Raw genomic sequence first — 71,546 nt, 5'->3', positions numbered from 1 at the left:
CCATGTCCACTGTTAGCCCTCAAATCATTTCGTGCTACTTAATCCATGTCCTTTTTGATTTGCCCTTATCTCTTCTAACAAATCACTAGTTGTTGGTGCTGTGGATGGTCTTCTTTGGACGAGACCAAACCATCTTAATCTACTTTCCCTCTTTTTATCACTTTTTTGGGTTACTCCCAAGTTCCTATGAATAATCCATAACCCCATCCTTTCTAGTTTTGCTATTTATCCATCTCAACATCCGCATTTCTGCTATATTCATTTTCATGGATATGCTGTTTCTTGATTGCTCAACAGTGCTCCATGTCACATTGCTGGCCTCATAACTGTTTTATAAGTTTTTTACTTTTAGTTTAAGTGGTTTTTTCTTATCATGACATCCTCCTCAATCTCTCCCTTTCTATGGATTAGCGGATTGGGGTGAAAGAAGTCGCATTGAGATATCTCTTGGTTTTCAATCTTAATTATACCCTGATTATCACTCCTATTATTAAATTTACATTGCATATATTCCATTTTAGTCTTATTTATTTTAAAACCTTTTTTTTTCTGAGACATCTTTCCATAAATATAATTTTGCATTTAATCCCTCTTTGGTTTTATCAATTAATACTGCCACAAACGAACAAAATACACCATGGGACCTCCTGAATATGTTTTTTCAATTCATCTATGACTATTGCAAATAAATAAGGGCCAAGTGCTGAGCCTTGGGGAAAGTCCAATTGTGACAGGAAACTCTGACATCTCTTCTTTTGATATTTCGACATTGGTTGTTTCACCTTCATACATGCCCTTTAATTAGATCTATATACCCATTTGGTACTCCTTTCTGTTCTAAAATCCATCATGTTATCTTTCTAGGGATGAAATAGATTAACAAACTTTTCGTAACATATATGATATCTGGAAATCTAAGATGTAACATATTTAAATGTTTTAGTTCACTAAATCATTTAATTGTCTTATTGTTTGTGCTGTAACTGATTTTGCTTTTAGTTTTTTCATTGGCCTTTGTAATTAGGCCTTTAAATGAACAGCTCTTCGATTATCAACAGATTTCTGTCTCTAAGATAGTAGAGAAGAATCATAGTTGAACAAAGCCCCAAAGTTACATACTATTTTTTTTTTTTAAACTATTTGTTAGGCATGTGACTCATATTTTATTTTGAAAATTTGGATTTTTTTTCCTTGTCTTTGAATAAAATGATTGGTGTTTGCTTTTGTGGACCAGCTTATCTAGCTTCATTAAAACCCTAACAATGTATGATATATTGAATAGGTAAGTTCGGTTGGAGTTACTGGAGCTCGTTCATCTATAAGTTCACGGGTTCAATCTCTTCTACAGGAGATTAAGAAGGTTTGAGATGCGTTTCACATCAAATATAGTAAAATCGTTTTTTTATATTATAGGAGTTATAGGATACAATATTCAATTATTTGTTTGGCACAAGGCCATAAATTTAGGAGGCTGCATACCATCATGAGAACTATCGATAATATTTGGAAATAGCTTAGGTATAAGATTCAGGAGAATCTGAAACTTATATAATCTATGAGGGATAATAGTCAGCAGCTATAAACTCTTTGGGTAGTACATGTACAGTGGATCCAAAGTGTGGAATTGATAGCTAAAATCACCAAGGTAAACATGCATAAATAAGATGGTACTGCATCTTATTTTTTTCTTAGTTTTTGAAATTATGGACTGTTATGTGTGCTTTTGGGCTATAGCCACTCCAGAGAGGTAGCACATCAACTTGGAGGTGGTTTGCAGTTGTTTCATGGAGTACGTGAGACATCCAGTTCTTTGTCAATTGCTGATACTCTTCCTACTCCCACACAGGCAACAGATAAACCAGTCGCAGTTGGCTTTGGCATATCAAAACCAGAACATGTGAAACAGGTAACTCCTATACATCAAAATGACCTGGAAGTTTGTGCTTGCAATCTTCAAACCCCAGACACTTGACATACCATTTCAAATCTTGTTGGTTACAGATAGCAGGATGGGGAGCTGACGGTGTCATAGTTGGTAGTGCCATGGTGAAAATTCTTGGTGAAGCAAAATCTCCCGAGGAAGGATTGATGGACCTAGAAAACTTTACGAAGTCCCTAACAGCTGCAATCTCTTAAAAATTTTGTAGGACCTTAGTAACACCTCTAACTTTTATTTTATATTCATGACAAGCAAATCGGTATGGAATTACAGAATTTAATCTCATCTAAGTTCAACCTCACCTTCATTTTGTCTAGCACTAAATGAATCTCAGTTTGCTGGGAATGTAAACCGTCTCCAATAAGAAATTCATAATTACAGTGTTCACCTCAACAAAACTGCACCGAGGCCCTTTCCTCAGTCTCCCTCTTTTCATTTCTTCCCTTATTTTCATGACCCCATTTCATCTAGAAGCTTTTAGATAGCATTAATTGGATCCATGGATCAGACTTGTCCAGCTCAGGCAGCCTTTGGGGATGAACTTCTCCATGTGGCTTCATTGGGATTCCTATTATTGGATTTATTGTAAGCCTCTTAGACATCGTATTTGGCCAGGAAAATCGATCTGACAAGTGATAACCATACATAGGCTCCCACCTTTGGTTTCAACTAGTGAACTTACTCATTGAACAGAGTTAAGCCTTGATCTAAAAGGAGCCTGCATGAGTGCAAGCACTAAGGTTGCCTTTGCCTACCGAGCTGGCATTGTCTGGTCGCATGTCCCCAGCTTCAGGCCTTCAGCTTCTGAGATAACTGATGTATGGCCTGTTTCGCATGTCCATGCATTTCTAGACCGCATATGATACATGTTCATGAGAAGACATCGCTCTGGGCTTTCTGTTCTGGCAATCTTTTCATAAACTTGTAGTGCCTATATGTTCCTCAACTTGGAGTTGACGTGAAAAACAGCATTTGGGGACCTGTGTGATTTCAATTCTGTTCTGTGTAGCATGCATGCGGCATTCAGGTACGACTTATTTTTGATGGACTTGAATACACCTAACTGAAGACAAGCTTTATCCTTTCACCTTGTGAATTATGAAATGCAATCTTGCTATATAGTAGAGCTTAAAGTAAAGGGAGAGAGAGGTGTCAGACGTACAGGGCTTATCGAAACCAATCTTCTCTGGAGACAGACGAGTCCAATTGATTCCATGACCGTCACTGGAGAAGATGGACTTTCTGTTTTCTGCTGCTGTCTCTCTTTACGCTTTAATGGGTTCTAATAAACCTTCTGATTTCTGCCCACTTATGTCTATCTTTCTTCTTCCTAGGCTCTATCCAAACAGAAGCTTGGCACTGGTTTGGAACCCACTGATAAGTCGATAACCCATGGTCTCGCTCAAAAACGCTGAACGGTGATGGTGTATGAGTCGTGGATCTATTACCAACATCATTTGAAAATTGGAATTTTAATCCCCATTTGATATATGAGTTTACATGGGATTCTTTTATTCGTCCATTTTAAAAGGAGCGAAAGCAAAGCTAATGACATCGACTCACCTGCCGGATCTCCCTAGAAGCCTTCAATGCTTCTCGATTTTGTGCAAATGCATGTTTGCATCACCATAGCTCACAAGAATCACTGTTGAGACGCTTCATTAAACAATCAAGGCCGTCTATTCACATACTCATAATCAAAATAATATCCCCCCAAAAATACAGAAATGTAAAAAATAAAAAACAAAGAAGAGTTGGTAATAGATATAGATGCTGTAGCTGATGATGATCCTTGAAGACTTGATGCGACCTCTAAATTATTGTTAGTTACAGTTACAGGAGGTAAGTAATGCTGATGACTACTGTGTATTGTCCTTCAGTAATCATTCATCATGATCTATAGCAAGAAAGTAGCCTTGAGCCTTCAATTCACTGGCCAAAACTTGCATCATCATTTCCAATTGATGATATCGTACATCACTAATAAAGAATTTGTGGGTCTTTCCATCAATCTCAATCCAACTGCAACCAGGTGGTTTTTTCATCCCACGGTTCCTCATGAGAGCCCTCACCTTTGCAACTTTATCCCATCTTTGTGCTTTAGCATATATGTTAGAAAGCAACACATAGTTTCCTGAATTCTCAGGTTCCATCTCTAGCAAATTCTTAGCTGCTAGTTCACCCACTTCAATGTTGTTGTATATTCTACATGCATTCAGAAGAGCACCCCATACTCCGGCATGAGGCTTAACAGGAGGCATAGCTTCGGTGATAATTCTGTGTGCATCCGATACGCGGCCAGATCGGCCTAGCAAGTCAACCATGCACATGTAGTGATCAGCAGTTGGGGCAATGGAGTAATCACTCTGCATGGAATTGAAGTACTGGAAGCCTTCATCCACTAGACCTCCATGGCTACAAGCAGATAGGACCACAATGAAGCAAATACTATCAGGCTTCAGCCCATCTTCCTGAAGATGAGAGAAGATCTTCAGAGCATCTCTGCCACGCCCATGCATACCAAATCCTGACATCATAGTACTATAACAAATCAAGTCCTTGTCATTCCAGCTCTTGAACAACTCAGATGCTCTATCTGGATTCCCACACTTGGCATGCATGTCAATGAGGGCTGTTACTGTGTGGTTATTCATTAGTCTGTTCCCATGACTTTTGATGTAATCTACAATCCGTTCCGCCAATTGGACTGATCCCAATTGAGCACAAGCAGCAACCACACAAGTAATTGTGGTCTGGTTTGGTTTCACATCTCCTATCCTTAACATGTGATGGAAGAGATCCAGGGCCTCGTTGAAGAAACCCGCCTGAGAATAGGTAGAGATCATTGCATTCCATGAGGCCACATCCCTTTCAGCCATCATGTCGAAGATTAGTCGTGCATTTGTAATGTCGTTGCACTTCGCATAGCCCGTGATCATTGCTGTGCAAATGATAGCATTGCTGTTGAGCCTAGATTGATCTGAAACCAACTGATCAAAAAGTTCTTTTGCATAATCCATTCGACCCAAGTTTGCATATCCAGTGATCATCACCTCCCAAGTGAAGAGGTTCCTCACTGGCATCTCCTTAAACAAAGAGCGGGCGGCATTCATATTTCCATATTTCGCATGTCCTGCAATCATGGTATTCCACGCTTGAACATCCCTCTCAGACATTTTACCAAAGAGCTTCTGTGCTTCTTCCATGAACTCACATTTAGTATAGAAATCTATCAATGCCGTCTGGCTGCGAATTTCTGTATGATATCCATACTTCACAACATGGGCATGGATCTGAATTCCCTGTCTCAGTGCTGAGAACCCCGAACACGCCTTTAGGACTGATGATAAGGCGAAAGCAAGTGCCTGGTCCGCAGCCATCGTCCTGCTCTCTTGGCGGTGCATACGGGCGTATGTTGCTATTGCCTCTCTATAGCAAGGCTGTGAATCAGACTGCTGTGAGTAGCCCCTAATCATGGCTGTCCACAAATAGACGTTAGGATTATCAACGGCATCAACAACAGCCCGAGCATGTTTTAAGTCACCAAAAGTCGTGAATTCACGAACAAGTTTTGTGATGAGGAAGTTGTTTTGCGATTGCCCAGTCACGACTAGGTAAGCTTGAACTTGTTTTAATTGTCTTGCATCCTTGCAATGATTTATTAATCGAATGAGCTGCTCCTCCTCGGCCCTGCTCCAGGTCCGACGACTCAATCTAGTAGGCATCGATAGCACTTTAAGTTTAGCAAGTCATGACACCAGTCAAATGCCGATATAGCAATGCCTTTCTTTCTCCGTCGAAACAACCAGCACAAATTTGAAATTTCTATGCGAGAAGCGAGGACATTGGCTAAGAGAGGCGGGTGTTTGATAAGATGTCTCTGAGAAGCAGTTCCTCTTGGAATGCCTTGCCAACATGATATCCGCTGATAAAGAGCAAAAACAAACCAAGATGTTGCTCGATAGTTTTACTGTAAAACCGACAGACAAGACCAAGGTTGACGTGCTTTCTGCATGTTCTCATTTGGGTGTTGTAGAGTTCTGCGTCCACGAGTACATACAAAAGACAGTTTCTGACTGAAAAAGAATGTATTCAAAAGATTGAATGAGAAGGAAGAAAAGGCCATGGAGCCATTTCGCTGGTTGAGCCATCTGGCGCAACGGAGGCTCCTAACGCAAGAGTCAAAACCCAACGTAGTCAGTCCTTTCAGTTATGTTATCTACTATTTGCATGGGCTAGTGGAAAAAGGGGCTCCACCTCATCCATTCATTCTATGAGCAGAACCTGAAATGCGACAAAAGAAATTAGGATCATGTTTGGTTCTTTTGCTTATGAGGAGATTCTAAAATGGGTGTGATAGTAGGGTTATAAAAATACATTAATCCAATTGACCCAGCCTGGTCCGAAGCTGGAGCCCGAGACAGTGTAAATTGGGCCCGAAGCCCGGCCCATGAACAGGCCTGTTCATGTTCACACCGGATCAACTGGATTGATGTATTTTTATAACCCTACTATCACTGTCGACTAAGGATAAGGACTTATTAGACATAATTTGAAAGTTCAAGATTCTATAGAAACACGATTTAAAGTTTAGAGACTGACTTGACACAACCCATAAATTTCAATGTGAACTGTTTAAGAATTTTCCCCAATATTTATTTAGTTAGAATTATTTGCATCAATTCCTTTTTTTTAAATGCTAAAACTTTTTAGAATAATATAATCAAGGGGTGAAATGGGTAAAAATAAAATATGGAAAGATTCTAGAATAAGGGAGCTCGAAACATATATAAATCGGGTGCCATTAACAACAACAGACTAGCAACCCATTTTATGGGAGAGAAACCCATATTCCTTCCCTCCTCTATCTCCTTTATCTTCTCATTCTCCCGAATCCAATTTTTTGGGCAAAAATGAGAATGACTTTGGACCCATTTGGTTGGTTGTAATTTTTGTTCTATTCTTTATTTTTACCAAAATAATATTTTGGGTTGCAAGCTTCTCATATAAAATTGTATTATGAATCCTATATTAAAGACCTAATTTTTGTATATAAAATTGAATAATTTCTTATAAGAACCAAACATCGCCTAACTCTTCAAGGACATTATTAATTGATAGAATCGATCATTATACAAGTTAATCTCTATATAAAAAACCCCAACACGACATCTGAATATTATTAAATTATTCTTGTCATCTGAGAATTATTCTATTTTTGTAATGAATATTCAGATAACTATTCTTGAAAAATAAAAAGTAAATTATCTACGACAAGTCATTCCGAAGTGCTTTTATGAGTCAAATGAGATAGAATTATTAGATATGGCCTCCTGAACTAGTTGATATTTTTATGAATTTGAATCTGGATGGCTTCACTAGAATTAGGTTCATCCTATTTGTAATCCGATACATTTATATCAGTGCAAATGAAATTGACACTGGAACACAAACTAGGCCTTTGCTTCAAAGGCTCTTTTTAGTTTTTTCTCCTTGGTTAGAAATTGAAAACAAATATTTTGCCTACTTTAAATGATGTTGAAGCTTGTGGGTTCCATTGAATGGAGTAGTTGATAGAAAGTGATGAAATGGACTAAAGAATTGCAACTGCAATCAGGATGTTGACTTAACAATAATGTCTCACATGTCCAACCACAGAGTAGGGATATAGAGAGTTGTTTGATTACTAAAATATCCTTGCTGTCTCCTTGTAATAACAAAATGAAACTGTCTATGGATATGCATCCTGCATACACGATTGGACTATTCATTGTAGATTAATCAATAGATGGTCCACACCATCTGACTCTTTTCTTTCAAGCCATATATTAATAAGAGTGGTACTCCAACAGAACTCACAACAAAATCATCAAAAACACAGCTGGAGCTGAATGAGTGTTATTTAATGGAAAAAATGGCTATACAGAGCTCTATGAGACAGTAACAGTGCTGAAGGCATGCCTGTATGGACTAAGGTTTCACATGGAGAGAACTTGTGAACAGAACAGGCTGTCCAATATGGGCAGTTGGACACCTCTATTTAATGATAGCTTTTCCTTTCTACCCTTTTGTTTCCTTCATAGTCATTAACTTTGGATAACTTTCATGAAGAGGCTTTTCTTTGAAGACCACTAAAATGTTATAAAAAACGCCGGAATAAAAGACCGCCGCCGGCAAGTAACCGCCGAGAAAAGTGAGACTGGCACTTGAACAAGGATCAGCTTGAAAGTCCATAGGGACCTGAGGCAACTACCATGGTGGAAAGATCATTCTAATCAACTTGGGACAGCAATGTTATGAAAGGAAACTACTATTTTGCTATGCCATGCTTTTGATAATGCTATTGGAATGGGTTTCCTTATGTTCTTATTTTTCATTAACTTTAAGTAAATATTTTAATCATGGGGCATGCTAACTAGCTAGGATGAGGGGAGCCTCATCATAACAACAATGAGGTGCCCTCCTAGCTGCAACTTTATCTTCCTTAAGGAAGATTAGGACCCACCATGAGATAGATCCTACTCTAGACAACAATTATTAGCCAAAAGTCAGCACAATCAAATGATTCTATTGAAAGATATTTTCTTACAAAGTGAGGTTTCTATCATCATTATCTAAGCCTTATCCAATTATATGGAGTCAGCTATATGAATCCTGTTTGTCATATTAAAATGAAGTATTCATCTGATAATAAATAAGCTACCATTAGAATTTTCAAAAATAATTCATTCATTAGGTAGATGAAACTTATCTGATTTTTATGATCTTATAAAAAGGTAATAATTTTGGTGACGTTTAATGGTGGACCCAAATTCTCTACAATTATGATGAGAGTAACCTTATAGTAATTGGGTTCTTTATTTCTCCTATTAGCAATTAAACCCATGCAATGTATAGTTGAATAAAAATTTGGTTAGATTTAGATTGATAAATTTGGGTTTTAATATCAGCTTGGGTCCAAGTCAATGTCCATGTTTAAGGCTAGTCTTTAACTCGACCCAATCCATCTAATTTGTACTCTTGCTTTATTAGAGAGAGTCAAAAGGGATTAAAGAGTAAAGTAACGATTTAATGGGGGAGGAGAGATGCTACAAACAATGAGTTTAAAGATGATGGTTGTTAGTGAATAGTATTGGACCAGAGGAATGGGTCCAATATACCTCATGTCTGTATTTCTTTGTTTTTTTAATCCAATAATTTTTTTTTTAAAAAAAAGCAAGAATTAATGATGTTGTTAGCTAGAGAGTAATTATAAATCTTATTTGGAAAAATTAAGACCTATGAGATGTTTATTGTGACTGCTTATATTTCTAATAATTTAATTTAAAAATAAATGATGAGAGGAAGATGAGGTTCGTGTGAGCATCTCTTCTCTTTTCCCTCTATATAATATAGGTTTAGGTAAGAAAAGGGAAATAAAGGCATGGGTAAAAAAATGTTGTTGTCATTATCAAAGAGATGCTTTTGTAATATTGTTTTTCGTTTTATAAAAGGATTGCTCAGCTCACGAAAAGGATACTTTTCATCATTGGATTAGTATACAATGGGAAGCAATGACAATGGAAGGTGGGGATGAATGTGTCAAAAAGGTTCCTCTCATGAGGGTAATGTCATTAAATTGATACCTTTTAGGGTCACATGTCACTCATATGAGGTGTTAGATGGGGCACGTGATATTACATTTTTGGTTATGGGAAATGGGGATAATAGATTCGAGTCTGATGTGAGAAAGGTTAAAGGTCCCCCCTATTATCGTAAAGGCCCTTAAGTTCTAAATAGACTGAAACTGAATGATGCGTTGAGATACATTTGAGAAATACATAGATATAATGAAAAAAAAATGAAAACTTTTTATATATACATTCAACAAGTTGTTGAGTTAATTGCAGAACTATAAGAGTTAATTATGAATAATTTATAGGAGTCAACCCTCGACCCTCATACGATTCATCTCAACCCTCGATCCAATCCCATCCTGACCCTTTTCCTCTGATCCTAGCTAGTGGTAGTGGGTTATTTGATCCATCTTAACCTGCCACTAGAATGGGTGAATTTTAAAGAGGGTGAGTTGAGTGATTCAAATGGGTTGTAGTCAAAATGGCCAGCTCTAATACATGAATAATTAAGGGCAATTAATAGTTATCAAATACTTTGTTACAGAGGAATGTATTGGATACACTCACATATATCAGCCAATACATGATACAAAGACGAGCATTGACAAATGTAGATACTGTGAAAGTATCGCTCAATCGTATGGCTGCCTTTCGTAAGAGCGCAAAGGTGAATGAACTGATGTAAATGCAAATTTGTTCAAATAAAAGGATGCAAATTTGATTTAGTTTTGCACTCATAAATTTATAATGCCTTGTTTGACTATGAATCTATGATGAAGCAAGGCAGAAACTAACCTATTTGTATGACCAACTTTGATTGCAAAAATATTTGATTTTCATTTTCATTACAAAAAACCTATTCTCACCAAATGGCTATACAACTGAACTAATGTTGTATTTGGCTCAACATTCGCACTCTTGCCAAATACTAATGCTGTGTTTGGTTGCAGTGCAATTTAATTTGCACTAGTATAAATGTATGAGAGTGCAAATGAAAAAGTGCAAATTCTTGTTTAATTTTGTTTTGGGTTTTATTTTATTCTGCTTCATGTCTTAATTTACTTCATTTGTCTTGCAATCAAATAAAATAATTTAAATTTTGAAACAAAAATAAGTCAAAATTTACACTTAAATCATTTGCATGCCATAATTTTGTATCTGTGCAAATTTATTTGCATTGCAACCAAACACATCCTAAAGCTCAATTTGGCAAGACTACAAATACAAATATGTGCAATGCAAATGCATATAAAATAATACAAAATACTTGCACTCTACATATTTGTATTTGTACTCTTTCCAAACTGAACCTAAGGGCCTGTTGGTTTGCTTTAAAGTTTAACATCTGAAAGTGCAATAATTACATTAAGAGGTATATTAGTATTGGTGAACTTTTCTTTCCTATGAACTCTGAATGCAAAGAATGTTGTTCTGAATTTTGAATTCTGAAAATTATTAAATATCTATTTTGACCCCATATATAAGAGTTTTTGTTTGTCTTTTTGAGACTACCATTGGAAAACAAAAAAAAAAAATGTATGATTGCACTTTAAGAGATAAGAGATAAGAGGAAACAAACAACCATTTTTCTCTTAAAGTTAAAAGATTCCTCTTAAGAGATAAGAGTTAAGAAGAAATAAACAGGCCCTAAGTGTGAAATGGTCAATTTTTTTAGCTCTTTTTTTGTTATGTGTGTTGAGAGAGAAAACATGTGCTTAATAATAAATTTCAAAATTTATTAGATAAAATAATGGTAATGCCCTTAAAAATGTCATTATTTCATTTTATTATTTTCACCTCATGAAGAACCCTTTTATACTAATAAACATTTTAAAATTATATGAGCATCTCTAGACCTTTCAAAATCAAATTGACAACTAATATACATATCGTTCAATCCTTATCCCCTATCCACTTTTGATCCATAAGCATCTTATCCTTAAGCTATAAATGTTTCTTACCCACAAGTATTAGCTGCAGCAAACACACTGCCTTGAGTTCCCCTTGGATAAGCTTTTGCTTTTGAACTTTGGGCTGTGAAAAACAGAATTGAGCTAAAAAGTATTTTGAGCATTTGGTAAAAATTGCTTTCAAAAATAATTTAAAGCCAAAATACTTTCAATCCCATAGCACGAAAGCATAAAAATTGTGACATTGTGATTTTGAACTTCTAAGAATACAAACCTTGAATTATCCAAACACAGATTAAAATATTATGAGTGGAACCAGATGAGGGCCCACTTGAGATGAGATAATATTCCAGATTTATATGACGTACAGAGAATTTGCAAGGAATAAAAGAAAACAAATTTGTATTTGTATGATTAATTGGCATTGCTTTTACTTGGAGATGGAGAGGAGCATCAAACATAAGAACAGAATAAAGATGAACATTCAAGTAGGAAAGGAAATTGTGTGGCCTATCTTGTGATGGAATTTGGCCCAACAAGCTTTTTGGGCCCCTTTGGTGGGTTTGTTAGGTCCCTAGTAAGTGGTGACTTGACAAGCTAACAGACACTGATATATGCTATTTTTGGGTCTGGGACTGGGACTCTGGGCTACTTCCCTTCTATGAATCCCTGTCATCGCTTTCTTCCCCACAAAGGGCCCAACCTAGAAAACGAAATAAAGGGCAAAAAAAAAAAAAAAAAAAAAATCAAAGGCCCAAAAATACCCATTTGATTACATATTTTTACGAGGCAATAATTCAGAGTCTGGCCCATTGGGCTTTCAAAAAAAAAAAAAAAGTCTTAACTCTTATCCATTACACATGTAGAGACATGGTTCTTAAAGGCCCTTAAATGAGCCCCATGAAAGGGAGTCGTGTCGCCCCTTCTTCCAAGGAAGAAAAAAGAATATAAAAAGGAAGGTACGAGGATCCTGGAAAATGGGTTGGTGCTATGTCTCAACAGATTTCTCACAACCGATTAAGGACCCCACATTGGTCTGGATAGTAATTGACCAAACGATTTTTAACTATCCGATTGTTATCACCTGATCAGATCATATTAATTTTGAATAATTGAGGTCTCTAACTCTTGGATGGGAAGCAGAAGAAAATTATTTCTGGTGATTCCAAATTTCGACTTAGAAGCCCATCTTCTGGCAATCGCTTTTTAGACTTTATTGGCCCATGGGGGCCTAACTGGACTTTTTGACCGGTTCACTACTTCATTTTCAATATGCTTTGTTATGGTCCCACATGTTCTCCAATCCTGGACCGTCCTATTTTCATGATCAGAGATTCCTTGCCAACATGAGATCCGAGATTGGGCCTGTAACCGAGATCTCTTATTGGACAGTGCTTTGTTGTGGTCCCACATGTTCTCCAATCCTGGACCGTCCTATTTTCATGATCAGAGATTCCTTGCCAACATGAGACCTGAGATTGGGCCTGCAACCGAGATCTCTTATTGGACAGCCCGGTTCTGGGCCTCACGTGCGGTGAAAATAAATAATAATTTTTTTTACTAATAATCAGATAATAACAATAGCGGCAACTTGCTAATATGAAAAAAAAAGAAGATAATGCTTCTAAATTCTGCTTTTCTATTTTTGGTAGGTATATCTTTTGACACATCAGATGCTATATTCCCTAAAAAGGAAACTGATGCTGAAGATGTCTCAGCCATCCGATAGAAAGGTTTTGATGTCCAGCGGTTAATAGATGAGACGTAGGATCCAGCGTGTATCAGATGCTATATTCCCTAAAAAGGAAACTGATGCTGAAGATGTCTCAGCCATCCGATAGAAAGGTTTTGATGTCCAGCGGTTAATAGATGAGACGTAGGATCCAGCGTGTAGAATTTGAGCGGCTGACGTGGTATGTCGAACGAATAGTGGACAAATGGGCCCTACTTCTAAATTTCTCTCAATGGGCGTCCCAGCATCCGATAGTGGAAGAAGGCCCAAAAAGGTTTATAAAGGGCCCATGGATATTGGATGAGAAAGGAAAAGAAGTCGTCGTCTCTTCTAATCTATGTGATACCGTCCGTCACCGCGTCACGACTCACGAGTTAGAAGAACAAAAGCGCCATACCAGATTGTTGAGAGAGAAAGAAGGGATATAGAGAGAGAAAATGGATAGGGTGTTCTCGGTGGAAGATATTCCCGACCCGTTTTGGCCACCGCCACCGCCACCGGTGGCGCCGGCGCCGGCGCCGCCCTCTCAGTCATCCACAGTGCAGCAACTCGAGGATTTAAAAATGAACCGGAGCTCGTCCGAGTGGGCTTTTCAGAGGTTCCTGCAGGAAGCTTCTTCTGTAGCTGAAACTTCGCCGTCTTCCGTGTCTGCAGCTTCGTCCGTTACTCCGCCTTTCGCGTCTCACGAGGCTTCACAGAGACCTGCCAATGGACGTGACGATGAAGTCGTTGAGATCAAGAAGCCTCCTCCTCCCCCTCCTCCGCCTCACTCTGATCCCTCTCCCAATGTGCCGATTGATTCCGAGGAGTACCAGGCGTTCCTTAAGAGTCGTCTCAATCTTGCTTGCGCCGCTGTTGCCTTGTCTCGGGTCATTTCTCTTTTTCTTTTCCTTTGAATTTGTATGGGATCAGAATTCCTTTTTGGATTACTTGGTTGATTTGTGCTTCTTGTGGGATTACTTGGTTTGCGAAGTTGTTTGCTTTCCCATTTTTTTGCGATTGATTGGATTTTTCTTCATCACTCGAATTCTGTCCACGATGCATACCGATATTTTTGTTTGGATTTGCTCTAGGTAATGCAGTGTCGGTTCAGTATTGCAATCACGTGTTTTTCTTATTAATTTTTCGTCTTTCAGCTGTTTGGTTCTTTGCTAAGGATTTTACCAACATCAGAACTTTCTTTTAGAACTTAAGCACTATTTGATTCTGCGATCTTGTTACCTTTTTTTCCGGAACAGGAAAAGCAAGTGTGTTATATGTTTGGATCGAAGACTATTCTGGGCTTATCAGAATATAGTCTCTAAACTCTTGTCGCTCTGTTTCTGCCTTTTGTTTGTTTGTTTGCTTTTCTTTCTTTATTTTTTTTTTCTTGTGGATATTTGCAAATTCTTAACGAGTACATAGGTTCCGCGCTTGTAGACTTGGATGTGATCTTTTTGAATTAAAATCTTGCTTCTATTAATTTTTTGGGTGTTTTCTGAATCTGAATTCTGTATTTTAAGTAGGATACGTGATTCTAGGAATTTTATTCATTGGTGGAGGATAGGTTTAGTTCTGATAGATGTCGGCATGGGTTGAGAGACGAGACAGTTGAATCATAAAATCTTTGCTCGACATGGTTAGTAAACCTATATGACTACTTAGTAAGGCTATGGGTTGCTTGTGTCGGGCATCAGTACTTTTAAGTTTCTATTCCAGTCTTTCATACAGGAATAAGAATACGATCTGTGTCCAGGTGTCTGACTGAGAAAGGTGGAAAAACATGAACTTGGCCACACATCTAAAATCAGCATTTACTGTTAAGAGTTCCGTATTTTGTGAATTCTATCTTCAAAAACCTATAGACGATCGTGTAGTAAAATCTAAAAGCTAATTTTTATTGTCTAGTAACATGCTATTAAAATATTTGGGATGGTTGTCATTTTGATGTGGGGCCAAGACAAGTGTCGGCATCACATAGTAAAGATTAGCTATTCGTTTGTGTGAAATAACTAGGAGAGAGGAAAACCATATGTGGAAGTGTCTTCAAATCCATTGTGTCTCCAAAACGAAAGCTTTGTCCATTTAAGAGAGTCTAACTCCTAATCTTAGCACAAATATGCTGTTGAAGCTTCAGCAGCAAAATGCAGTTTGGTAATTGGATAAGGGAGCAACTTTGGAAGCATTTTCGTCAATACATCTATGGATGTTTATTACTAGAATGCCCATCCAATTATGGCATTTCAGCAAGATATTTTGCTATTGAAGCTTTGACAGCAAATAATACTCTCCTAATCTAATCTAGGGCTGTTCACAGGTCGGGTTGGGTCGGTTTACTGGCATCTTTCCAACTGACCCGACCTGGTCGGTTTACCTAGAAATGAAACCGAAACCAACCCAGTACTAAGTAAAACCAACCTAGTCGGTTTGAATTGATTTGGGTCGGTTTTGTGAATGGTTCTCTCGGTGTGAACGGTAAAGGATTCAAGTCTAAAAAAGCAAAGGCTGGATGCCTGGAAATAAAAATGATTTGATGGATTAAAACTGATATTTTATATATCAGAAATTTTATATATAATATGTATATTTCTGAAATAAAGCTGAAATATATATATATATATACATATATATATAATATCTGAAATATATTATATATATAATATATATCTAAGTTGGTTCGGGTCGGTTCGGTTTCGGTTTTCACACATGAAAACCGAAACCAAACCGAATCATCGGTTTATGTTTTGTTGTAACCCAAAACCGACCGATGCTGAAGAAAAACCGGCCAACTCGGGTTGGTCTGTTTAATCGGTTTGGGTCTTGTTATGAACAGCCCTAATCTAATCTATATTTAGATTTTAGATTTAATTACCCTATTAATTACCCTATACTGGAAGAGCATCCAACAATTAGTTGCATCCAATTTTTTTCAAGGATAGTGTTGTTTATCCATGAAATGGTATATTAAATGCTATTATTATTGATTATCCTCATAATTTTGCTTTTCAACTTCACCCTAATGAAATGGTACATTAAATGCTATTATTCATGACATTTCCCCATCTCTCATCTCTAATGATTTAAGTGGCACGTTTGGGCGCACAGGGTTAAAAGGTGTGCGTCTGGTGCACCTTGTGCTTCAGCCCAGGTGTGCGCATTTTCAAAAAAGTTGTGCAATTTGCTTCTTTTCTATGCCTAGCGGCTGGGCCGAGGGCTCCGCCCCCAGATCCCCCAAACCAAGCCCCTTGAGACAAGCCCAAACAAGTCCATGCCAGTGTCTTAAATTCTTAATCCTTACAAGAAATTCTGAAAATTCTTAATCTCTTCAGTCATTCACCAAAACTCCGAGAACCCCCTATTTGCGAATGCTGTTCATTCATCATCCTAATAAAAGAAATTTTTAAAAGAGAAATCAAAATTATAAAATCATTTTTTTTTGTAGGGATTGAGAATGAAAAATGTTTTGACATCCCATTAGTTGTTATTTGAAATAATGCAATGGGGAAAGAAATAAAGAAATTGAAAGCTTGGCATGCTTGAATATGTTTTATATGCTATTTTTTATTATATTTTTGCATTTTCACTTTGAATATGTTTTATTATTTTAATTTGAACTAATAGGTTTTTTAAATCATTTAGTTTAAAATTAAAGTTTGATTTTTTTAATTAGTACTATTTTTAATATTTTCTTAATTTATTTTGATTGTTTTTTATTTTGTGCCTTGCTCAAAATTTTGCAGCCCTAAAAAGGCACGGGAAGCCTGTTTTGGGCTATTTTCGGGAAGCTCCAAATGGAGCCTTTTGCTGTTTTTTTCAACTTTTCTTTGCGCGGAAAGACATGCCTTAACCAATGAATGGTCTTCAAGTTGCTAAGATCTTAATGCAAAAGTTCATATCGTCTTTTGGCTATCAGGTTTGCCGGAAGATCTTCTAAAAAAGACTTTCCAAATGGCACATAATTTTATTAATGAATGAAAGTTACCGTTTCCAATAAAAAAAAGTAAATAGTTGTTTCCTGATTTTTCCAAAGAAATTTGCCCATCCAATACAATAGTTGTATTATTGATTATTCTTAACACTTTTTCCTTTAAGTGAATAATAAATAGTACATTAAATACCATCTTATTTATTAGTATGATAGTTGATTTTTAAGGTTTTACAACTTTGCCTTCAAAGTAAATAGCATACTAAATGCTATTATTTACAATCTCCCCTCATCCCTTGTTACTTCAGATTTGGAAACTCAACCCATTTTGCTTCACCTTTTAGAATGGTAAACTATGGTTTAGAATTCATGTTTTTAAAGATTTAAATTTAAAATTGTAGAGGAAAAATGTCCACTTTTAATTGGCTATGGTTCACTATTTTCAGAAATTTTACTTCACCTAGGTCTTTTTTTTGTAACCTGTCCATGTGAGCTTTCCTTTGGTTGTAATAATATTCTCCTGTCATTTTTTTTTTCATTACGGTCTGACAACCTTTTAGGTTTGCGCCGTTTACCTGACTTTGTTGCTTGTACATCCTATTTGATTGCTCAGTAGGAGTCTCATTTCATCTTAAGGTTTTTTTATATTGATTAATATTTTTTTCACTCAATTGGTCTATGGGCATCTAAAATTTATATAGTTGGAGGAATATTCTACTTTTGTTATTATTTATTATTTAATTTGGATGCCTTACATATCTATGGCCCATTTTTACAGGCTGCCAAACCTCATGACTCTGCTCTTTTAGCTGAAAATGCATCACAGACTTCAGATGCTTCACAATTGGGATCTCAAACTTCTGCTAAAGGTCTGCATCTTTCTATGTTTCTATCCTTATTTGAACCCTTCAGAATAGTAGAATGCTAATCCTTTTGTGCTTGGATGCACAGATAAAAACACTTGGTTTAAAAACAAATGTTTTAAAATTTGTGGTTTGCATTTATATGTATTACTATTTTTTATGTTTTTTTTTTTTTAAATTTTGTCAAAAATTTGTCCTTGCTTCGAAAAGGTGTGCACCTTGTCTTGCACTTTGTGCCTTGTGCCTTTCTCCTCTAAAACACTGGAAAGTAATCTACATATATTTTTTAATCCTCTAATTTTGCTCAAAAAATAGAGAAAAAAAGGAGAAAATGTAGGTAACTGAATAGTACAAGTTAAAGAATGAGAAAGAGAAATTAGTAACCAAAAGAAAACAGATCATGACTTCCCTTATGCTGGTGTGATTATAATGAAGATATTAGGTTCTTTAGGTTTGAAAGTTGTACCTTGAGGAAGAGGTGATTATTGGTTGATATGTGGATTTACAACATTAGGTTTTGTATTTTAGTGTCATCCTTGGAATTGATGGTTGTAGAGTCAAGGATTGTTAGTGGTGCTTCTGTTGTGGTTGAGGGTGTATTGAGGTCATCAAATTATTATAACCTTTTGGGGGTTCTGAGTAGGAATCTGGTTGTGAATTGATGTTCTGATACTGATTGTAGTGAATGCAGCATTAGTTGCAGAGATGTTAATGCACGGATATTTCAGAAGCCAGTCATAGTCACTTCTGAATAGGATGCCACTAGAAGATATGTATATGTGGAGATTTATCAAATTGCAATGTTGTATTGGCCTTGGAACCTGCTCACTGTGGTTGGTACACCGTTTTTTGTGATGCAGGTTCACAAGGGGCTATATAGTCTGCAAGGCATGTGTCTTCTTAAGGCGCTTAGGCTACTATGAGAATTGGGCACTCATATCGTCCCTTGGGGTGGGTGTCTCAGAACAGATGGAGTAGCCCTTGGAGGTTGAGCCACCAGATTAGGAAGGAGATGGGTTTTTGACTCAACCTGAACCACCCATTCATTTGGTATGTCAATTTCTTAGCCGACTCATTGGCTAGAAAAGTGATTGTGATGATGGATCTATTTTGTGCAACTTCCTATGTACAGGCAGTCCATAGACTTGTTGGCTGAGGATTCTTGGAGCTGGAAGCACAGTGCTGATGGCTCTTTCTCTGTTAACTCTTTTGCTGGGGTACTGAATGAAGGTGGTCAGTTAAAAGTTCCAGCTGGGAAAATTTGGAACCCAACAGTTCCCTCTAAAGTGGGTGCTTTGGTCTGGGCTGCTGCCCTTGACAGGTGTCCTACGAAAAAATCTCTGGTCAGGAGAGGATGAAGACTGCAACCATTTGTTCATTCACTGCTCTGTAATGTCTGCTATCTGGAGACACTTCCTATCGGGCCTGGGGCTTCACTGGTGTATGCCAAACTCTGTTTTGGAACTGCTATGAAGCTGGAGTTTCAGGGTTTGTCCAGGCTGGCTAGGTGTATTTGGAGTGTCTTGCCTGCAGCCATTTTCTGCAGTCTGGGCTGAAAGAGATAGGAGGATCTTCCAGAATAAAGCTAATGACTTAGATTGTTGATCTCCTTTGCTTTTGGCAAGCTCATTTCCTGGGTTGCTGCAGCCAAGCGTCTTCAGAACTCAGTCCTCAGCTCTCAGTTGAGAGCTAGGGATCTGCTTAAGTTATGATGTAATGCAGTGTGGTCTACTGTTTTTGGCTCCTTGTCTTTGGGGGCTTCTGTTGTAATTTTCTGTTCTATTAATAAAATTTTACTTTACCTATTCTCAAAAAAAAAAAAAAAAATCTATTTTGTGCAACTTGTATGCTAGCGTAGGAACACATATGTATCCTTTTACAGGGGAGCCCCTCCAAAAGGGGCATGGTCTAGGTCTTGATACATCATAGTAATAGATATGCATTGGCTGAGATTTAACTATGCTTTTGCGATGCAGGACCTGGATATGGATTCTCCAGAGCTCAAGACAAGGCTTGTGGGGTTGGAGTTTCAGCCTTACCTGCTATCCAGAAAAAATTGGGGGCTCAGACTAAGCCAACAACCAGTGGATCATCAAGAGAGCAATCAGATGATGATGAAGTTGATGGAGAAACAGAAATAACTGAGAATATGGATCCTGCTGATGCAAAGCGTGTAAGAAGGTAATCATAGGTTCCACTAACTTTATTTTGAATTATTTCGTGTGTTCTAGGAGGTTGGTGCATGGAGATGTAGGAGGGTTCTGCTCTCTAAATACTCGAACATCAAGTGTATATATCATTGCATTCATTTGGTATCCAGCATCTAAAAGAGCATAATGCTCTAGATGTTATCTTGAATTTCCCTTTTACACATACCACATGGGCATATGAAACTCTTGAATTTCCCTGTGCAAGCTAGGATATATCAAGGGCTATCAATGGGTCAGGTGGACCTGACAGAATCAAACTGGTTTTGGTTGCTCTGAACTGATTAAGACCAGAACTGACTATATTACAAAGATATCCCTAGTCTAATGCCTATCTTTCTTATGGTATACTTCAGTATATCAAATTATCATGTCCAAATGTGTCAATTTAACAAAGGTCAGTTTATTGTCAAATTACAGGACAAAAGTGGAGCTGTCAATTATAATTGGGTATTGGGCCAGCTCTAATTAATAATTGGGTTGGTTCTGAGTCAAGATTTGTTCTGCATATTTATTTGTTAGTTCAGGACCAGGTCTGCCATGACCAATCTGACTAGTTGACAGCACTCTTTATGTGAATAAAAAGCCTTATCATAATGCCTCTGTAGAATGCATACACATAAAAAAATGTTTCCAACCGTGTTACTTTTGCTTACTTTGCACAAAGTAGTCACGAATGCCTACATTGTTAATATTTGTAAACCTTGGGGGTTCTCCTTGCCTTTTAATTGAGCTACTTGATATGACTCAGGATGCTGTCAAATAGAGAATCGGCCAGACGCTCCAGAAGAAGAAAACAAGCACATTTAAATGAGCTTGAGAATCAGGTTTGGCCTGTATCTTGCCTATATATGCCTTAAGTTCGTCTATCGTTGATGATAATTATCAGTTCTTTGCTAATGATGCTATAGGTTGCACAATTAAGGGTTGAGAATTCTTCATTATTGAAGCGTCTTGCAGACATAAGTCAGAAGTACAATGAAGCTGCTGTTGATAACAGAATTCTAAAAGCAGATGTTGAAACATTGAGGGCAAAGGTAAGGCATCAGATATTTTCTGATTGTTTTGGTCAAATTTGTTGAAGTTTGATAGTTTTATAAAGAGAATGTTATTAAACATTGTAATCACTCGGATGATTGTGCATACATGCACTCTAGGAAAATAGATAAGTGGTTAAACAGGACAATAATTCTTAACATGCATACGCACACTCCACAGAAAAGTGTCATGTGGATGAAATCAATCTTAGCACAGTTTTGGTTTTCTCAGCCTAGTTGCATTCATTCCTGGGTGTACCTTGTTTAACTGGTTCTGTCCTTTGTCTTTATTGAACTGCCTTTCTGATGTTTCTCTTGTAATATTTGATTGTAAAGATTGATAGTCTTTACCTGTGGAAAGGACAGGGCCAAGGAGTGTTTTTCTATTATGAAGGTAAGAGAGCTTGGCTTGCTTCAACGATGATTGAGTTTGCTAATGGCTACTGAAACTCAAACTTACCGTTGCCTAATAATATAGGTTATTGCTATTTGCTGCTTTGGATTTTTCCAGTTCTAGGGCTTTTGGAACCATGGTTATCAAGGCAAAGCTAGTTGACAAGGGAAACACTTAGGCTGTCTACAACTGATAGCCTGTGCTTAGACAGATCTCTCCCTGTGCATGACACATTAGTTCATATGAACTCCAATAACAGTAACAGTGCTGAAGGTATGGCTGTATGAACTAACATGTCACTTGGAAAGAGCCTCTAGACAGTACATGCTGTCAAATGTGGGCAGCCAAAGTTTTCTTAGTGACGGGGGAGCACCTTTGTTGCCTAGGTGATAGATCTTTTGAAGTAAAACACTAAATCGTAGGGTAATTCTTTAGGTTTCATAGCAACCAGCAATCATCATTTAATAATCTTCATCAAATATGTATGAACTTTGTATCAAAACATGGAAAATCAACATATTTATGAGATGGAAAGAAGAAAGAAGGAAAACTTAGATTTTTTTTGTCCCAAGAAAAAAAGATAAGGCGTGGAAGAAGTGGAACAGTGTCTTAGAAAAAAGAAAGGAGAAAACCTAAAAAGCAAAAAGGAGAAGGGTGAAACCCTTCTTTGCCTAAGAAGAAGAAGAACCTAGTATATGAATTATGAAAATATTATAAATCCACAGAATGAATTTAATGTAATAATGTCTATTATAATGTTATAATCTATAAAATAAAAAATATAAAACTATATTATGATGCTTTGTACAAAAACAGCACTTGGACCTAGTGACCCTCCATTGCCCTGTTGCCTAGGCATCTCCTAGGTGGTGGTGCCTTGACAACTATGTTCAGAATTTTGATAATGGACCATCTTATGGCCCAATAAACTCTGTTTTCTTGGTGTCATAATACATGTACAAGGTATGGAACTAGAATGACAGTTTTTTGGGAACTTATTGGTGAAATCATCCTTTGACAGTTCTTTGGGAACTTATTGGTGAAATCGTCTTTTTGGATTTAAGTAAACCATCCTCTTTTTTCTTGGATTTTGTTGACCATTTTCAACACCCTTTATGGATGTGTAGAACAGTAGAACTTGAGCAGTCAACTAGCCTATGTAATTGTTTTATACCAGGTCATAGACGGGCATGATGCACATGCAGATAAGTCAGACCTACGATTTGGTTGGTTTCTAAAGTAAGCTCCTTTTTTCATGATAATGAAACCAATCGATCATTTTGTTTGTTGTTTAATTTTCTCTTCCTTTTTCTATATTTGTGGACGGTTGATAAGAATGTGATACAGTGTAAGATGACTTAAATCCCCTCGTCCCTTGTCTCCTTTCCATACAGTTGCAGAATCATCTACAATCTGGTGAGAAATCTTATAACATACTTTAACTCCTTGCTACATAATGAAAAAGAAATAGATTTCAAGAGGTTCTAATTCATTTCAGGAGAAGATTCAAATGCTTCCACAGAATATATGCTCTTACATAGAGTAAAATGGCAGTACAGGTATTCATAAAGCATCAAACCCCCAACCCCAATAAAGTGTGGAAAGAAAGATGACAATGATGATGATAATGGTATGGTGATAAGGTTTTTGATAGAGCTAAAGTTAGGTTATACAATCCTGACGTTGTACCCTTGCATTTCTATTTCTGTTTACAATGCATATGATATCATGATACTGATTATTCTATATTTATGATAAAACACTTTAAAATCGCTGCCTTTTTTGAGGGTAAGACATTGTGCTTATGTTTGCATAGTTATTTCCAGGTGAAGATGGCAGAAGAGACAGTTAAGAGAGTGACGGGATTTAACCCCTTTCTCCAGGCCATGTCTGCTGATATAAACAATAATGAGGCCATGGGCTTTTCTGGTAGCTCATCTGACACATCTGCAGATGCTGCTGTCCCTGTGCATGATGATCCTAAACGGCACTTCTGTCAACCTGCTGCTGGTGCTCCTCCTCCATCTCATCATACTACAACACATGATCACAGAGTGAATAATGGTGGCTTGCCTGATGTTCCTCCAGTTGCTGCGGTTGAAGATGTGCAGCATGTCACTGGGGACACAAAGATGGGCCGGACATCTTCCTTGCAGCGAGTGGCGAGCTTAGAACACCTGCAGAAACGGATCCGTGGGAGCTCAAGTTCTTGTGGACCTGTTCAGTGGAATGGTGGGTGGGACTCAGAAACCACCCATACAGTGGAGAGCAGTGACAAACAGAATCAAATCTGATGCTTTTGCAAGTTATAGGACATGTTGCAGTGTTTTTCTTGGCTGCATGTACTGAAGAACTTCTATTCTCTGTTAAATGGCAATTTGATGCTGCATTTCTCAACCCCGTATTAAATATCTGCGGGGACCCATTGTTTAGTACTCCAGATGCTGTTGCCTGTTCACAATTTGCAATGTCCATTGTTAACTTCGAATGTTGAAGTTTGGCATTTTCACCATCTCATTGAAATTATTTGTTTTACCATATGCCCTTCGGTTGTTCAGATTTAAATTAATACTGAGAAGATGGGAGAGGGGAGAATTTGGTGGATCAAATAAAGACTGCTTCATCTTTCGGAAAAAAAAAGCCTGCTTGTAATTGTTTTGATATGGCTACTTTTTTGTTTATGTTCCTAGGTCTTTGAATGGAGCTACCGACTGGATAGCTCGAAGGACTAAAGGTTCCAGATGTCAAGTTGCTTGGTGAGGTTGTTCACTGGTTTGGTTGTTGATAATTTGTTGTATTCTCATTGTTTTTTCCTGTGATTAGGGATATATTCGAGCTGAATCGACAGAAATATATGGTTATTCAAGCTCAGCTTGGCAGAAAAATATAAGGCTAGAGATCATGTTTGAACTTACAATAAGCCAAGTTTTATGAAAAAAAAATAAAAGATTATAGTATAAAAATATATATATATATATATATATATATATATATTAAAAATATTATATAATATAAGTTAATTAGGTTCTCGAGTTTTAAGAGCCATGAATCTGAGATTGGCTCGGCTAGATTAACAAATGGGCTTATATATTGGGCTTAAATTTGACTTAATAATTAGTGAAAAGTTTGATTTGTGTCTATTTTCCTACTAATATATTTAGCTGGTTGTATCCACCCTCACCCAAATCGGGAGGGAAAAGAAGAAAAGGATGGGAAGAGAGAGGGAGAAAAAAAAAGAGAATAAAATCATGAATAGAGAATACAGAGTCGGTAGGAAAGAGAGAAGAGAGAGATTGAAAATTAAGAAACATAAAGAGAGACGTGATTGACCGAAACTGATGAGTGATGACCATTGAGACTTGAGAGAGCTAGATGAGCTGTCTCGATTACCTTCGTCTGTTTCATCAGGCAGACCAGGTTCTGTGTAGCACTGTTCAAGTTAGGTTGAAGCCCCCCAAAAGTGAAGAGGATCAACTTCGTTGTGTTGGGTTGGAGGTGCGCGATTAGAGTTATAGCAAAAAACAACAAAAGGAAGGTCTTGTACGGCTGTAAGTGGTTGGCAAAGATATTGGTGTGTGTTCGATCAGTTTGGTGAATATGTGGGCAGCATTAGGTTGCAAAGTGAAGTTTAAAAGCATAAAAGGATAATCGTTGAACATCAAGAATATTCTTGATGGGTGCAAGTATAATCGCTCACGCTCTTTTACTTGCATGTGTTTAGGGAAACTGAGTAGGCTGCCGACTAATTGGCCAATTTTGGACACTAATAATCTATTTTAGGAATATTTCCGGATGATAGTATCAGAAATGATAATGTCATCATCAGGAGATGTTCTCAATACATGGCAGGGATATGCTGTGGGATATTCCCTTATGGGGTGTAGATCTGAACTCTATTTACATTTGTTTTAGTGTGGTTTGGGGAAGAAAAGTACCCCTGGGTCTTAACCCTGATCCAACCTAATTGAACTAACTTTAGATATTAAGCCTTGTTTGCTTCTTGGTAATATACTTATTCGGGTAAATGCACTTACTCGGGTAATGTGAATAATTAGGTTTGAATGACCTGTTTTTTCTATTCCAGCATAACATGTTTTTATATACAATTGGAGTCCTAAACGTTAGGACTTGTTCCCTATTTTAGAAGAGAAAATCTTGCCTAATCTATTCTAAATAAGGAAACAATTATATAGCTAATTACACCTGATTTGTAGCCTAATTTATAGCTAATTTATAGCAAAGAATCCCAACACTCCCCCTCAAGCTGGGTTGTAAATATTTATCATACCCAACTTGCAACTAAGATCTTCAAAATGCGCCCTTAGAAGTGCTTTAGTTAGGATATCGACCGTCTGGAGATTAGAAGGAATGTAAACAGGCTTGATTACTTTCCCTTCTATCTTTTCTCTGATAAAATGCCAATCTATTTCCACATGCTTGGTTTGATCATGATGAATTGAATTTTTAGCAATACTGATGGCAGATTGACTATCACACAGTAGCTGGATTGTTCCCTCAGAAGGTATCTTCAATTCGGCTAATACTCTTTTCACCCAAATTCCTTCACAAATACCATGAGCCATAGCTCGAAATTCCGCTTCTGCACTACTTCTAGCCACCACAACTTGCTTTTTACTTCTCCATGTTGTCAAATTTCCCCAAACATAGGTACAATATCCAGAAGTGGATCATCTATCTGTGATTGAGCATGCCCAGTCTGCATCAGAATACAATTCCACTTCCTTGCTTGAGTTTTTTCTGAATAACAGTCCCTTTCCTGGAGTCATTTTCAAGTATCTCAAGATTCTGTACACCGCTGTCATGTGTTCTTCAATAGGGTTGTTCATGAACTGACTAACAACACTTACTGAGAATGCTATGTCAGGCCTAGTATGTGAGAGATAGATCAATTTCCCTACAAGCCTTTGATATCTTCCCTTATCTACAGGAGTACTTTCTTTATTTGAACCAAGTTTGGTAGTGTAGTCCATAGGTGTCTCTGCAGGTTTACACCCAAGCATACCTGTTTCTTTAAGAAGATCCACTACATACTTTCTTTGAGAAACTGCAATGCCCCGCTTAGACCTAGCCACTTCCATTCCCAAGGAGTATGTGAGTTTACCTAGGTCCTTGATCTCAAACTCTCTAGTCAGAAATTCTTTGACTCTTGGAAACTCCTCAGCATAATCCCCTGTTAGAACAATATCATCAACATAGACAATCAACGTAGAAATCAGTCCTTCTGAAGAATGTTTGACAAACATTGTATGATCAGACTGTCCCTGTATATACCCATTACTCTTCATAACTCTAGTAAATCTCTTAAACCAAGCTCGGGGTGATTGTTTGAGATCATAAAGTGACTTCTTTAGTCTACAAACTTTGTTGATGTTTGATGAGTTCTGTAGTCCCTGGGGAATGTCCATATAGATCTCCTCTTCTAGATTCCCGTTCAAGAATGCATTCTTGACATCTAGTTGATGGAGGGGCCAATCCAAATTTGCTGCAAGAGAGAAGTATCCGAATAGTGTTGAGTTTTGCAACTGGAGCAAAAATCTCCTCATAATCTATGCCATAGGATTGAGTAAATCCCTTAGCTACCAACCAAGCCTTGTATCTCTCAATACTATAATCTGCCTTTGTTTTTACAATGAAGATCCACTTGCACCAAATCACATTCTTTCCATGAGGCAAATCAGTAATTTCCCAAGTACCATTCTTCAATAGAGCATTAACTTCTTTATTAACTGCCTTCTTCCATTTTGGGATAGCCATGGCTTCTTGGATTGAATCAGGAATGGAGATAGAATTGATTTTGTTGGTGAATGCTTGGCAAGATGAATATAGTCCCTCATAATTCACATAGTTGCCAATAGGGTACAAGGGCCTACTTCTGCATTCTCTCACCCCTTTCCTGAGTGCAATGGATAGGTTCTCATTGGAATTATCATGATCACTTAAACTAGTACCTGCAGAATTTTCCTCCACAGTCTATAAGTCAGATGTAGGGATTTTTACCTCAGGTTCATATGCTGGCAGTATCTGTGAATCTGCTAGAGTCTCTGATTCCTTCGGTTCTCCCCTTTTTCTGTGATAGACAATTATCTCGGGAAATTCAGAATCAATTGATTTTGCTTCAGGTTCAATTTGGACACTTGGAGAAGGTGTTTCAGGTGTTTCCAGTGTTGCTGGTGTGCAATCTATGCTATCCAAGAAAAGCTGATATTCTTGTGGTTGACTTTGACTAGAACTCTCCCCCTGAATATCAATTTTGGGGTAATAGGGTTTGGTTTCAAAAAATGTGACATCCATGGTGTGATAAAACTTTTGGTTGTTAGGACAAAACCATTTGTAACCGTTTTGGTTGGGAGAGTACCCTATAAAGATACATTTGGTGGATCGAGAGTCAAGCTTGGTTCGATGTTGTTGATGAATATGCACAAACACAGTACACCCAAATATTTTTAGCGGAAGAGAGGAAATCAATCGACTTTGAGGAAAGTGTTGTAAAAATACTTGATTTGGAGTGGAAAAATCTAGTACTTTGGATGAAAGTCGATTGATTAGGTATGCTGTTGTAAGTATGGCCTCACCCCCAAAACGTTTTGGAACATTGGATGAAAACAACAGAGACCTGGCAATGTCCAGAAGGTGTCTATTCTTTCTCTCGGCTATCCCATTTTGCTGAGGGGTATCTACACAGGAACTTTGGTGTATGATTCCCTTAGTTGATAGATATGAGCCAAGATAAGAGTTAAAAACTCTCTTCCATCGTCAGTTCTATGTATTTTAATAGAAGTTTGAAATTGATTTTTAATCATTGTTTTGAAATTCTTAAATATTTGAGGAACTTCTAATTTATTTTTCATGAGAAAAATCCATGTGAGGCGTGTGTGATCATCTATGAAAGAGATGAACCACCGAGCTCCTATGACATTTGGAACTTGAGATGGACCCCAAACATCACTGTGGATCATAGAAAAAGGTTTCGATGCTTTGTATGGCTGAATTGGGTATGAAATGCAAGAGTGTTTTGCAAATTAACAAATTTCACACTGAAAAGAACTAGCACTTTTATGTCTGAATAAACTTGGGAAAAGTTTGGATAAGTACATAAAACTTAGGTAACCTAACATGTAATGACACACCATCACCAACCTCTCACTCTCACTTTTCAACTCACTAACAGACACACAAGAATTATTGTGACAAGAAATATGTTCACTCACTCCTAGATGAGATTGTCTTGCAGAATCCAGTTGAACCTCAAGATGATAGAGCCCAACATGACTCCTAGCACTGCTAATCATCCTCCCCGAAGTCAAATCTTGAAATTCATAGACATAAGGAAAAAAAATTAACTATACAGTTAAGATCTTGGGTAATTTTATTTATGGAGAGTAGGTTGCAGTCTAAATTAGGAACATATAGAACAAATTTGAGTGTTATGTCCCTGGATCCACAACTGAACCAGTTCCTTCAACTTTTGCCAAAGAACCATATGCAATTCTAACTATGAGAGTTTCATTACAAGGAGAATATGTGTGGAAAACTCGCCTATCTCCTGTCATGTGATCGGAAGCACCAGAGTCTACAATCCAAGGTTTATAGTGCTCTTGTTTTACAGTCAAAGCCTTAAGAAAGTTACCTTTTTGAGCTATGGAACCTGACCCAACAACTGTTTTGTTGTGATTGCAGTAGCCTTCTCAGTCCATCAAGTTCCTCTTTGCTAAAATTTGCAAGTTGCTCTGAACTGCCAGCCATGCCTCGAATTTCCTTCTCTGTTGCTGTCTTTGGCTTCCAATCAGCAGGTTTTCCAAGGAGTTTCCAGCAGGTTTCTTTGGTATGACCAGGGTGGTGGCAATGTTCACACCATGGCCCTCCCCCTTTGCGTGGTTGCTGCTGGTTTTGGGCAACCAAGACTGATGACTCACCACCACTAGCTGATTTTTCCATCCCTAGCATCAAATGGCGTCTACTCTCTTCCCTTCGGACCTTAGACGTAAGCTTGGTAGCGGTTTTATGCTAAATATCCTTCATCTTACAGCATCAAGACTTGAATTTAGTCCCAAGCAAAATTTGTAGATCCACTTATTCTCAATTATCTTCTTGTATTGTTTGAGATCAGCGGTAGTATCCCAGGAATATTTTTCAAAAGCGTCCAGTTGCTGCCAACTTTGATGGAGTTTGTTGTAATACTCGGTCACAGATAAATCACCTTGTAGGAGATCATACAAGACGCCCTCAATTGTCACCAGTTCGGGGTTGTTGTCTTTGTGAGAATAAGTGTCTTTTGCAGCCTCCTAGATCTCTACAGTTGTTTCATATAGGAGAAAATTTTCTCCTATGTGTGGCTCCGTGGAATTCACTAACCAAGACATAACTTGGCTGTTATCTCTCTTCCAAATCCGATAACCAGCATCTTTTTCATCTGGTTTGGTGATATTTCCGATGAGATTATCTTCTTTCTCCTTGTTGCGGACATGAAACATGAAGGATTGAGACCATTGGATGTAGTTTTGGCCATTCAATTTGTAGATGGTGATGGGTGTGGATGAGTAGTTTGTAAAGTCTCCACCATTGTTGTTGAACATAACAGTTTCGATGTTTGAAGAGGAGGATTTTGGAGTTTCAATTGAAGATTCGTTGGTGTTTGTCATGGATGGTATTTGATGTTGCTGTCGGGAATGAGATAAAGGCTAGGATGGCTGATGAATACTGCCGGAATAAGCAGTGTAGAATGCTGCTGGAAAAGTAGTAGATAGAGAACCGACCTAGGATGGCTATGGGAAGAACAGGAGGCGTCTAGGGTTGCTCTGATACCATGTGAATAATTAGGTTTGAATGATCTGTTTTTTCTATTCCAGCAGAACATGTTTTTATATACAATTGGAGTCCTAAACGTTAAGATTTGTTCCCTATTTTAGAAGAGAATCTTGCCTAATCTATTCTAAATAAGGAAAAAATTATATAGCTAATTACACCTGATTTGTAGCCTAATTTATAGCTAATTTACAGCAAAGAATCCCAACAATAGTGTTTCTCAGGAAAGACTAATCCAAGTAAGTGCATTTATCCATGTTTTTTATTTCCCATGTAAATAAGGTAATGGCCATTTTAACCATAAAAATCCATTATTAAAAGGGCATTTTTGTCTCATTCAAGTATTTACATCTTTCTCTCTTGGTGGGAAAATTATTTACCCACCTAGGAGATGTGTATCAATTACCCGGATAAGTGATACTTAAGAAAATAAACTTTCTCTGATCCCCACATAAATCTAAAAAAATAACATGGGTTTCTTGGTCAAAGGGAATCAAAATCCCATTGACCAACTTTCCCCCTCTCAAAATCCTAAAAAAGAATGCCCCCTTAATGGTGGATTAAATCAGAAATTGCCACACCTGTACTGATTTATGAATTTAGATTAGCTGAATGCTTTAGCTGTTCAACGGGATGCGGAACCAATGATGAGGTTCTATGCCAGTAATAAATTCATGGGCCCTACTGTAAAAGATGAGGGCCCCATGTATTTAATACTAACAAGAAACCTTATTGATGTAACGCGATCCGGTCACTCCTAGCTGGCACTCGCGTGGCTCCTGAGAGACACCTGAAACGAGAGGAAAGAAGAAGAACTCCCGGGGGTTTGCCCGACGGGAACACTCCGATGATTAAGTCAGTATTTTGTGCAAGAAGCAAAGGGAAAACGAAGGCTAAGAGTGAAGATTGCACAGGTGATTCGAAGATACCTTGTTCCTTGAGAATAAGCCCCTTATAACTGAATTCCGTTGCTTCGGGCCCTCTGCTTATGACAGGGCAGGTATAACCGCCACTATCAGTCTGCCACAGCCATTACTGGCAAGGCTGAGGTGGCACGCGCGGGGCCGTCGTTGTAGGGTACGTGCCTGTCAGGTGCGAGACACCTTTCTGAAGGTGACAGGCGCGGTGCTTTCTGACGAGGGACATGTTTGCTGTCCACAGATTTGTCGGGTACGACGGTCGAGCAGAAAGCCTTCCTGCGGTATGTCGAGCTACCCTTCCGCGAATTACCCTGAGTTGGGCTGTCTCTTGAGTGATGAGCTGCCCGTAGCAAGTTATGCCGAGCTAGCTGACCCGAGGTGTCCATGCCTCGGGGTGTCTAGAGATGGATCGGTGCGTTCCTGTCTAGGAGTGGCCCGAGGTCCATTGGGGGGAGGAGGTGCGGGTAAGATGGCTTCCGGCGAGTGGCTTACTCGCCCAATTGTCGAGCTGAGCTTGGTGGGACTTTCCCTCCCAGTTGTGGTCACGTCCGTTGCGCTGTCATGCCGAGTCACTGTTTGAGCAAGGTCACGCCCATGTGTACCCGTGCTGTGAGGTCAAGCCAAATCACCCTCCATCAATTGCCCCCCACTCCCTGCGTTGGCGGCGATGACCCAGCGCAGGGACGTCATGACGCGCCGGGTGGATTTGGCGTTGGTATTCATGCCGCTTTGTCGCGCACTCCGTCCAGCTGGACCGGTCTAGCGCCCGGTTTAATAAAAAAAAGACTTGAGTCACGTCTGGATTATGCACGGATCTCACGCGATTTGGACTTCGCGGACATCAAAAACGCGCTAAACCATTTTTGCCTCGAAGAACTCGCAACTCTGGCTATAAATAGGGGGACCCTTGGCCATTTTCTTCGCCACAAAGCTCTTGTCATTAGCGTTTGAGCTCGCGTCGGAGGTCTCTTAGCTCGGGTCTTCCGGTTCGTCCTATTCTCCCAGTCCGATTGCGTTTCTTTTGGTGAGTCCCCCCGAGCTTCCTTCCCCTTTTCAATTTGTTTCTTCCCTTTAGTTCGCGATGTCGTTTAGTGTAGACAGCCTTATCGACGAGCCCGAGGTGGGTACCTCGGCTCGGGGTGACTCCTCTGCTGCCCAGCCATCCTAAGTACGGGTGGCTTCGGTTCATCTAGCGTCCACCTCCCACCGAGGTCGGGAACCGGATCAGTTTGGGCCTTCTATAATGACTTCGGAGAGGCTTCAGGACCTCATACAGAGGTTCCGCCTCCCTAAGGAATACTCATATAGCCTTCCCACCGGAAACTTCCCATGGGAGCACGGTCCTGACGAGATCGTGATCTTCAGGGAGCAACTGATAGCCGGGATCCGACTTCCTCTTCACCCTTTGATCGTTGAGGTGTTGGTACACTTTAACATCACCCTGGACCAACTCCACCCAAACTCCATACGGAATGTGGTGGGGTCCATCTCTCTTTGCTTTGATCGTTCCCTCTCCATAGATTTAGATGTTCTCAGTACAATTTTGGCTATAAAGAAGGGCGCTTCAAGCGCTCTCCCCGGGCACAGGCGATCCTACTACCTGTCCCCCCGCCCGGGTTTCAAACTCATGCACAAGATCCCGAGCAAAGTCCTAGCTTGGAAGCGGGACTACTTCGTAGTCCGGAGTAGTACGGGGTGGCCCTTCCCCACCGATTGGAGGATAGCCATTCAAGACCCTGGTGTCATCCTAGACGGGAAGACCAAGAAGGTGCTCCAGTCATTGGCTCAGCTCGGGTTGAATTATAAAGACTTCACTTCTGAGGAGAAGCTCGTCCAGGCGAGCTTGAGCCTAGGTAGGTTTTCCTCCACTTCGACTTTCTGTTCATATGTTTACTTTGGTTTGCTGATGTAGTGTTTCGTTGCAAGTCCCATGGAGGCGGAGAGAATAGACAACCAGAAGTTCTTCCGCCAGATGAAGAGAAAGAAACGCGTAGCCAAGAAGGCGCGCGTTGAGTCCCCGCGAGCTTCAGCCGAGCCCTAACCTCCGCAGACTTCTGCCTTGGGGCCCGAGGGGGTAGCCGCGCCTATCGTCGACTTGGAAGAAGGGGCCATGCCTAAGGGGCCCGAGGTGATGGCGGAACCTGCCGTTAGGCCTACCGAGCCTGCTGCCAAGCCCACCAGACTTGCTGGTGAAAGCGTTGCCGATGCCAATGTTGCTGCTGCCAGGGCTCATCCTGCCGAAGCTGCCGCCGAGGCCTCTGAGAGTTCCACTCGTGATGTGGAGATGACGGCTTCCAGCTCGGAGGGTCAGGGGAGCCAAACCGTTCTGAACCCCTAGTGTAGCCTAAAGAAGAGCAAGCTGGCTGCATACCTGGGGGAGGTCAGCGAGTGGGCTGAACTCACTCCTGGTCAGCTCGACGCCCGAGCTGCCACTCATACTATGGTGGTGAGTCTTTCTTCTCTTTTCGCCTCCCCCTCTTCTTTTTTTTTTTCTTTTTTTTTTTTTTGATTTCCTTCTTGACCGGTTCCCCTTTTGCCGGTGAACACCGCCATTCGCGCCTTGACCCTTCAATTAGATTGGCACCTGAGGCGGGCTCTGGAGGCTGAGAAATCATCTCGCGCAGTCCATACTGAGTTGAGGGCAGCTTGCTGTCAGGTCCACCGCCTGGAGAGTGACGCCTTGGCTCAAAAGAGCTTCATCGAGGTGTTAATGGCAGAGAAGGGGGAGCTGGCCTGAGACAAAGACAAGCTGAGGGCCGAGGTGAACGCCCTCAAGGTCGGTTAGGAGGCCTTAGGGCTCGAGGTGAACAGTCTCAAGGCTGAGCAGGATGCCTTGAAGCTCGAAGTGCAAGGCCTCAAGGAGGCGAAGGGGAAGCTGGAACATGAAGTGGGGTACCTCCAAGAAGACATAAGAGAGAAGACTGCAATCTTCGAGGGTGCTCTCGAGGAGGCCAAGACTCAGACAATCATTGACTATGTCAACTCTTCAAGGTTTGCCAACGTGATGATGGAGGCTTACCGTAAGGGCTTCAAGCTTAGTCGGTGGCTGATCAGGCACCTCTATCCCGAGCTGGACACGAGCGCCATCACTACTTCGCGGATCACTGACGACATCGTGCGTCAATCAAAAGATGACCCCGATTCCGAAGATGAGGGCGCCGAAGATGAAGCAGAGGATGCTGGTCCAGATACTGTCCCCGAGGAGGTCCCTGATAGAGGCGACGAGCTCCCGAAGTAGTTTGCTCTTTATATTTGTAACTTAATCTTCTCCCTTTTTCTTTCTTGTAATCAAGACGTTCTTAATGGAATTTATGTAATGGATTTTCTGCAATGAAGAAATTTTTTCCTTTTGTCAAAAGTTTGCACAATTCATTTTTGTCGAAACGGTTATCTCACCTCAAGCTGTTAACCTGTCGAGTTGGACTTCCGAAGTGGGTGTTCCTTAACGACCATTGTGGCCCCGGACTGTTTAGTAGGGGTAGCCTCGTGTACGTCGGGGTGAGGGACATTGTAGGGCGCATGCCCGACCTGTTTGCACCCGAGGTAGGTTGCTGTCTATTATCCTTAATGGGTCCAACTCTTTGCACGCCAGGGCGGGCTATTTGTTGTAAGGTTCGTGCCCGAGCCGCCTCCACCTCAGGCGCTGCAAGTACTTAGTTCATGCTGATGGGGTAACTCAATTTTGTATGCTGCTGAGGTTTTTTCATTAGCTCGGCATTTCAGCTCTTAGGCTGGAGGAGTGGCTCGTGGCTCACTCTCGGAGTCTGCCCATGTCATAGAGGTGACTGGGTCCTGTTGTGCCGAGGTCATATTAGCTCGGTATTCTGGCCCTTAGGCTTTGGGAGTGGCTCGTGGCCTACTCAATTCTTACAGATAGTATTGTCTTAGGTTGACAATATTCCATGCCCGAGGTACTTGTTTCCCTTTGAGGGTCTCAAGCTCGTATGTTCCTTCCCCGAGCACTCGTTTCACACGGTAAGGGCCTTCCCAGTTGGACCCAAGCTTGCCAGCGCCGGGCTCAGGCACCTTAACTTTACGAAGGACCAGATCGCCAACGCGGAGATTCTGCTTCTTGACCCTGGCGTTATAGTACCGAGCTACTCTCTGCTGGTAGGCTGCTGTCCTGTACACGAGGTCCCTTACTTTGTCGAGTAGATTGAGGTTGATACGTAGCTCATCTTCGTTTGTCTGATCACTGTATGCCTCTAATCGTAGCGTAGGCACTTCGATCTCTGTGGGAATCACTACTTCGGTGCCGTAGGTGGGATTGAAGGGTGTTTCTCCCGTGGTGGTCTTCTCCGTGGTCCGGTATGCCCATAGAACACTGGGTAGTTCATCTGCCCACAATCCTTTAGCCCGGTCCAACCGTGCCTTTAATCCACGGAGGATGGCTCTGTTTGTGACTTTTGCCTGACCGTTTGCTTGAGGGTGTGCGATTGAAGTAAAGTTCTGTCGGATTTCCATGTCTTGGCACCAGTCTTGAAATTTGATGTCCTCGAACTGCTTGCCATTGTCGGAAATCAATACCCGAGGTAATCCGAAGCGGCACACGATGTTCTTCCAAAAGAAGTTTTGAACATTTCGGGTTGTGATCGTCATGAGGGGTTCGGCTTCTACCCACTTGGTAAAATAGTCCACTACTACTACTAAGAACTTCCTTCCACCCGTTGCTGGCGGGAATGGCCCGAGTAGATCGATGCCCCACTGTGCAAAGGGCCACGGGCTGGTGAGATACTTGAGGTCGGCAGCGGGTTGGTGGTGAATATTGGCATGTGTTTAGAATTTGTCACATTTTCTGACGAGCTCAATAGCATCTGCCTTCATTGTTGGCCAATAATACCCTTGTCGAAGTGCCTTTTGGGTGAGGGCCCTGCCCCCCAAGTGCCCGCCGCACAGACCCTCATGAGTGTCGCGGAGTACGAGCTTGGCTTCTGTAGGTCGCAAGCAACGCAGATGGGGGAGCGTGTAAGATTTCCGGTATAGCCGTTCGTCTATCATGACATATTTGGCCGCCTGGCGCTGCACCCTTCTAGCTGCATTGCGATCTGCAGGGAGGGTCCCGTGTAGCAAGAAGCTCGCGAGCGGGTCAATCCAGCTCGACTCTGCTTGAATGATGAGAGCGACCTCCTCTGCCCCCCTAGGAATGCTAGGCTGAGACAGGTCCTCTATGTACACGGTTCTCATGGTGATGTCGCTGGCGCTGGCTAACCTGGACAGGGCGTCGGCCTCAGTGTTCTCCGACCTAGGGATTTGTCTGATGAAGTGTGACTGGAAGTTGAGCAGGGCCTCTCTGACTTTGGCTAAGTAGGCAACCATGGTCGGCTCGCGAGCTTCGTACTCGCCAGTGACCTGGTTGACCATGAGCTGAGAGTCGCTGCAGATAACGATGTGTTTGGCTTTTACTTCTCTGGCTAAGGCTAGCCCAGCTATCAACGACTCATACTCTGCTTCATTGTTAGATGCCGCGAACTCGAAGCGTAGCGCGTATTCCAGTTTCGTACCGCTTGGGCCGTGCAGAACTATTCCGGCACCGCTGCCCTGTTGGTTCGAGGAGCCATCTACGTGAAGGATCCAAGGCTTCTCATCCCAGCTCGCGCTTGGCCTAGCTAGGAGAGATGTCACACTGGCTGCTACCTCACGGGGCTCGGATTGAACTGGCCTGGGAGCTTCGAGCTCACCCGAACTGGGGACCTCGTGCTCAATCGGCCTAGGAGCTTCGGAGCTGAACGTGCACTCGGCGATGAAATCTGCTAAGGCTTGGGCCTTAATGGCAGTTCGCGGCTTGTACTGGAGGTCGTACTCGCTGAGCTCAATGGCCCACTTCGTCAACTGACCAGAGACCTCGGGCTTAAGTAAGACTTGCCTCAGAGGTTTGTCGGTGAGGACGATAACAGTATGGGCTTGGAAGTACGGGCGGAGCTTCCGAGCTGCTATTATCAGTGCATATGCTAGCTTTTCCATTTCCGGGTATCTCGTCTCTGCTCCCTGCAATACTTTTCTAACATAATAGATGGGTCGTTGGACCCGATCTACTTCCTTTATTAGTACCGAACTGACCACTTCGTCGCTCGCCGAGAGGTACAGTTCTAAAACATCGCCCTCCTCGGGCCGGGTTAAGAACACACTAGCGAGGTATTTCTTGAGCTCGTCGAACGCGAGCTGGAAGTCTTAGGTCCATTCGAACCCTTTGCTCTTAATTGCCTTAAAGAACGGCAGGCAGTGGTTCGCCGACTTGGACATGAAGCGACTCAGGGCGGCTATGCGGCCGTTCAACCTCTGAACCTCCTTCAACTTTCGGGGTGGTTTCATATCTAAAATGGCCTTAATCTTATCCGGGTTGGCCTCAATGCCGTGCCGGTTAACGATGTATCCTAGGAACTTGCCCGATGTCACACCAAATACACACTTGTTTGGGTTCAGTCTCATATTAAACTTACGCAGAATTTCAAAAACAGAATGCAAATCTTTTATTAATTCATGTGAGAATTGAGTTTTGATGACCATGTCGTCTACATAGCATTCTACTTTTATGTCGATTAACGGTGCAAACAATTTATTTACAAGCCTTTGAAAGGTTGCCCCTGCGTTTCTCTACCCGAAGGGCATAACCTTGTAACAGTACATGCCAAATTCCGTGATGAAGGTAGTATTTTCTTCGTCCGCTAGGTCCATATTGATTTAGTTATAGCCAGAATAGGCGTCCAAGAAACTTAGCAACTCATGCCTTGAGGTCGCGTCCACCAAGCAGTCTTTTGGGTAAGACCGGTTCAGGTCAGTGTAGTCGACGCACATGCGCCACTTGCCGTTGGCCTTCTTTACCAAGATGGGGTTGGCTACCCAGCTCGGGTAGTGGACTTCTCTTATGAAGTCAGCTGCGAGGAGCTTCTCGACCTCCTCGTCGACCACTTTCCACCGCTCCGGGGCTAGGTTGCGTTTCTTCTGTCTAATGGGCCTAACTACAGGATCAGTATTCAGCTTGTGAGTTATGAGTTTGGGGTCTATACCGGGCATCTCTGCCGCGGACCATGCAAAAGTGTCCAAATTTTGAAGTAGGAAACTTACCAGTTCAGATCGTAGAGGTTCCTGGACGGAAGCTTCGATTTGAAGCGTCCGAGGTGGGTCTGCCGCTGAGGTCGGGACTACGACGGTTTCTTCTATGGGCACAGCTCGTTCTTCGCCTTGCTCCGTTGGTCGCTCCAGTTCGAGGTCGTCGGCTACCTTGGTCTTTCCCTTTAGGGCGGTGACATAGCACTTGCGGGACTCGAGTTGGTCGCCCCGCGCTACCCCCACACCGAAGTCTGTAGGGAACTTCATAGCCAGATGGTAGGTGGAGACCACCGCCTGCAGGACATGGGTGATTGGTCGGCCTATTATGGCATTGTAGGGGGAGGCGGTCGCGACCACCAGGAAGTCGTGTTTGAAATTGACCACACAAGGCCATGTGCCGACTTCCACAGGTACTGTTATTTTCCCAAGGGGACAGACTTCTTCTCCACTGAAGCCCACCAAAGGAGTGTCTGTAGGCTTTAGGTCGCATCTCTGCAGCTGAAGCTGGTTGAATGTAGCTTTGAAGAGGATGTCGGCTGAGCTGCCTGAGTCAACGAGTATGCGCCTGACCTCAAAGTTGTTGATTCTCAGCTTTATTATGAGCGCGTCATCGTGGGGATAGTGGACCCCTCGCGCATCATCTTCTGTGAAGAAAATTGGGTCTTCCTTCCTTGGCCGCTTTGGGGGGTTTTGCTCCTCTCGGGTGGCCTCATGAATTGACGTCCGAGCTGTTGCTGAAGTGCTACCCGCAACAATCGAACCTCCCACTATCATGTGGATGGTCCCCCGAACTGGCCTCTCCTCCAGAGGCTGCCTCTGCGGTTGTTCGGCCGGCCTGCTGCTGGACTCGGGAGCATCCTTGCCGTGCTCCCCTTGCTGACCTGTTTTATTACTATTGTTATTATTATTATTTTGTACAAAGTTTCTCAAATATCCGCAACGGATGAGCTCCTCTATCTCGTCGTGAAGGTTTTTACAACTCTCGGTACTGTGACCGTGATCTTTGTGAAAACTACAATACAGATTCTTATTTCTTTCATTGGGATTCCCCCTCAGACGGGGTGGCCACTTCACGTATGGGGCGTCCTTGATCGCCATCAGGATTTCGGCCCGCTTCGCGTTCAGTGGGGTGTAATTAGCTCCGTCCGCTATAGGAGCTCAGAATAATTGACCCGACTTTGCCCCCCGAGCTGTATCATTTTTCTTTCGGCTATCCCCTTGACTGGAAAGCTCTCATTCCCTCTTTCTTTTTTTGGGCGCGCCCTCTCCCTTTTGGTTGATCTCCTCTTCGGTGGCTATGAACCTGTCCGTGAGCTTCAGAAACTCGGTTATGGTCGCTGGTTGGTTGATGACCATGTGCAATTTGAACTCTTTGTGTCTCAAGCCCTTCTTGGCTGCTGCAAGGCGTACGGCGGGGTCCAAGCGCGGTATCTGCATACAGGCATCGTTGAACCGCTTGATATAGCCCCAGATGGACTCTCCCTCTCTCTGCACTATGTTGAGGAGGCTTTCTTTAGTTCGTGGGCACCGTTTGCTGGTGACGAAGTGGGACGTAAAGGTTTGTGCGAACTGCGCCCAACTTCTTATCGACCCAGGTGCCAAGTTCCGGTACCAGATGCGGGCTGCTCCTCTAAAAGTAGTGGAGAAGGCCACGCACATGTACGACTCACTGGCTCCCGCCAGGTGCATCTGTGACTGAAAGGCATCTACATGATCATTCGGTTTCAACAACCCATCATACTTGTCAAGAGGGGGGAGCTTGAAGTCTTTGGGCATTGGGACTGCCAGGAGTTCAGAAGACAGGGGGGATGGAACTGAGAGGAGGGAAGCTTTGACTTCGGCTGAGCTTACCTCTTCTTTGCCCCCGAACTCGGGCAAATCGCGTGTAACAGATCGGTGAGCTCGGCGACGACATCTCTGCTTCTTGGTGGGCTCGGCGTTCGTGCTGCTCACCTCTGTGCTGTCTGGAATGGTTTGTACATGAAGTAGCCCGGTCTGCTGGTGATGGCTGCGGACAGAGGGGTCCTGCTTGGAGTCTGTTGCCAGGATCTCGAACCGGTTCTCAAGGATCGGGGTTTCAAACTTCGACTGCCAAGGTGATGTAGACCTGGCGAGCTGGGGTCCTCCCGACCGTTCCGCCCGTGGCGAGACCGGGGCAGCCGGTCTCTCTCGTCTGCCGCGGGGGGAGGCCTGGTTTTTTGGGAGGTTTTGGGGGGCCTCACCCTGGCCAGAGGGGCCCTCGTCCTTGCGGAGAGACCTAGCTTGCTACGAGGCTGGGTGCCGAGGCGGGAACTGCGGTTGCTGAAGCTGAGGTTGGGGCAGCTGGGGGAACTGCTGCTGATATTGATACTGGGAGACCTGGTGCAACACATGTTGTTGATAGAGTTGAAGTTGCTGGAACTGTTGCATTTGGGCCTGCATGGCCCGCATGCACTGCATCAGGTCCTCCAGTTGATTTGTGTCGGCCGTCGGGGTCATGACCGAAGGTTCAGTGAACGTCACTCCGACTGTAGTAGGGAGTGGGGCGACGACAGGTGCCATTGTAAGAGGCACATTCAAGCTGGGGATTCCGTTCGCCGAGAGGGAGACGATGAACTGTCCGATATAGACAGTAGGAAGCTGGGGTTGTTCCCTGGAGTTATCCATTTCCGTGCTTCGTCCGATGTTGCTAGAGGAAGCCATGAGCGCTGAATTTTTTCAAGGAAGAAGAGAATTGTGAGAGTTTAGAGAGAAAGGCCTTTTGAAGCGTTTCCCACAGACGACGCCAAATGATGTAGCGCGATCCGGTCACTCCTAGCTTGCACTCACGTGGCTCCTAAGAGACACCTGGAATGAGAGGGAAGAAGAAGAACTCCCGAGGGTTTGCCCGGCGGGAACACTCCGATGATTAAGTCAGTATTTTGTGCAAGAAGCAAAGGGAAAACGAAGGCTAAGAGTGAAGATTGCGCAGGTGATTCGAAGATACCTTGTTCCTTGAGAATAAGCCCCTTATAACTGAATTCCGTTGATTCGGGCCCTCTGCTTATGACAGGGCAGGTATAACCGCCACTGTCAGTTTGCCACAGCCGTTACTGGCAAGGCTGAGGTGGCACACGCGGGGCTGTCGTTGCAGGGTACGTGCCTGTCAGGTGCGAGACACCTTTCTGAAGGTGACAGGCGTGGTGCTTTCTGACGAGGGACATGTCTGCTGTCCACAGATTTTTTGGGTACGATGGTCGAGAAGAAAGCCTTCCTGCGCTATGCCGAGCTACCCTTCCGCGAATTACCCTGAGCCGGGCTGTCTCCTGAGTGACAAGCTGCCTGTAGCAAGTTATGCCGAGCTGGCTGACCCGAGGTGTCCATGCCTCGGGGTGTCTAGAGAAGGATCGGTGTGTTCCTATCTGGGAGTGGCCCGAGGTCCATTGGGGGGAGCTCAGGCCTTTAGAGGTCAGGGTGCCCCGAACTCGGGACCCCCCGAAGTGCCTTAACCCCAGGGAGGAGGTGCGGGTAAGACGGCTTCCGGCGAGTGGCTTACTCGCCCAGTTGCCGAGCTGAGCTCGGTGGGACTTTCCCTTCGAGTTGTGGTCACGTCCGTTGCGCTGTCTTGCCGAGTCACTGTTTGAGCAAGGTCACGCCCACATGTACCCGTGCTGCGAGGTCAGGCCAAATCACCCTCCATCACTTATCATTGGTTTCACAACCTATTGAAGAGCTAAATCATTCATTCAGCTAAACCTTGCTCATGGTTTATAATCATCACTCATCAGCACATGACTGATTTAATCTGGGTTACCCCTAACTACTTATATTCATACGTTTTCTTCATCCAATTATGTAATTCCAAATGGTCTTGATCAACACCTACATCATGAATTACAGTTTACATAGATAAGAGTTCAAATCAGCCCCCCAAAACATCCCACAGTACATCTCCACTGTGTATTAGAAACACCTCCCGTTGATGACATCATCATTTCTAGTACTATCATCGGGAAATGCTCTCAATACACGGTGGAGATGTGTTGTGGGAGATTGTGGGGGGCTGATTTGGTCTCCATAGATAACTGCCTGGTTTTACGACGTTCTTATTAACAAAACAGACTGCTCTTCTGGAAACACATCTCCAAAATTGACACCAATGCCACAATGGCATTCACCAACAATACCCTCGAGTCAATTCCATTTATATTTGGTAGGTAAGGTAAGGGTGTCAATGGACCAGTTTTGGATTGGACCCATCCAAATCAAAGTCAATTTATACAGAGTGGATGGACCAATAAGACATATTGAATTGGACCGATACAGATTTAATGGTCCAAAGTATTTATTGAATTGGACTGGACTTAGTTTATCAGTAATGGATTTATATCGGATTGGGTTAGATTGAACCACAATACGGTCCATTGATAGAAAATAAGAATATAGCTGCCACTGGACTAAGTTTAGATTGGAACAAATCTAAATTAAAACCAATTTAAACAGGTTGGATTGTGCAAACGTTAAATTGGACTGGCCCAATGGTCTAAATCCAGTTCAGCGGATTGGATTAATTGGACCAAATCCAGTTCCTCTATTGATAGGCATTCTGCATTGCAACCAAAGATTCAAGATTTTACTTCCTATACCATGAACAGCACATTTGTCAAGCAACTCTGGATTATTTTCGTCATCAACAAATTTTCAGGTTCTGCACATGTTGATCGGAAGAATCACTGATGCCTGTATGCTAGCAGCTAGCTTACAGCATGATTTTTAAAAACGAACAGGTCAGGGGTCTGGTTATCGGTTTGAACGGTCTGACGGTTCGACCTGAATGGCCAGCCCGTTTTGACAAAAAAATAAAAAAAAAGTAAAAATTAGAAAACGGTCAAAATGGTTCAAACGGTTTGAACAATTAATCAGCCGATTCAGCGGTTTTCTGACCAAAATCAACGATTTTGAGGGAAAAAGCAGTTTTGGAGGAAAACAGAACCAGTCATATGACCGGTTCCTGGTTTTTCTGGTCCAACCGTCTGATCCGATCGGGTTTTCAAAACAGTGATATACAGTCTATAGGAACCGTGTGCAATGAAATTCTACTACTGTCCGGTACAACGTAAAATTCATTTCTTTTTCTTATTTTCTGAAAAATAAGAAGTTATAGGAATAAGGATCGACTGACACGTGGCAAGATATATAACCACATGGCAAATCAGAAAAGCTCGTATTCAAGCTCATTCTTCCAATAGACCACCTGTGAACTTTTTGCTCAATAAGATGTAGGAGGTTCTCCGTATCATCCAAAGCTTCCTAAAATGTGGGGGAAGAGATATTCTGGTCTGTCACGTAGCCACACCTTTAGCCACGTTGGATCACACGTGGGTCCCGCCCACAGCCCCACAAAATAATCGTGTAGAGTAACATGGATTTGTATATCTTTGTATCGCTGTAGTTTTACTTCTTCTCTTCCCCAAAAACTCTTCATCCACTCCCTCAACCTCAAGACGAAGGATGGGCAAGATGGAAAGTGTGGATGAAACAATGTCAGAAAAGTTACACTTTCCAGGCTGTTATGGTCAATGTAAAACTCAACATTTTCATTGAAGGGCAATCTTGACATTTGTGGTGCATATAGAACAATGTAGAAAGTACAAGGGAGAAAGATAACTATTAAGGTACTGAATCACAACTGTTAATCTGTTACAAAGTAAAAAAAGTATAGGGGAGGTTTAAAGAGGGGTAATTTATCCCTTAGGCCAAGGCATAAAAATTAGGGAGAATGATGGTTCAGCCCAATGTCAGAATTTTTAAGTCGAAACTATAGTTAGGGTGGTGTCAGCTCAGAATTGATGCCAATTCAGAACCGGCATTGATGTATTGAGTGGGGTTTTTTGACATTTTGAATGTTTATAGTTGTTCGTACTTTTCCGTAAACGTCAAATGTGGTCTTATAGCTGTCCATATTTTTTCGTAAAAATTAGGGGTTTTCACGGCATAATCCACCCTGTATAGGTGGAATGAATCCTGAATATGGATTGATGCTAAATCCATAAACAAGATGCGATTTATAGGAGGCTATTAATAGATTAGGAGGGGCTGTAATCCACTCAACTAACCTCTTGCGGTAAATGTAAATGTTTAATTTTTCTCTCTCCTCACTATTTACTTTCATTCCAGCGTAGGACGGAACGAACGTCCTTTTTCAGTTCTTCCCTCCCAACGGCATGTACGACTGCGTGGATCTCCAACGATTTTAGCAGCGTTTCGGATAGATAATCGGTCGTTCTAACCCCTTGGTTGTCCTCTCATTTCCAACCTCTAACCGCTATTTTAAATATCCCTTATCGCATGTCCTTGGAAGAATTATAATAGTTGTTTTTTGGATTATGAAGAATAGTTGTTGCCTACTGTTTTGTATGAAAGAAGTTGGTTTATATTTTTTTTTTGTTTATTTTTGTCGGAAACCTTGTCTATGTGAACCTCACTAAATATTCCTTGTTTGATAATGTATTATAGCCTACATGGTGATGGAAGGTGTGTTTTTTTTTTTATTTATTTATACATGTCTACCATCCAACTTGATGTAGGGTGATTTGGCCCGACCCCGTAGCACGGGGACACGTATATATGATCTAGTATAAGTGATAAGTCAGCGTGGCAGCAATTCGGCGTAATAAGCTCGTCGAGACCCGACCAAACGACTCGGCGTGCATGACAACTCGCCGAGTAGCAAGGCCCAGTTCGCCCCAAGCCTGAAGGCGGAGCTCCCCGAGCAACCCCGTGCAAGGGGACCCGAGCTCTCCCTTCCTAAGAAGGGAGCACCCCGACTTTTGGCTAAGTGTCCCGAGGGAGAAACACCTCGGGGCAGCACCTTCGAGACTTCTGTTCGAACTTGCTTAAGGCTCGCCTCCAGTGCAGGCACCTCGGTGTACCTCGGCACCTCGGTGCAAGGCAAATCTGCTCCAAGTGGTTCGGTGTACGGTAGCTCGGCAGACTGTAGGGAGATCTGCTTGACATCTGTACCTACCGGATCCGGTGGCAGTGCTCGGATCCCTTGCCAGGCGGCGTTCTACCTGCCGTTTCTGAAAAGCATGGCACGCTTGTCGAGTCTGTACCTTGCAGTAGCAGCCTGCACCTGCCACCCCTGCCCTGGCGGTTACGCTTGATGTGACCAAGCTCCGATATAAAAGGACCCCAACCCTCACGAAGCTAAGGTATTGAAGCTAGCACTTTTAGCACTCTTAACTCTCTATGTCTTCTTTGAGTTTCCTCAAGAGTTCTAACTTAGCCATTGGAGTGTTCCCACCAGGAGAGCTCCCCGGGAATCCTTCACCTTCCTCTTCCTCTCAAGTGCCGTCCACAACTAGGAGCCAAGTCTCAGCTAGCTAGGAGTGCCCATATCGTGTTGCATCATTTGGCACCGTCTATGGGAACGCTTCAAAAGGCCTTCCTCTAACTTCTGTGAAACCTTCTCCCAAGAACTCATCAGTAACACTTATGGCTTCCTCCACCAACGCCAGACGCCGGAACACCCCTGAGGAACAACCCCAGTTACCCACCGTCTGCATCAGGCAGTTCACCGTCCCCCTCTCTGTGGACGGGGTACCTAGTCTGAATGTGCCCCTGACGGTGGCACCCGTGACCGTCCCATTACCCTCTACCATTGGAACAACTTTGCTGAACCCACCATTCTCCCTCCGGTGACCAGCCAAGGTTAGCTCGAAGACCTGATGCAGTGCATGCGAGCCATGCAGGCCCAAATGCAACAGTTCCAGCAACTTTAGTTCCACCAGCAGCAAGTGCTGCACCAAGTGTCCTAGTACCAGTATCAGCAACAATTTCCTTCACTCCCTCCCCGACATCCGGTTGTGCAGCCAACCAAGCCTCATCACCGCAGTGAACTCCCTTCCCACCGAGGAGAGACCTCGACATCATCCCATGGAAGGAAGGAAAGACCCCCTACCCCTGCCTCGCGGCATGCAGTTAGGTAGGGGGCCTCCCTGCCGGTTAGGCCGGTATCTCCTCAACGCTCACAGTTCGAACCTCCGCTTGTCGAAAACCGGTTCGAAGTGCTGGCTGATGTTCTGGAACAAGGTCCCTCTATTCATAGCTACCGATAGTCGTCCGAGCTTTTCCCTGGGCCCATCGAGCTCAGTAATACCGAGGCCAACAACACTAACACCGAGCCAGCTAAGAAGCAACGAAGGCGTCACCAAGCTCGCCGAATTGCCACCCGTGACCTGCCTGAGCTCAGAGGCAAGGTAGAGGTAAGTTCGGGCGAGGTAAAAGCTACACCCCTTCTTTCAGTTCCCTCCCCCTGTCACCAGAGCTCCTTGTTGTCCCCATGCCAAGGGACTTCAAGCTCTCCCCGCTGGACAAGTACGATGGGTCCTTCGATCCCAATGACCACGTGGACGCCTTTCAATCCCAGATGCATATGGCTAGAGCGAGCGAGTCTTGCATGTGCGTGGCCTTCTCCACCACCTTCAAAGGAGTAGCCCGCACTTGGTACCGAAACCTCGCGCCAGGTTCACTAAGGAGCTGGGCGCAATTCGTGCAGGTCTTCACCTCCCACTTCGTCACCAGTAAAAGGTGCCTGAGAACCCAAGAAATCCTCCTCAGCATAGTCTAGAGGGAGGAGAGTCCATCCGGAACTACATCAAGCAGCTTAATGATGCTTGCCTGTAGATACCCGACCTAGACCCTACAATTCGGTTCACTGCGGCCAAGTGGGGCACTACCCACAAGGAGTTTAGATGGCACGTGGTTGTCAACCAACCCAAGACCGTGACCGAGTTCCTCAAATTGGCAGATCGGTTCATAGGGATAGAGGAGGAGATCAACCAGAAAGGCCAACATGTCTTTGAAAAAAGAAAAAGGGAATCGGAGCCCCCGACTCCAAGTGACAGCAAGAAGAAGAAGGACCAAGCTCGGGGAGCAAAGCCGATTCAGTCTTTCTGAGCTCTGGCAGCAGAAAGGGATTATACGCCCCTCAACACAAAGCGGGCCGAGATCCTCATGGCAATCAAGGACGCCCCATGTGTGAAGTGGCCACCTCGGCTTAAGGCCGATCCCAATGTTAGGAATAAAAACTTGTATTGTAGTTTTCATAGAGATCATGATCATAGTACCAAAAACTGTAAGAACCTCTGCGACAAGATAGAAGAACTTATCCGTCGCGAATATTTGAGAAATTTTGTACAGCATAATAATAGTAATAAAGCAAGTCGGCACGGGGAGTAGAGTAAGGAAGCCCCCGAGTCCAGCAAACAAGCGGAACAACCGCAGAGGCAGCCTTTTGACGAGAGACCAGTCTGGGGGACCATCCATGTAATTGTCGGAGGATCAATTGTTGCAGGCTGCACCTCGATAGCAGCTCGGTCGTCAGCCCGCGAGGTCGCCAGGGAAGAGCTTAACCCCCCAAAGCGGCCAAGGATGGAGGAACCGATCTTCTTCACCGAAGACGATGCACGAGGAGTCCATTACCCCCATGATGACGCGCTCGTCATAAAGATTAAGATCAACGACTTCGAGGTCAGGCGCGTCCTAGTCGACTCGGGCAGCTCGGCAGATATTCTCTTCAAGGCAGCCTTCGATCAACTTTAGCTCCAGGAAAGCGACCTGAAGCCCGCAAACACTCCACTCGTGGGATTCAGCGGTGAGGAGGTTAGACCTTTAGGGAGAGTCACTGTACCTGTGGAGGTCGGCACCTGACCTAGTGTGGTAAGGCTCAACCACGGGTTCCTGGTGGTCGCAACCCCTTCCCCGTACAACACAATAGTAGGTCGGCCCATCACCCACGCCTTACGAGCAGTAGTCTCCACCTACCATCTGGCGATGAAGTTCCTTACAGACTTCGGAGTTGGAGTGACGCGAGGCGATCAGCTCGAGCTCCGCAAGTGCTACGTAGCTGCCCTCAAAGGAAAGGCCAAGGTAGCAGACGACCTCGAGCTAGAGCGACCCACAGAGCAGTTCGCGGATCAAGCCGTACCTACCGAAGAGAACATCCCCATCCTGGCTTCGGCAAAGGACCCAGCTCGAGTACTTAAGATCGGCTCTTCTATTGAGGAACCCCTGCGATCTCAACTGGTAAGTTTCTTACTTGAAAATTTAGATGTTTTTGCTTGGTCAGTGGCAGAAATGCTCGGCATAGACCCCAACATTTTAACTCATAGGCTAAACATTGATCCTGTAGTTAGGCCCGTTAGACAGAAGAAGCGCAACCTAGCCCCAGAGCGATGGAGGGTAGTTGACGAGGAGGTTGGGAAGCTCCTTATAGTCGATTTTATCAGGGAGGTTCATTACCCGAGTTGGGTGGCCAACCCCATTCCGGTGAAAAATGCCAACGGTAAATGGCGCATGTGCGTTGACTACACTGACCTGAACCGAGCTTGCCCAAAGGATTGCTTCCCACTTCCCAGGATTGATCATCTAGTGGACGCGACCTTGGGGCACGAGTTGCTGAGCTTCCTGGATGCCTATTCGGGCTACAACTAGATCATGATGGACCTAGTTGATGAAGAGAAAACTGCTTTTATAACCAAGTTCGGCCTGTACTGTTACAAGGTCATGCCCTTCGGGTTGAAAAATGCTGGGGCCACTTTTCAAAGACTTGTAAACAAACTGTTTGAGCCACTAATTGGCAAAAAATTAGAGTGTTATGTAGACGATATGGTCGTCAAAACCCAATTTTCACATTAATTAATACAAGATTTACATTCAGTTTTCAAAATTTTGCGTAGATTTAATATGAAGCTAAACCCCAACAAGTGTGTCTTTGGTGTCACCTCGGGTAAATTCCTAGGGTACATCGTTAACCGGCGAGGCATTGAGGCCAACCCGGACAAAATCAAAGCCATCCTAGAAATGAGACCACCCCGGAAATTAAAGGAGGTTCAGAAGCTGAACGGACGGTTAGCCGCCTTGAATCACTTTTTGTCCAAGTCAACAGATCGCTGCCTGCCTTTCTTTAAGGCCATAAAAAGCAAAGGCTTTGAATGGACCAAAGAGTGCCAGTTCACGTTCGACGAGCTCAAAAGGCACCTTGCCAGCACCCCAGTCTTAACCCGACCCGAAGTGGGTGATGTTTGAGAGCTATACCTCTCGGCAAGTGACGAGGTGGTCAGCTCGGTACTAATAAGAGAATTAGATCGGGTCCAATGACCCGTCTATTATGTTAGTAAAGTGTTGTAGGGAGTAGAGACAAGGTACCCAAAGATAGAAAAGTTAGCCTATGCACTGGTTATAGTAGCCCGAAAGCTCCACCCATACTTCCAAGCACACACCATCGTTGTCCTTACCAACAAACCTTTGAGGCAAGTTTTGCTCAAGCCTGAGGTCTCGAATAGGTTAACAAAGTGGGCCATCGAGCACAGCAAGTAAGAACTCTGGTATAAACCGCGAACTGCTATCAAGGCCCAAGCCTTGGCAGATTTCGTTGCAGAATGCACCTTTAGCTCCGAAGTCCCCAGGCCGGTGGAACACAAGGCCCCCAGTATGGGAGAGCTCGAGGTTCCCGAGCTGGTTGAACTCAAGCGCCGTGAAGTAGAAACCAACGCGGCATCTCTCCTAGTTAGGCCAAGCCCGAACTGGGATGAAGAACCCTGGATCCTTCACGTAGATGGCTCGTCAAATCGGCAGGGCAGCGGAGCTGGGATCGTTCTATACGGGCCAAGCGGTGTGAAACTGGAGTACGCACTACGCTTTGAGTTTGCGGCATCCAACAATGAAGCAGAGTATGAGGCGCTGCTAGCCGGGCTGGATCTGGCAAAGGATGTAAAAGTCAAGCACGCCGTCGTCTGCAGCGATTCCCAACTCGTGGTAAATCAGGTTATGGGTGAGTACGAAGCCCGCGAGCCAACCATGGTAGCATACTTAGCCAAAGTAAGAGGGGCCCTGCTCAACTTCCGGTCATACTTCATCCAACAAATCCCGAGATCAGAGAATGTCGAGGCCGATGCCTTATCCCGTTTAGCCAGTACTGGCGATAACACCATGAGGACCGTGTATAGAGAACTTGCCTCGGCCTAGCATTCTTAGGGGGCAGAGGAGGTCGCTCCCGTTGTTCAAGTAGAGCCGAGTTGGATTGATCCGCTCACGAGCTTCCTGCTACACAGGACCCTCCCCGTAGATCGTAATGCCGCCAGGAGGGTAGAGCATTAGGCAGCCAAATACGTCATGATAGACGGACGACTGTACCGAAGATCCTACACGCTCCCCTATTTGCGCTACCTGTGACCCTCTGAAGCCGAGCTCGTCCTCCGCGATACTCATGAGGGCCTGTGCGGTGGACACTTGGGGAGCAGGGCCCCCGCTCAGAAAGCACTACGATAGGGTATTACTGGCCAACGATGAAGGCAGATGCGACCGAGCTCATCAAAAAATGCGACAAGTGTCAGAAGCACGCCAACATCCATCACCAGCCTGCTGCCGACCTAAATTACCTCACTAGCCCATGACCATTTGCACAATGGGGGATTGACCTACTCGGGCCATTCCCACCAGCAATGGGACAAAGGAGGTTCATAGTGGTGGCAGTTGACTATTTCACAAAGTGGGTCGAAGCTGAACCTCTCACAACAATCATGGCCCGAAACGTGCAGAACTTCTTTTGGAAGAACATAGTGTGTCATTTCGGATTACCTCGGGTACTGATCTCCGACAATGGTAAGCAGTTCGAAGACATCAAATTCCAAAATTGGTGCCGAGATATGGGAATTTAGCAGAACTTCACCTCAATAGCGCACCCTCAGGCAAATGGTCAAACGGAAGTCACGAACAGGGCAATCCTTCGAGAACTAAAAGCGCGTCTGGACCGAGCTAAGGGACAGTGGACGGACGAGCTGCCCAGTGTATTATGGGCCTACCGTACCACGGAAAAGACTGCCACAGGAGAAACCCCCTTTAACCTCACATACGACACCAAAGCAGTCATTCCAACCGAGATTGAAGTTCCTTCGCTGAGATTAGAAGCATATGATGGCAGGGAAAATGAAGACGAGCTACGTACCAACCTCGATCTGCTTGATGAAATACGGGACCTCGCACACATCAGGACCATGGCCTACCAGCAAAGGGTATCTCGGTACTATAGCACTAGGGTCAAAAAGCGGACTCTCCGCGTTGGCGACCTGGTTCTCCGTAAGGTTATGGTGCCTGAGCCCGGCATTGGAAAGCTCGATTCGAACTGGGAAGGACCCTACCGAGTAAAGCGAGTACTCGGGGAAGGAACATACGAGCTCGAAACCCTGGAAGGGAAACAAGTACCGCGGGCATGGAATATTGTCAACCTAAGGCAGTATTACCTATAAATAACTGAGTAGATGAGTCACTCTCAGGGCTTAAGGGGCAAAATGCCGAGCTAACAAAGACCTCGGCGCAATAAGACCCAGTCGCTTCTATGCCATGGGTGAACTCCAAGAGCGGACCACGAGTCTTTCAGGGCTCAAGGGCAAAAATGCCGAGCTAATAGACTCCGGCATACTAACCTAGCCACCTCTATGATGCAGATGAATTCTAAGGGGTTAAAACACTGAGCTGACCAAAGAGCTCGGCACCACAGTACACAATCTGTCGAGGGTGCAAGTAGACCGGTTGATTCCGCGACGCTTAACTCGCCTCGGTGTACGCCAGAAGACAGTTCGGGCACATGCCTTACTATGCCTTACTGTCAATCACTTCAGTGTACGCCACAAGACATTTCGGGCATGTGCCTTACTATGCCCTACTATGTCAATCACTTCGCACACTCAACCATGATAGCTCGGATAAAACAACACTTGGAAAAAGATCAATTTCATTAGCAAGTAAGTCTTGTACAACGAGCTTCACAAAAAAAAAACAACTACAAAGACTGAGCTCGCAGGCTCGGAATATAAAGGCAATCACTTCGGGGGATCTTTATCTCCGCGCGAGACCTCTTCAGGGGCTTCAGGCTGGTCGGGGGCATCTGCTTCCTCATCGCTGTACTCCTCCTCTGAATTCGGATCCTCTGTGGCTTGCCGAGCTATCTCATCCGTGATTCGCGAGGTGGTGATGGCGCTTGTGTTGAGCTCGGGGTACACGTGCCTTATCAATCACCTGCTGAGCTTGAACCCCTTGCGGTAGCCCTCCCCCAGAATGACATCAAATTTATCGGATTGGATGTACTCCGTGACTGCCTTGACCTTCGTCTCCTCTATCGCCTGAGTGAAGATCTCGGTCTTCTCTTTGATGTCCGCCTTGAGGAACTCCACCTCGTGCAGGAGGGCCTCCTTGTTCTCCTTAAGGCCATCCGCCTCTGCTCTGAGGGCGTCCAGCTCACCCCTCAACACACCCTTCTCGCGCGTCAGCTCCGCTTTGAGGGCCTCCATCTCACCCCTCAGAGTGGGCCATGGCGCCACTCTCCAACTAGTGGATCTGCTCACGAGCTACTCTCAGATCGGTATGAGCGGCGTGGGAAGACTCCTCGGCGGTCAGAGCTTGCTTCAGGTTCATCTCGGACTGAAGAGCGAGGGCGTGCATGACGGAGTTCGCCTGACAAAGGAAGTTAGTTAGTACCAAAGAAATGTGTATATGAAAGAAAAGGGAAGAGAAGGGAACTTACCACCATAGTGTGGGTGGCAGCCCGGGCTCCAAGCTGAGCAGGGCTGAGCATTTTGGCCTAGACTGAAATTTCCTCGGAGTAAATGGCCCCCTTACTCTTCTGAAGACCGCACTAGGGTACCAAGATACTTCGGCCCTCATCTGGGCTCCCCAAGCTAGAGACCGCCATCTCGGCTGTACGGATGGGCTCGACGGAGACCTCGGCCGCTATGTCAGCAGCCCCGCTGGCCGCCTCGGCCTCAGCTGTTGCCCTCGTAGCGAGCTCAGCCGAGGTCTCGAGCTCCCTTGGTGGGTTGGACTCCTCCAAGTCAATGATCGGAGGAGCCCCAGGGAGCTCAGGCTCGGAAGTTGGAGCCGGTGGAAGCTTGGGCTCGGGAGTGGGGGCTGGCGGTGACTCGGTACGGGTTCTCTTAACAACCTGCTTCTTCCTCCCCTTCATATGCTTGAAGAGCCAATCTCCCTTGAGTTTGTCTGCCTCCATGGGACATGCAACAGAGCTCAACATTAGTACTCGAGTAAAAGAAAGGAGCGGGCCAAACAACTAAGGTACTAGCTACCTACCCGGGCTCAAGCCAGCCTGGAAGAGCATACCCTCGGTAATATAATCTTTGAAATCACAACCGATCTCAACCCACGACTGGAATGCCTCCCTAGTCTTCTTGTCGAGTATGACGCCAGGGTCTTGGATAGCTGCCCTCCAATGAGTAGGGAAGGGCCACCCCGTAGGGTTCCGGACTACGAAGTAGTCCTGCTTCCAGGCCGGGATCTTGCTAGGAAGCTTGTGCATTAACTTAAAGCCCGGGTGAGGGGACAAGTAGTAAGACCTCCGTTGCTCGGGGAGAACGCATGAAGTGCTCTTCTTAATGGTAAGGAGAGAACAGAATATGTCCAAGTTAAGGGGGAGGACATACTCGTAATAGAGGGAGATGGTCCCGACCACGTTACAGACCGAGTTCGGATGAAGCTGGTCTATCGTAACGTTGAAGTGTTTCAGAACCTCCACTATGAGTGGGTGGAAGGGAAGGCGCAGCCCGGCTATGAGCTGCTCTCGGAAGATCACGACCTCATCAGGGCCGTGCTCCCATGGGAAGTTCCCCGCAAGTAAACTGTAGGTATACTCCCTAGGCAAGTTATACTGCCGAATGAGTTGGCGGAACCTCTCCAGGGTCATGGTGGAGGGTCTGAACCTGTTCGACATCCGACCCCAGTGAGAGGTGGACGCCTGATTACCCGGAGCCACCCGCGCCTTGGGAGACTAGGCTCCGGTAGGGTTACCTTGAGCCGAGGTACCCACCTCGAGCACCTCGGGCTCATCTAATAGGCTATCAAAGGAAGACATGACTAAAACTAAAGAAGAGCTAGGGTGACTCACCAAAGAGAAATAGACCGGACTGGGAGAGAATTGACCCGAGCTGGAGGCTTTGGACGCGAGCTCAAAACTACAGCTGAAGATTTGTGGCGAAGGAAAATGGTCAGGACCCCCGCTATTTATAGCCACTATACGCGGGCATCAACGGTTGAGATCGAAATGATCTGACGGTCATGAAAACTGGCTGTGCGACCTTCGAGGCGAAATCAGTTTAGCGCATTTTTTGATGTCCGCGGAGTCTATAACTTGCGTGACGTCCGTGAGTTGACTGCACACGACCCGAGCTACGCCTAGCAGAACCGAGTAGAAAACCGGTCCAACCTGTAAGCTGGCAGGCAAGAAAGTTTGGACTCCGAGCCGAATCCACCCGATAGACTGCGGACTCTCCATGCTAGGTCAACTCCCTAGCTCAGGGAGTGGGGGGCAATTGATGTAGGGTGATTCGGCCCGACCCCGTAGCACGGGGACACATGTATATGACCTGACATAAGCAACAAGTCAGCGTGGCAGCCTGGCCGCCACTCGGCGTAACAAGCTCACTGAGGCCCGACCAAACGACTCGGCGGGTGTGACAACCCGCCGAGTAGCAAGGCCCAGTTCGCCCCAAGCCTGAAGGCGGAACTCCCTGAGCTCCCCCGTGCAAGGGGACCCGAGCTCTCCCTTCCTAAGAAGGGAGCACCCTGACTTTTGGCTAAGTGTCCCGAGGGAGAAACACCTCGGGGCAGCACCATCGAGGCTCTTGTTCGAACTTGCTTAAGGCTCACCTCTAGTGCGGGCACCTCGGTGTACCTCGGTACCTCGGTGCAAGGCAAATCTGCCCCAGGTGGTTCGGTGTACGGTAGCTCGACAGAGTACAGGGAGATCTGCCTGACATCCGTACCTACCAGATCCGGTGGCAGTGCTCGAATCCCTTGCTAGGCAGCGTTCTGCCTGCCGTCTCTGAAAAGCATGGCACGTTTGTCGAGTCCGTACCTTGCAGTAGCAGCAGCCTACACCTGCCACCCCTGCCCTGGCGGTAACGGCTAGCAGTGGCAGTTACACCTAATGTGACCGAGCTCCGGTATAAAAGGACCCCAACCCTCACGAAGCTAAAGTATTAAAGATAGCATTTTCAGCACTCTTAACTCTCTGTGTCTTCTTTAAGTTTCCTCAAGAGTTCTAACTTAGCCATCGGAGTGTTCCTATCGAGAAAACTCCCCGAGAACCCTTCACCTTCCTCTTCCTCTCAAATGCCATCCATCACAGCTAAGAGCCAAGTATCAACTAGATAGGAGTGCCCAGATCGTGCTGCATCACAACTAATACGTTTGTTGTTGGAGAGTCATGAGTTCTCAATCAGTAGGAGGTTTCTCCTCCCACAACTATCTTAAGTATGAGGCGAAGTAGTGCCACAGGAAATGTATTATCCGGGTCTCCGAAACTCCATGTAATCCCAATAGGATATTCTACACTTGTCTTGGCAATCTTGAGGTAAATAATAATATTACCAAATACATTGGATGGATATTTGAAGGTTTAACACTCGCATCGAGTCTATTAACCTTTTTGCTCCCAATGTGAACAAGGCAACCTGTCATTCCTAGGCAGTTGAACCATCCTCAAATAGAGGCACACATGGAAGGTCGTTGCAACTATTTTCGTTGGACCAGATGATGAAGCTACTTCGTCGTTGACACTTGGAGGGAACATTGGCGACCGCCTTCTTGAACAAGAGAGTGGGGTGTTTGATTGTCGTAGACAGATGGGGTCTATTGTGGCATCTCAAGAAATACTGTTGGAAGGGATGAAGATATTTAAGTTTATAACTATCTCATGTGTTATTGCATTTCTATTTTCCTACATACTTAAGAGCTAGAAGTGAGTGGTCATGTAAGTGTATGTCCCCAAGCATAACCAATGATTTACATAATGGCTATCCTTGGTGAACCTTATGTTCGAACAAGTATTAATCTTTGGATCCAATACATTTTGTATTGTTATACATGGCAATCAACTGAACAATCATTAATTATGTTTTTTGAAATTGAGTTCAACATTTTTTCATGAAAATCCATTGAAATTGACAGAATTTATGTACTTTAGTTTCATTTAGAGGTAAAACGGGCCCGCGGGCTGTCATGGGTCGTATCGCCCTTCCTAGGGATAATTTGGGGATCGGCCCGACACGATCCATGGCCCAAGCCCGTATAAGCCCGTGCTTGTAATACCCTCTGAAATGAAATCAAAATAGAGAAACGTTAGATTTGATAAGATCTTTGCCTCGAGATTCCAGATCGAAAGCCGACGGCAAGTGGATTTAAAGTATTACTGTGGGTAGGGGGAACCCTTGATTGGTTTTTGGCCGTATTTTCGCCAGGAGTACTCGTCGGGTGGGATATGGGCGCATGGCTCAAGTTGTGTCTTCTCTTTGCACGAGATTTCCTAAAAGCCAAATAAAAAATTATAAATAACTAATTTCAATTAAAAAACGAAAATTGGATTTTGCTATCATGAGCATGGCTGACTTGCCTTGCAGCAGCTAGATGGTTCTACCATGACTGACTTGCCAACAGCATCCATTGGTGATGAGAAATCAGAGGAATTCATGTCTTTGGGTACAAGTCTGAAGGTGGGTGGCATGAACAGCAGAATCCGTGCGAGACTCTGGCTAATTCTCCATTGTAATTGAATGATTGGAATTTGTGAAGACAAAGGTGGTATCATTGGCTTCCTGGGAAAGAGAGGTCAGCTGGGAATGTATGTGGCTGGAATTGCAGTTATCCAGTCGGAGAGAGAACTTTCTATTCCTGTTTTGACGTCCCAGTCCCCATGGTAAGGCCATATAGAAGGAAGGGGCCAAAAAGAATTGCCTGAATAGAAGCATACTCAGGTCGGTCATCTGAATTTCATAGAAAAAGGAATGTAAGTTGTATTCAAATACAAACCATACACCTTCATGCATCTAAATAAATGAAAATGGCAGTTAATATAAATCTACAGCAAGAAAGTATGATAGATAGATACACCAGTAAAGAAGAAATATGGACATAAAGAATCTACAGTGTGCTACTTTTTATGGCCTCTGTTCTTAAGCCAATGGGAAGTTGCAGAGTCAGAGTCAATTTATCACTATCACTCAATTTCCTATTAACTAAGAGAAAATTACCTGCTTGTGGTTGTGGAACATCAGATGATTAAAACATTATTTTTCTAATGTGATAATGAGATCCATCATCCATATAAAATATGAGAATTAACATATTAAGGATTAAATAGGAAAATGAATGCAATGTATTATGAGAGAAAAGGAAAGAAAAGATAGTCCCTGCCTGGAGCTGGTAGAGGCAATTTCTGTGCATTTAATGTTGCCTTGGCACCGTCCAAATACGTCCAAAGTGGGATCCGCAAATTTAAGATGGAGGATAGGTCTGGCCCCTACATGAAAAAGATGTAAAACGAAACTCAGTTAATTATTGCATAAGCCAACTAAATACTTTCTATTACAGGAATCAATACTGGAATACTTGCGCAGAGAGAGAGAGAGAAGCACAGACCCGATAAAGAAGAATAACAGCTAAATTACAGAAGAAAGAAGGTGAAGAAAAATATTAAGCACCCTTGGTGTTCTTTGATTGATTCAACATCATAAATGTTATACCCTTCCCTAAAATAATTATTTATTTTAGGGAATGAGATGGAATAATCAACTATTCGGGTATATCTCTAATATCAAGCTTAGGATTGGACATGTGACCTATTTAGTATATGTACGGTCTGGATTGACCACGCTATCCCCTTCTATCGTATAGGAATAGGATGGTTCGTGCAAGGAAGCTTCCTGCTTGACCCGATTACTGATCGGAAGACTGAACCGTTTCTTTTTAATTTGTTTATTCAAGCAAAACGATGTTCTGTCTCCTAACGGGGCCCATCACTCTCCAATCCCATCATCAAGACTCGGGTGAGGATTGAGGCGGGAGAATAATGTTTCTCAAGGTTTTTCTTCATTCATCCTCGCTTCCACCACCTTCTTCGCCTTTACTCTTTTCCTCCTCTCCCTGCCTTCGTTGCTTCTCCTCTTGTCTTCTCTCCCCTTCCTCCTCTGTCTCTGCCTCTTGCTCTTGTTCCCCGCCCTCTTCCTCCTCTCCCTGCCTTCGTTGTCTCTGCTCTTGTCTTCTCTCCGCTTCCTCCTCTGTCTCCCCCTCTTGCTCCTCTCGCTTTCTCTGTTCCTCCTCTCCCTGCCTTTGCTGTCCCTCCTCTTCCTCCTCTGTCTCTGCCTCTTGCTCTAGATGCTCTCTCTTCCTATGTTCCCCCTCCCGCTCTTGCCTTTCCCTCTGAATTTCCTCCTCTGCGCATGATGTGCAATCTGAGATCATCGAGTCTCCAGAACTTAGTAATTCATCAATTGTTGAAGTGGAGACATTCATCGACTTCGCCAAGATGTCTCTATCCAATTTTCGAAGCATCGAGCTTTTCCCAGCTAGGAACTCAGGGTGGTTTTTCTTTGCCATTGTACTGAACCCCATGATAACAAACGAATTGTTATTGAACGAAATCTGGGCTGTAAGGTGGAAAGGTGGAACGACGAAGACATCTCCCTCTCCGACCTTAAACCTCTTGTTTTTGCAGAATGATGAAGACTATGCGAACCATTCCTTGGCCGTGTACTACAACCGCTATCTCAGTTGCCATTGGATTCCAATAGGGCCCCATCAGAGAACCCTTCATCAGTATCAGAAATCAACAGACCACACTCTCATCAGTAGGCATAGTAGAGCAAACCAATTAAAGCATATTTGCTACATATTTGAAGCAACTAACCTTGGTTAAGTTCACCATGAACACTCCCAGATTGAGATGTTTTAGTGAAGGCACGTCCTTCTTGTTTGCCATCTTGCTCCAGCCATTATAGTACTGCAAATCAACAAACCACACTCTCATCAGTTGGCATAGCATAGCAAACCAATTAAAGCATATTTGCTACATGATGAAGGAAGATTTGGCCCGACCTCGCAAATCACGCCACGTGGCAAAAGACAAGTAGCTCGGCACTTACCGAGGGAACAAACACCAAAGGGAAGAGACCAGCGGTCCGAACTCTCTACAAAGTGCCCGAACTCCCTACTTAGAGCTCGAACTCCCTGCAAGGAGCCCGAACTCCCTGCAAGGTGCCCGAACTCCCTACAAAGTGCCTGAACTCCCTACTTAGAGCTCGAACTCCCTGCAAGGAGCCCGAACTCCCTGCAAGGTGCCTGAACTCCCTACTTAGTGCTCGAACTCCCTACGAGGAGCCCGAACTCTCCCCTTGGCCCCGAGTCGCACAATGCAGAGACCCGAACTGGCCCGTCCTATGATAGTTCGGGCCCCCCCTCAAGACTTCGCCTCACGCACCGCTCCGGGCACTTCGCTTCCGGAGCATTGAACTGGACGAACCACACCGTACCTGACACCGAAGGAGTCCGTATCCAGGGGCGGCGCACCTGACTGACTTGGGATCTGACTAACGGCCGCATTTCAAACGGCCACCTGCCACCGTCACCTGTCAACCGCTACCTCCAGTTACAGAGACGGCTCCGACAAAAAGAGCAGTGACGGTTCTGCCCCAGCAGAGGCGATGATGCCCGAACTGGCAGAAGAACAGAAGTACTCATTCCCAACCTGACAGGAGTCTAGGAGTGAGTGCGCGAGGTGGTTATAAAAGGCTCTCCACCCCCAAAGAGGAGGTATGCAAACTTTGCGCTATCTGGTTTTATCTTGCCTTTGAAGGATTCTAACTTAAGCTTCGGAGCCTTTACACCGGGTTCCCCCCGGAGCTTCCTCGTCTCCTCCGTTTCAGGTTCTCTGCTACTCAGTTCAGAGGCAAGGTCGTTGATAGCTAAGACCGGCCGGATTGCGCATCAACAATTGGCGCCGTCTGTGGGAACGCTTCAAAAAAGCCTCCCTCCAAACTCTCATACCCCCTTTTCTTCTTCAAAAAACCCAACACTCATGGCCTCTTCCAGCAACGCCAGACGTGGCATGGAGACAAACACCACCGGGAACAACTTCAAGTTCCCGTGGTGTGCGTTGGATAGTTCACCATCCCCCTTTCGGTGGATGGAATCCCCAGCTTGAGTGCGCCACAAGTAGTGGCGCCCGTAAACCTTCCTGCCACAAGCATCCCCTTTCTTCCCCCTATTGAGACAACCTTTACTAAACCGACTGCCGTCCCCCTAGCAGCAGTCAGCCAAAACCGGTTGGACGACCTGATGCAGTGCATGCGGGCAATGCAAGCCCAAATGCAACAGTTCCAGCAACACCAGTTTCACCAGCACCAAGTGCTGCACAACGTCTCCCAGTATCACTATCAACAGCAGTTCCCCCAACTGCCACTGAACCAACCACTACTTCCACCTCGCCACCCTGCTCCGAGGCCGGTCATGGCCTCCCCGCAGGATGGACGCCCCACCAAGGAAAGGCCTCCAGAGCCCAGAACCCCCATAACAGCCAGGCCTCGTCCCCAGGCCGAAGAGAGAAAAAAATCATCCCCGCCTCGCAGCTCGCAGGCGGGTCGGGAACCTCGCCCGTGAGATCGACACCTTGGCGCTTCAAGCCCAAGTTCCCACTCACGGAAAACCGATTCGGCGCCCTGGCAGCAGCAGACTACCAGCATTCCGGGCCCATCGGGCTCGGCAACACAGAGGCCAGCAGTGCCAGTACAAGGCCCACTCAACAACGAAGGCACCAGCGAAGTCGCCGAACCGCCACCCGAGTCCTATCAGAGCTCAGAGGCAAAGAAGAGACGAGCTCGGAAGAGGTAGGAGTTGCCCCGATTCTCTCAGTTCCTTCCCCCCTCGCATCAGAACTCCTGGCGGTCCCCTTGCCTAGAGATTTCAAGCTCCCACCTCTGGACAAGTACGATGGGTCCTTCGACCCAAACGACCACGTTGACGCTTTCCAGTCCCAAATGCACCTCGCCAGGGCCAGCGAATTGTGCATGTGCGTGGCCTTCACCACCACCCTCAGGGGGTAGCCCGCACTTGGTACGGGAACCTGGCCCCGGGTCGATAAAGTGCTGGGCTCAGTTCATGCAGGTCTTCACCGCACACTTAGTCACTAGCAAACGGTTCCCCAGAACAGAGGAAAGCATTTTCGGAGTAGTCCAAAGGGAAGGAGAATCCATACGGGGCTACATCAAGCGATTCAATGAAGCATGCTTGCAGATACCGCGGTTGGACCGTGCGGTGCAGTTCACGGCGGCAAAAAGAGGGGTAACGCACAAAGAATTCAAATGGCACATGGTAGCTAACCAGCCCGCAACCGTGGCCGAATTCCTCAAGCTTGCGGACAAGTTCATGAGGACAGAGGAGGAAATCAACCAACGAACCGAGGGCGGGAACGCGAAAAGAAAGAGGGAAGGTGAGCCCTCCAACCCAGTTGACAGGAAAAACCCGGCACGAGAGCCGAAGCCGAACTAGTCGTTCTGAGCTCCCCTAGCAGTTCGGACGGATTACACGCCGTTGAACACAAGGCGGACCGAGATCTTAATGGCAATCAAGGACGCCCCATACGTGAAGTGGCCACCTCGCCTAAAGGGAAATCCGAACGAAAGAAATACGAATTTGTATTGTAGTTTCCATAGAGACCATGGTCATAGTACCGAGCAGTGTAATAATCTCCGGGATGAGATAGAGGGGCTCATCCGTCGCGGATACTTGAGAAACTTTGTACAACACAACAATAATAACAATAAGGCAGGTTGGCAAGGGGAGCACGAAAAGGATGCCCCCGAGTCTAGCAGCAGACCTGCCGAACCGTTGCAGCGACAGCCTCCGGAAGAGAGGCCAGTTCGGGGAACCATCCATGTAATTGTGGGAGGTTCGGTGGTAGCAGGGTGTATCTCGGCAGCAGCCCGGACTTCAGTTCGCGAAGCGGCCCTCGAGGAACGGAACCCCCCAAAGAGACCAAAGACCGAAGAACCAATCTTCTTCACGGAGGACGACACGCGAGGGGTCCACTACCCCCACGATGACGCGCTTGTCATTAAACTAAGGATCAGCGACTTCGAGGTCAGACGCGTACTCGTAGACTCGGGCAGCTCGGCGGACATCCTCTTTAAATCAGCATTTGACCAGCTACAGTTACAGAGGAGCGAACTAAAGCCCGCGAACACTCCCCTGGTGGGTTTCAGCGGAGAGGAAGTCAGGCCCCTCGGAAAAATAACAGTACCTGTGGAAGTTGGCACATGGCCTTGTGCGGTCAGACTCAACCATGATTTCTTGGTGGTCGCGACCCCCTCCCCATACAATGCCATAATGGGGCGGCCGATCACGCATATCCTACGGGCGGTGGTCTCCACCTACTATTTGGCCATGAAGTTCCCTACGGACTTCGGTGTGGGGGTAGCGCGGGGCGACCAGCTCGAGTCCCGCAAGTGTTATGTTGCCGCCCTGAAGGGAAAAACCAAGGTAGCCGACGACCTCGAACTGGAGCGGCCTGCGGAGCAAGGCGAGGAACGAGCTTCGCCCACAGAGGAAACCGTCGCAATCCCGACTTCGGCTACGAACCCAGCTCGCACACTCCAGATCGGTTCTTCCGTCGAGGAGCCCCTACGAACCGAACTGGTGCGTTTTTTACTTCAAAATTTAGATATTTTTGAATGGTCCGCGACCGATATGCTTGGTATTAACCCTGGCCTTATAACTCACAAACTTAACACCGACCCTGTAGTCAGACCCGTTAGACAGAAGAAACGCAACTTAGCCCCAGAACGCTGGAGGGCGGTCGACGCGGAGGTCGAGAAGCTCCTTGCAGCAGACTTCATAAGGGAAGTCCATTACCCGAGCTGGGTGGCCAACCCTGTGCTGGTAAAAAAGGCGAACGGCAAGTGGCGCATGTGCGTCGACTACACCAACCTGAACCGAGCTTGCCCGAAAGATTGCTTCCCCCTCCCCAGAATTGACCGCCTAGTGGACGCGACCTCGGGACATGAGTTGCTAAGTTTCCTGGACGCTTACTCAGGCTACAACCAAATCAGGATGGACCAGTCCGATGAGGAAAAACCAGCTTCATAACCGAGTTCGGCCTGTACTGTTACAAGGTCATGCCCTTCGGATTAAAAAATGCCGGGGCGACCTTCCAAAGACTTGTAAATAGGCTGTTTCGGCCCTTGATTGGCACGAAGATAGAGTGTTATGTAGACGACATGGTCGTCAAGACACAGTTTTCACAAGAATTAATACAAGACTTAGATTCTGTCTTCCAAATCCTACGTCAGTTCAACATGAAATTGAACCCCAACAAATGTGTCTTTGGCATCACCTTGGGCAAATTCCTAGGCTACATTGTCAATCGGTGCGGTATTGAGGCCAACCCGGACAAGATAAAAGCCATCCTAGATATGAGACCACCTCAGAAAGTAAAAGAAGTTCAGAGGCTAAATGGCCGCATAGCCGCTCTGAGCCGCTTCATGTCCAAATCAGCAGACCGCTGCCTACCTTTCTTCAAAGCAATCAAAGGCAAAGGGTTCGAATGGACCCAAGACTGCCAGCTTACGTTTGACGAGCTAAAAAGTTACCTCGCTAGTGTACCAACCTTAGCCCGGCCCGAGGAGGGCGAGGTCTTAGAACTGTACCTCTCGGCAAGCGACGAGGTAGTTAGTTCGGTACTAATAAAAGAAACAGACCGGGTCCAGCGACCCATATATTATGTTAGTAAAATTTTGCAGGGAGCAGAGACAAGGTACCCGCAGATAGAAAAGTTAGCATACGCACTGGTGATAGCAGCTCGGAAACTCCACCCGTACTTCCAGGCTCACACCGTCATCGTCCTGACCGAAAAACCTCTGAGACAAGTATCACTCAAACCCGAGGTTTCTGGTCGACTGATGAAATGGGCCACCGAACTCAGCATGTACGACCTCTAGTACAAGCCAAGAACTGCTATTAAGGCCCAAGCTTTGGCAGATTTTATCGCCGAATGCACGTTTAGCCTCGAAGCCCCTGAGCCGGTCGAGCCCGAGATCCCCAGCTCGGGCGAGCTCGGAGCTCTCGAGCCGATAGAGTCTGAACCCCGTGAAGTAGCAGCTAGTGTAGCATCTCTCCTGGTTAAACCAAACGCGAACTGGGGTGAGGAGCCCTGGATCCTTCACGTAGATGGCTCCTCGAACCAGCAGGGCAGCGGGGCTGGAATAGTGCTGCGCGGCCTGAGTGGAACAAAGTTGGAATACGCACTACGCTTTTAGTTTGTGGCATCCAACAACGAGGCGGAGTACGAGGCACTGATAGCCGGGTTGAACCTAGCGCACAAGGTCGGAGCAAAGCACGTAGTTATCTGCAGCGATTCCCAGCTCGTGGTCAACCAAGTTACAGGGGAGTACGAAGCACGCGAGCTCACTATGATTGCATACTTGGCAAAAGTAAAGGAGGCCCTACTCAACTTCCAGTCACACTTCATCACGCAAATCCTGAGGTCAGAGAACACTGAGGCCGATGCCCTGTCCCGACTAGCCAGCACGAGCCACAATGCCATGTGAACCGTGTACATAGAAGACTTACCTCGGCCCAGCATTCTTGGTGGGGCAGAAGAGGTCGCTCTAGTCTCTGAAGTAGAGCCGAGCTGGATCGACCCACTCGCGAGCTTCCTACTAGACGGAACCCTCCCGGCGGACCGCAATGCAGCCAAGAGGGTGGAACACCAGGCAGCCAAATACGTCATAATAGACGAACGGTTGTACCGACGATCCTACATGCTCCCCTACCTGCGATGCTTGCGCCCTGCCGAAGCCGAGCTCGTACTCCGCGACACTCACGAAGGCTTGTGCGGCAGACACCTAAGGGGCAGAGCCCTCGCTCAAAAGGCACTTCGACAAGGATACTACTGGCCAACGATGAATACAGAGGCCGTCGAGCTCGTCAGAAAATGCGACAAGTGTCAGAAGCAAGCCAATGTCCACCATCAGCCTGCTGCCGACCTCAAGTACCTCACTAGTCCATGGCCCTTCGCCCAATGGGGCATCGACCTTCTGGGGCCATTCCCACCAGCGACAGGCGGGAGAAAATTCCTAGTGGTGGCAGTAGATTACTTCACAAAGTGGATAGAAGCTGAACCTTTGGCGACAGTTACAGCCCGAAACATACAGAACTTCTTTTGGAAGAACATAGTATGTCGCTTCGGGCTACCTTGGGTACTGATCTCCGACAACGGCAAACAGTTTGAGGATATCAAGTTCCAAGAATGGTGCCAAAGTATGGGAATTAGTCAGAACTTCACGTCGGTCGCACACCCGCAGGCAAATGGCCGAACAGAAGTAATGAACTAAGCCATCCTCCGCGGACTGAAAGCACGACTAGACCGAGCTAAAGGGTTGTGGGCGGACGAGCTACCAAGTGTTCTATGGGCTCATCGAACCACGGAAAAAACTGCCACAGGGGAGACCCCCTTTAACCTCACCTACGGCACCGAAGCGGTAATCCCGGTGGAAATCGAAGTACCTACACTACGACTAGAAGCATACGACGAGCAGAAAAACGAAGACGAGTTAGCACCAACCTCGACCTACTAGACGAGGTGAGAGACCTTGCACACATCCGAACTGCGGCCTTCCAACAAAAGGTAGCTCGGTACTATAACGCCAGAGTAAAGAAGAGGAATTTCCGCGGCGGCGATCTGGTTCTCCGTAAGGTCATGGTACCCAAAACCGGCGTAGGAAAACTCAGACCAAATTGGGAAGGACCCTACAGAGTAAAGAAAGCACTTGGGGGGCATACGAGCTTGAAACCCTAGAGGGAAAACAAGTACCCCGAGCATGGAACATTGTCAACCTAAGGCGATACTACCTGTAGACCGCCAAGCAAAATTGATAAAATCATCACCAAAGCCTACGGGCTAGGATGCCGAACTAACGAAGGAACCTCGGCACAGGCAAGCAAAGAAAAGAGCTAAAGGCGAAACGGAGACAACGAACTAATAGGGACATCGGCATCTCAGAGCACCAAAATAGGCCGCGCGAGTGCGGTAACACGGGCAGAAACGAACATATAGTCAGTTCGGCAAATATGCTCAGTTCGGGAGAGAATAACCAGCACTTAAACAGCCATTCCATTTCAAAAGTAAGGTAGTACATAAAAAAAAAATTACAAGCCCGGAGCTATTTCTTCATCATCAGAAAGCACTTCAACAAAACCCGAAGGCCCCGCCTCGCCCTTAGAGTCTGGCTCGACGTCAGCAGCATTAGCCATCTCTTGAGTTATGCGCGAAGTGGATATGGCGCTAACATCAAGCTCGGGGTACGTATTCCGGATCATCCACCGGCTTAGTTTAAAACCCCTCCTATATGAATCCACCATCAGATCATCAAAGCCCGACGAAGCAATGGACTCATCGACGGCCTTCTTCTTGGCATCTTCGATACCTTGAGAAAAGATTTGCGTCATCTCCCTGATATCCTCCTGAAGATACTCGACCTGATGCTGTAGATCCAACCTCAAGTCCGCCATGTGCTTCACCACCACTCCCATGGCCTCGGCATCTCTCTGAGACCTCGCCTGCCTGATCCGTGAAAAATGAGCAGTCTCTTCGGCAGCACGAGTAGTAGCCTCGGCAGCACGAGTAGTAGCCTCAGCAGCATGAGCAGCCTCCTCGGCAGCGCGACGAGCCTCTTCGGCAGCTCACGCCTGCCTCGAGCTCCTCTCCACCTGAGCCGCCAAAGCGTGAATAGAAGAAGTCACCTACCAAAAGTGACCGAATTATCAAAAGAACCAACAAAACAAAATCCAAAGAGCTCTACAAAAGGAAAACACTTACCACCATGGCATGGGTAACGACACGACAGGCCACTTGATGCAGAGGGAGATCAGTCCACGCCGCGACCTCCTCGGGGAAGATAGCCTCTTTACTCTTTTGAAGAGCATGGGTCGGCGTCAGCACACTCCTGAAATCCCCCGGGGCCCCCGAGCCTGAGGGCCCAGCTCGCGTATGAGCAGACCCGAAGTAAGCAAGAGCACCAGAGTATGTAGGAACCCCTGTGCATGTAGTCTCAGCATAAGGGCCCCCTGGCGGCTCCTGCATCAGAGGGACCATCTCGGGCTCCCTGGGCGGATCTTCTGGCTGATAGCCCAGCACCTCGGTCTCCGCATCCTGGGGCATCTCGGCGCGAGTTCGCTTGGCAACCCGCTTTCTCCTCTTCATACCTTGAAACAAGTGCCCACCCCGAGTCCCTCACGAATCCATCACACCTATGAAAAGAAGTTCGCCATCAGTAAAAAGCAAGAAAGACAACAAGATAAGAGCCTCTAAGTGAAGAACCTACCCAAGCTCAGGCCGGCCACAATAAGCTTGACCTCCGTCAGATACTGTTGACACTTCAGCCCAATCCGCGCCCATTGTCGGAGGCCCTTCGCCGTCTCCTTGTCAAGCGTGACCCCGGAGTTAGGAGCGGCCATCCCCCACCTGGTCTGAAAAGGCCACCCCAGCACACTTCGCACCCCGAAATAGTCCCGCTTCCATGCTAGGACCTTGTTGGGGAGTTCGTGTAAAAGCTTAAGGCCCGGGCGAGGAGACAGGTAGTAAGCCCGCCTGTGCCCGGGGAGGGGACCCGCTTGCTTCTTAAGCATCAAGATTGAAGAAAAAATCTCCAAGTCCAACGGAAAGCTCTCGTCACAAAATAAGGAGATTGTCCCCACCAAGTTTCGAATGGAATTCGGGTGAAGCTGGCCGACCGTCACGCCGAAGTGGTTCAAGACTTTGACAAAGAGGGGATGGGAAGGCAATCGCAGCCCCGCGGAAAGCTGCTCCCGGAATATCACGATCTCATTAGGACCGTGTTCCCAAGGAAAGCTACCCGAAGGTATGAAATAAGCATACTCCCCGGGCAAGTTATAGTAAGTAATGAGGGATTGGAGCCCCTCGGGCGTCATGGTCGAAGGGCCGAACTTGTCTAACATCCGACCCCGACGAGAGGTGGATGCCAAGCTACTCGAAGCGCCACGGCCTACGAGCTCGAACTCTTCCTCAAGCTCTACCTCCGGCTCGCTAGGGCTATCGGGGGATGCAACTTGGTTCGTAGAACCTGCATCAAGCCCGCTGAAAAGACTATCTGAGCCATCCGAGCTAGACATCGAGAATGATGAGATCTAGGAAAGTACTCACCTGGACAAAAGCTGTAGACCACAGGAGCTCGGATGAGCGGAAGACCTTGAGGGCGAACTGAAGAAACTTGGACGCGAACTGGATGCGAGCTAAAACTCAGACGCGAGCTCGAGAGATACAGTGACAACTAGGGTCCCCCCTCCCCCCCCCCCCCCCCGCTATTTATGCTCACAGTGACTGAAAGGCAACAACTTAGATCAAAGCCAATCCGACGGCCTACAGCCGCACTGACCGCACGTCCCCCGAGACCAAGACGTGATTGGCGCAGGTCTTTCTGAAACTGACAGAACACCAGCGCACGTCTCCTCAGAAAAAACGGCAGCGGCACGTCTTTTTCAAATTTGAAAAAATGCCCGCTATCACGCCCCCAAGTGGCGTGCTTTTTTTTGAAATTTGGAAGTAACACGTGCGCTGCCACATCCATCAGCATGTAGACAGGCCGGCGCGCTTCCCGCCTAAATGGACGCTCGAAGAAACCCAAGAAATCCTGACAACGCACCTCGCGCCAGCAGAACCAAGATTCAAAGTGCATAACAAATCTACCTGACACCTCGCGAACTCCCCGCACCAAGGCAAGACCCTTAGCATGAGGAGTGGGGGGTAATTGATGAAGGAAGATTTGGCCCGACCTCACAAATCACGCCACGTGGCAAAAAACAAGTAGCTCGGCACTTACCGAGGGAACAAACACCAAAGGGAAGAGACCAGCGGTCCGAACTCCCTACAAAGTGCCCGAACTCCCTACTTAGAGCTTGAACTCCCTGCAAGGAGCCCGAACTCCCTGCAAGGTGCCCGAACTCCCTACAAAGTGCCCGAACTCCCTACTTAGAGCTCGAACTCCCTACAAGGAGCCCGAACTCCCTGCAAGGTGCCCGAACTCCCTACTTAGTGCTCGAACTCCCTACGAGGAGCCTGAATTCTCCCCTTGGCCCCGAGTCGCACAAAGCAGAGACCCAAACTGGCCCGTCCTATGACAGTTCGGGGCCCCCCTCAAGACTTCGCCTCACACACTGCTTCGGGCACTTCGCTTCCGGAGCATTGAACTGGACGAACCACACCGTACCTGACACCGAAGGAGTCCGTATCCAGGGGCGGCGCACCTGACTGACTTGGGATCTGACTGACGGCCGCATTTCAAATGGCCACCTGCCACCGTCACCTGTCAACCGCTACCTCCAGTTACAGAGACGGCTCCGACAAAAAGAGCAGTGACGGTTCTGCCCCAGCAGAGGCGATGACGCCCGAACAGGCAGAAGCACAGAAATACTCATTCCCGACCTGACAGGAGTCTAGGAGTGAGTGCGCGAGGTGGTTATAAAAGGCTCTCCACCCCCAATGAGGAGGTATGCAAACTTTGCGCTATCTGGTTTTATCTTGCCTTTGAAGGATTCTAACTTAAGCTTCGGAGCCTTTACACCGGGTTCCCCCTGGAGCTTCCTCGTCTCCTCCGTTTCAGGTTCTCTGCTACTCAGTTCAGAGGCAAGGTCGTTGATAACTAAGCCCGGCCGGATTGCACATCATCACTACATATTTGAAGCAACTAACCTTGGTTAAGTTCATCGTGAACAGTCCCAGATTGAGATGTTTTAGTGAAGGCATGTCCTTCTTGTTCGCCATCTTGCTCCTGCCATTACAGTTCTGGAAATCTGGTGTTGCTTTTAGAATATTGAATGCGTTTAGCTTCTTTTTGTTGCTAATTTCTTTTAGCAATTGCAAGATGTTAAGTTCAAGCTTCCAGATGAGGTGGTCCGTTTCGTCCTGAGATGTCACGTTCACAATTGATGGAGGCTTGGTGGCGGTTGATGGCGAGAGGAGAAGAAAGTGGAAACACTGAGGAAGAGAAAAAATGAAAATACCAAGAGTAGATGGCGAGAGAAGTAGAAACAAAAAAGTAGACACGCGTCATACATGCAAAATGGAGAGAGAGAGAAGTGGTTAGAGGAGAGAAACACTTGTCTCTCATCCAACATGGAAAAGTTTTAGTTTACAGAAATAAACAGTATTAAATAGTAAAATTTCATTGGTGGTGTATACATTGGCACGTGTGACGTTTTTATAAAACCCATTTCAGCTACGGTAATATAAAAAATATAAGATAACTTAAATTTTAAATTTTGATAATATAATCTTAATAAAAATACTAAATTATTTATTTATATGTTAATAAGTTAAATATTTTTAACTAATATTATCTTAAAATTTTGTCAATCAAATTTACCATTTCAAATATACAATATAATAAAAGTTATAACAAAATATTATATAAAATAATCGGTTCCGGGCCTGAATCAGTTAAGGACAGGTAGAAACCAGAATCCACCCAATTATTAAATGGGACAAAATCGTAGAACCAGATCCATTATAATTGGTTCAATCAATTTGGGTTTATCGGATAGATCGGACTTGTTACTAACCCTATTTATTACACATAAGGGCCTCATAAACGAAGTGGAAACACAATAAAATAAACATCAAAATAATGTAGGTGTTTGGCATCGGTGTTGGGAACACAATACCGTTTTCTCATAAAAAAGGTGTCGGTATGCCTGAGTTGTAAGCATCGTTTTTTTATACTTTTTGTTTGGAAGCGATGCTGCTACACAAGTTGTTTTCAAGGAAAACAACATTGATTTTGTTTGGTACCAGTGCTGTAGAACTGTTTTCAGCATTGGTCATTTTATCCAATGTCCAAAATATTGTCACATTATTGCACCATGACTGTTTTCTAAGAAAATATCAAATTTGGCATTGCTTCAAACCTCATTTTCCCAATTTCTGAAGTATTATCTGAAACAACATTTTTTTATAGAAAACAGTACCAAATAAGAGAACGTTTTCTGAAGCACCGCTTTTTCTGATATAATGCTTACATGACTCTATTTTCTCAGAAAATGACATCGATATCAAACACTGCCAATATTTCTTTTAAAAGTAAATTTTACACAACTTCAAGATATTAAAATATAAAACGTTACCTGACCAGCCTATCAACCAAGATACAAGTATAATCGCTTATGTGATGCTAATGTATCATTGAAACAGAATGTCAACAGACATAAATACCATGGCACTAAACACCTACGGAGTTGCCTTCGAAAAAAATAAAAAAGATGATTTGTGTCCAAACATTGCAGACAC

General features: G+C 44.9%; 3 protein-coding genes and 1 long non-coding RNA gene across 5 annotated transcripts in view; 2 read left to right on the top strand and 2 right to left on the bottom strand.

Annotated features, from left to right (window-relative positions):
• The window catches only part of LOC104589645 (tryptophan synthase alpha chain), an 18,797-nt gene extending 16,557 nt beyond the window's left edge, over window positions 1-2,240 (top strand). For both annotated transcript variants that reach the window (XM_010248027.3, XM_010248028.3), the window contains exons 7-9: window positions 1,283-1,360; window positions 1,847-1,906; window positions 2,002-2,240. In XM_010248027.3, the coding sequence (XP_010246329.1) occupies window positions 1,283-1,360; window positions 1,847-1,906; window positions 2,002-2,136 (273 nt within the window). In that variant the 3' untranslated portion in view covers window positions 2,137-2,240. The remainder of the gene's footprint in view (window positions 1-1,282; window positions 1,361-1,846; window positions 1,907-2,001) is intronic.
• Window positions 2,241-2,376: 136 nt separating this feature from the next.
• Window positions 2,377-6,241, bottom strand: LOC104589644 (pentatricopeptide repeat-containing protein At1g08070, chloroplastic-like). The gene is made up of 2 exons (XM_019196373.2): window positions 3,503-6,241; window positions 2,377-3,380 (listed from the first exon to the last, which is right to left on the bottom strand). The coding sequence occupies exon 1, from the start codon at window positions 5,662-5,664 to the stop codon at window positions 3,823-3,825; it is 1,842 nt and encodes a 613-aa protein (XP_019051918.1). The 5' UTR covers window positions 5,665-6,241; the 3' UTR covers window positions 2,377-3,380; window positions 3,503-3,822.
• A 7,259-nt stretch (window positions 6,242-13,500) lies between these two features.
• LOC104589643 (light-inducible protein CPRF2-like) lies at window positions 13,501-24,114 on the top strand. The gene is made up of 6 exons (XM_010248025.3): window positions 13,501-14,066; window positions 17,880-17,970; window positions 19,941-20,145; window positions 20,923-20,998; window positions 21,083-21,208; window positions 23,429-24,114. The coding sequence occupies exons 1-6, from the start codon at window positions 13,635-13,637 to the stop codon at window positions 23,894-23,896; spliced, it is 1,398 nt and encodes a 465-aa protein (XP_010246327.1). The 5' UTR covers window positions 13,501-13,634; the 3' UTR covers window positions 23,897-24,114.
• A 33,413-nt stretch (window positions 24,115-57,527) lies between these two features.
• LOC109114153 (uncharacterized) lies at window positions 57,528-59,226 on the bottom strand. The gene is made up of 3 exons (XR_016084350.1): window positions 59,103-59,226; window positions 57,836-59,003; window positions 57,528-57,716 (listed from the first exon to the last, which is right to left on the bottom strand). It is a non-coding gene; the product is annotated as an uncharacterized LOC109114153 (long non-coding RNA).
• Window positions 59,227-71,546: the final 12,320 nt, after the last annotated feature.

The sequence above is a fragment of the Nelumbo nucifera genome, chromosome 1 (assembly GCF_055504915.1).
Source record: "Nelumbo nucifera cultivar China Antique chromosome 1, China Antique-T2T, whole genome shotgun sequence".
In the NCBI taxonomy this organism is placed as follows: domain Eukaryota; kingdom Viridiplantae; phylum Streptophyta; class Magnoliopsida; order Proteales; family Nelumbonaceae; genus Nelumbo; species Nelumbo nucifera.
The sequence above is the reverse complement of the archived record's forward strand: the minus strand, read 5'-3'. Positions and strand labels throughout refer to the sequence as shown.

What these genes read in the sequence shown, in the direction of transcription:
- LOC104589643 (XM_010248025.3), top strand. Translation starts at nt 13,635, where the DNA reads ATGGATAGGGTGTTCTCGGTGGAAGATATTCCCGACCCGTTTTGGCCA. An exon ending in CCGCTGTTGCCTTGTCTCGG is followed by an intron (nt 14,067 to 17,879) that starts GTCATTTCTCTT and finishes CCATTTTTACAG; the next exon opens with GCTGCCAAACCTCATGACTC. An exon ending in GATGCAAAGCGTGTAAGAAG is followed by an intron (nt 20,146 to 20,922) that starts GTAATCATAGGT and finishes GATATGACTCAG; the next exon opens with GATGCTGTCAAATAGAGAAT.
- LOC104589644 (XM_019196373.2), bottom strand. Translation starts at nt 5,664, where the DNA reads ATGCCTACTAGATTGAGTCGTCGGACCTGGAGCAGGGCCGAGGAGGAG.